The sequence below is a fragment of the Sciurus carolinensis genome, chromosome 8 (assembly GCF_902686445.1).
Source record: "Sciurus carolinensis chromosome 8, mSciCar1.2, whole genome shotgun sequence".
Classification (NCBI taxonomy): domain Eukaryota; kingdom Metazoa; phylum Chordata; class Mammalia; order Rodentia; family Sciuridae; genus Sciurus; species Sciurus carolinensis.
The window spans coordinates 135,590,116-135,662,030 of record NC_062220.1 but is presented as its reverse complement, the minus strand read 5'-3'; the positions used below and the strand labels follow the sequence as shown (position 1 = coordinate 135,662,030).

Genomic DNA, 71,915 nt, shown 5'->3' with positions numbered 1-71,915 from the left:
GCTGTAATGTTAATTTAATGGGAAAAAAGCTAATACAATTCCCCCGGAATTTTTCAATTAAATTAATGCGATGGGCTTTAATGGATAGCTTAAGTAGAGAGCGCAAATAGGAGAAATATTGCATAAATTATACATACATTTATATATGTACAGCCCGTATATATAATCTCCCTGCTAAGGTTTTGACATATGGGAGGGCCTGTGCTTAAATCTGGCAGCCAGTTATAACTCTATTTCAATTAAAGTGACCCTTTTATCATTCGACACAGAGGGAATCGTCCCGTGGGGTTTCCGCACACCCCTTCCCTTCAGCAACACGTCCGCCAATTTCGGGTCTTAAAGGAACAGAAGGCTGGGGGGACGATAAGCCACCATGGCGCACATGTGGCCCGGAAAAGTCAATGAGGTCAGGATCTGGCGATGCCGTTCTGTCCCTCCATGCCTGCTGCCCAGAGACAGCCGGAGGAGCCGCGAACGCAGAGGGCTGAGCTTCCAGGGCCGCGTTACCTTCCAGAGGATGCATTAGTTCCCATGCGCGGTGCTGCAAGCAGGTATCCAACACCCGCGCAGCGCCGGGGCCTGGGTCTAGGTGCGCCTTGGCTCTGGACGTGCGCAATCAGACTCTCAGGCCCCGCCTACACCCCACTCCCGCTCTGGCTCAGATCAAATCCTACAGGAATCCTACAGGAAGCCTGGCTGATGGGGTCTCGCCAAAAGTCCCGGAGACATTCAAGTCACCTCTTTGTGCCTCCGTGTCATTCCTTGTAAAATAAAGATGACAGTTGGGGTAGCCGTCAAGCGGGAACCAACGTGGCCCCCGTCATCTTATTCGCTGGTATTCACACCTCCCCACACCAAATAGGGTACCCCGGGACAGGACAGAAATGGAGTGCGACTTCTAAGCCAGGTCATAGCAAACACTGCAGTTGAGGGAAGCGGGTCACCTTGGTGTGAGAAGGAAGGCCTGGTACTCTGCAGGGAGGCCTGGAGGTTCTGTCAGCCAGCCCCCTCTAAGTCAGGGCCATGTGAGTAAGACATCGTGGAGCCGGTCCCCAGGCATCAGGGACCGGCCACCCGGGACTGCATCCTCCCGAGCCATCTGGACTCAGAACCACCCAGCTAAGCCATTCCTTGATTTCCCGCCCGCCTAGATACAGGAGCTAATAAATGTTTAGTGTTGCTTGAAGCCACTAAGGATCAAAGCAATTTGCAATACGCTGATAAAGAACAGACAGGGCGTTCTCTCTTTCAAGATGGCCCTAGTCGAGATTATGATGGAGGCCAAGTAGGTCCTCTCTTCAAGGTCCCCTCCGGCTGCTTCCTGCCTACCACTGTGGCTCCAAGTGCAAGCCACTCTCGGAGGTACTCTAATTTTAATTAAGGCCTCTTGAAAATCAGACAGGATTTCAGATCCAAAAGAATGAAAGTCTCTCTAGGTACAATCTTGAGAAACCAGGGAGCTGTTAGGTGACAGGAGTTCCCAGGGATCCTTGAATCACACCCCTGGGGTCTCAGCTCTCACTCACCCCCAGCATCCTGACAGCCAAGACAGAAAGGACACACAGGTGCCGACACGCACTGGCTTCCGGTGTTACTTCCTTGGCGTCGATCTTCATTTCCATGGATTAACCCACCCCCCTTAGGTTATGATGGTTCATGAACGGCTGGTAGGGAAAATAAAAAGCTAAGTGAGGGTTCCATTGATTAGGCTCTGGTGTGACCCCACGGTAAGCATCACGAAGTCCTAGGCGCCCCGGTCCGTGGAGGCAGCTCTGGACAGGCAGGGAGCCTGGGCAGGGTCTCTGCCACTTACTGGCTGCCTGAGGATGGGCGAGTCCAGCAACCTCACCAAGGTTCTTCTCTTCTGTAAAGTGGGGCTATTAATAGCAGCCTCCCGCCTGGCACGTGGGAGGAGCTGGACGCAGCCTTGCTTCTGCTCTTCTGTGGCGCCCCACGAGAGCGTGGCAGAAGCAGCAGGTGATCGTGTTTCTGCTCAGCATCCGGCAAACTAGTGAATTTAACCTCACAAGAGCTGGCACCTCAGGCAGAGGGCGGGTCTGCAGCGCGGGGTGGTAATCGCTTCCTGTCCAGCCAGCGGGACCCTGGATGGCTCCCCAGCACCCATCAGCCTGCTGCCCACCCATGCAGGTGGCTCCCTCCGCGCTCATTTCCCTGGAGGTGTCCCTCTGAGGCTGACTGCTGTGTTGGGGCGTCAGCAGGAAGGGCAGGGGAAGCCAGGGTTCCTTAGGGAAGCAGCTTGATGCTCTCCCTGGTGAGAGCGACTCAGATCTGAAGGGGAGGCAGGCTGGGAGCGTCTCCAAGGGCAGCACACTCAGGAAGTCACTGCGGGGCTGCCTCCTGAACAGCACACGCAGGCCTCGGTTTCCTCTCCGGGTTTGAACAAGACAGAATAAGAGATCTGCCTTTCCCCGCAGAACTGGAAGGATGTGACCTTAGGGTTAGCTTGACCATCTCCACCACCAGGTAGGAAAAGTCTGTCTACAGGAAGAGAGAGGGGCCTTTTCCTTCTCTTACTGAGCAGAACTTTGGTCTCTTGTCTTCTGTAGCATGGTTCACCCCCATCCTCAGTGAGAAACAGCAGAAGTAGAATAGAAATTCACTAGGCAAATGAGCACGAACTCCCTGTATTGTAAAAGAAAATGAGTAGAGAATTCAGGTTGTCAGACAACCAGAGCAATGGTGAGCATGCTTGTGCTTGGTAGGAGCTACTCTTTGCATATGAAGTTGTGACTGAGCAATGATCAAGATGGCATCCATCAACTCACCCTTCCATTCACCCATCCAACCATCCATCCACCCATCCGCCCATCCATCCTACCATCCACCCATTCATTCATCCTTTCATCCATTCACCACCCATCCATCCATCAACCACACAACCATCTCTCCACCCACCCACCCATCCATCTATTCATCTATCCATCCATCCATCCATCCATCCATCCGTCCACCCACACATCCCACCCATTCATCCATCCACCCATCTACTCATCTATCCACTCATCCATCCATCCATTTACTGATCTATCCAACCATCCATCCATCCATCCATTCATCCATCCACCATCATCCATCCATCACCCATCCAACCATCTATCCACCAACTCACCACCCATTCATCTATCTACCCATCCATCTATTCATCATCCACCCACCATTCACCCATCCATCCATCCATCCATCCACCATCCATTCATCCACCCACCATCCATCCATCCATTTATCCATCCACCCACCCATTCATCCATCCATCCACCATCCATCCATCCATCCATTGAATCCATTTGTCCACCTTTCCACCCATCCAACTGTTCACTCATCCACTCAGCAAACTGTGATGGACTATATTCCATATCTTTTGGCCCCATGAGAGGCTCCCAATTCAATGAACATGTAGGAGCCTACTCTGGAAGCTCAGCTAGGTGCAAAGACATAAAGGGGAATTAGCCAGGAAGTCTACAGTCTGGTCGAGGGTTGGGGTAGAAGGGTCGACACCCACGAGGGGTGGGAGGGGGAGGGAGCAGGGAAGTTCTAGGGACTGATATTGGTCTAATAATCTTTGTGCACGTACCACTAGGTAGCAACAAGCCCCGTCATTATGCACAACTATAATGCACCAATAACAAAAGTGCAAAGTGAAAAAAGGGAAGAACGGGGGAAGCACTGGAGGAACCCGGAGGAGGCTGAACTGACCCGGTTCCCGTGCCCTCTCGGGGAGACTGGGGCTGCCCGGAGCCTCTTGGTCCGTGCCCAGTGTCGGTTGTGTGTATCCAGTGAGGCGTCAGGGAAGTGCGAACAGAGCCGAGTCACCACCCTGGACAGTAGGTTCCCTCAGGCAGGCACTGGGGGGATCCACTGCTTTGCCCCCCAAGTCTCAGTTGCTACGGCTGAGGCGGCGCTGACCTGGCAGACCAGTAATTACACGTGGCCACAGGGATGGGCTCCGGGCTGTGGTCGTGGAAGCCCCCCCAGGGCCTTGGCTGGAGCCGGGGGAGGGCAGACTCCCACTCACTGCTGGTGAGTCTGGGGCTGCGGGGACCAGGGCTCCCCACCAAGAGGAGAGGGGTGCCTGAGAGCGGCACAGGGAGGCTCTGCCCGGAGCGGGAGAGACGGATGATGGCGCTCCTGGATCCAGCTGTGCCTGAAGCCACGGTAGTGTCCTGCAGTGGCTTCAGCCTAGAGGTCTCAGGAACCTGTGCGCATAGCAGTAGGAGTGGCTCTGCCGAGTAACTCTGCTTGCACGTCAGGAGATGTGGAAGTGGAGGGGCGGGTGGGCGGGTAGCGAGCTGGGTGGATGGGGAGCTGGGTGGATGTGCGAGTGGGTGGACGGGTGAATAGGGTGGATGAGTTGATGGATGCCATCTTTTTTTTTTAATTTTAACTTTTTTTGTCGTTGTGGATAGACAGCATGCCTTTGTTTTATTTGCTTATTTTTGAATGCAATGTTAGGGATGGAACCCAGTGCCTCACACGTGCTAGGCAAGCGCTCTGCCCTGGAGCCCCAGCCCCAGCCCAACGGATGCCACTCAATCACCGGGTCCATTGCAGCTTCATATATAAAGAGCTGCTCGTAGCAAAGGTGAATCGGGCTTCCTGTTCCTGTCGTCCTGGAGAGCACTGACCTGGATCTTAATTTCAGTCTTGCTTCTAACCTACTGTGTGACCTTCCGCTAGACACTATCCCTCTCTGGGCCACAGGCACATCAGTTGTGAAGTGAAGGACTTATGTCAAATCCCATTTCTGGAAGCATGATCAGTGGAACAGTAGTCTTTCAGCATCCTGGGGGGGTGAGGGGAAAGCCCCATTTACACGTGCGTGTACGTGTGCATGTGCTTAGGACTTGTGGGTCGAATTCTGTCCTGCAAAAAAGGTTATGTCCTCACTCCCACTACCAAACATGGCCTTTTATGGAAATAGGTCATTGGAATCAGTTACGGTCACCCTGAAGTAGAGTGGGCCCCAGTCCAATGTGTCCCTTACATGTCCACTGAGGATGGAGATAAACAGAGCGACCGCCAGCAAAGAGCCAGGGCGATTCCCACACAGGCTTCAGCGGGGGCGCAGCCCTGGCCATGCTGGGACTTCAGATTTCAAGCCTCCAGGACAGCGGGACAATGCAGTTCTGTGGTCTGTAGCTGCCCAGGGCCAGCACTGGAGAGTCCGCGAGCTTCCTGCAAGCCCCCCTCCAGGACCCACCCGGGAAGTCCTGCCTGAGGCTCTGGCAGAGCCCCGTCTGCATTCCCCTGGCTTCTCCGATGCCTGTTAACCATCTGGCGGCCTCCAGGGTCTTTCCAACGGTGACTTTGGGGGACGCTCTTAACCTAATCATCTGAAGGGGACTAGGAAGGGGGCAGACTTGAGTGTGGACAGGTCTGGCCAAACCTTTGTCCTTTTCACAAAGAACACAATACAGGCCAGGCGCGGTGGCGCACACCTGTAATCCCAGTGGCTGGGGAGGCTGAGGCAGGAGGATCTCGAGTTCCAAGCCAGCCTCAGCAACGGAGGGAGGCCCTGAGTCATTTAGTGAGACGCTGTCTCTAAATAAAATATATAAAAGGGCCGGGGATGTGGCTCAGTGGTTAAGCACCCCTGGGTTCAATCCTCAGTACCTAAATAAGCAGCAATTCATATACATGGTTTACAGATATTAAAAAAACTGTGTAGAGAAAATAATTCCACACATACATAAGCACACATCTGGTGTGTTCCTTGCTTTGCACAAACAACAGTTGATTATACTTATCATTTTCCATTGGTGCATTTTAAAAAATTTGATATTTTGGTATCAGAGGTACTGGTTAGGGTTCCTCAACCTGGACACTAGTGACTTTTAGGTCTGGATACATCTTGGTGGCGGGGCTATCCTGTGCTCTCCAGGATCCTCAGCAGCATCCGGGTCTCTGCCCACTAGGTGACATTAGCACCCACGCACATACACAACCAGCTGTGACAACTAAAAATGCCACTCTATTGCCAAGTGTGCCCTGGGCCGTAGAGTCCCTCCTTGCACCCAACCCCAGTGGGAACCACTGAGAGGGACGTAACGTTCTTTTTATTTTAAAAAATTTTTTTAGGTGTCGATAGACCTTTATTTTACTCATTTATTATTTATATGCGGTGCTGAGACTTGAACCCAGTGCCTCACACGTGCTAGGCAAGTGCTCTACCACTGAGCCACAATCCAGCCCTCTTTAACATTCTTCTTAAGGGTTGACTGGTCCTCCTTTGCAGGGGGACACTGTGGTTGATAATGTGCTTCACCGATCCCCTGTAGGTGAATGTTTAAGTTGCTTCCAGACTTTGGTGAGTAAAGATATCGATCATGGATATTATGGACAAGGTCTTTAGCACCTGCGTGAGTTTGTCCAGAGGATTAATGGTGGTCCTCCTTGCTCAGGAAATGTTGGTTAAATGAACATATAAATGGAAGGAGAAGAATGTGGCAGGCTTCCAGTTCTGGTCTTTTCTACCAAGGGGAGAAACACTCTCTGTGGTTGGAGGAACTGAGACCTAGGCAACAGAGAGAATCGGAACTGGGAGATGCAGTTCTCACTTGAGCCCCTTGGTCCAAATGTGCCTGCAGCCGCTCTGTTCCCTGATTTACCCATTCTGTAAACCAATGCTGAGTGGGGGTTTTGGTAAGCTGCTTAAAGTATCCTGGGTATCAACGGAAGCATCACCCCTCCAAGAAGCCAATGCTGACTCAGTCCTCCTTTCTGGGCCCCCACAGGTTGTCTGTCTGTGCCCAGCTACCTACGTCCTCTCTGGGGGCCCCTGGCCCCTGGTGAGTCTCCCTGTCCCTGTGTTCCCAGCCTCTGTGTGCTCAAAAGGCTGTTAGTGAATGGGCGTGGGTCACTTATAACTCACAGCCTCCAGGCCTCTGCTGAGAGGGCTTGATAGTCTCACCCACGGAGCGCCTGGCAGCCTGGAGAATTCTCAGCTTGACTCAGGAAGCTCTGCCAACGGAGCAAAACAATACGGGCTCCGGGGCTCAGGGCTGCAGAAGAGGGAGGAGCTGGGGGGGGCGGCACCTTCCAGGAACCTCTCTGGACGTCACTGATGGCCTCTGAGGTCTCTGCCTGTGCTCTTTCCATTCGCTTCCAGAACAGGTTTGGCTTCGCCGGGAACTATCTTGCTCTAGTGAGTCGCGCCCCACCTGCCTCATACGAAGCAGGCTATTTACGTGGTTAATGTTTGTGACGTGTTCCGAGGGCCTGGGACGGGAACCTCGGCACAAGTACAACCCTTTGTAGGCCAGCAGAAGGGACAAGACCTCCCGGAATAGGTTCCATGTGTAAAGTGGTCCAAATCCAACCCGGGTAACGTGAGGGCACCCCCGAAGGCGGAGGAGCAAGGAAAGCAACAAACAGGCACGTCTAAGTGCCAGGCCTGGCTGCTAAATGACCACCTACTATGTGCCAGGCACTGTTCTAGGCCCTGGGTGTTTAATGGTGTGGGGTAGAGTTTTCATTCTAGCAGGGGAGGCTGGTAAAGAAACGATAAAGGAAAGAGAAGGAGCCAGGTGAGCGAGGGGGACTCAGCAGGGGCTGCTCTGTGGGGGGAGGCAGCTCTGTTCCCCCTCCAGCCTCAGGACCCTGACCTCGCTGTTCCTATTTCCTGGAAGGAGATGGCCCCAGCACCATGCGGCAACCTGCCTCCGCGGTGGACGGTTTAGAGGGCGCCTGGGGTGTATGTTCATCAGCTTGGCACCCAAACTCAGAAATGACCGTCGCAAAGGGAGTTTGTTATGTCCTCAGATCCCCGCGAGTAAGACGCATTGTCCTCCAACAGGGACACAGACGGAAGACCAGAGGGGTCAGCCAACCAGCGTGGCCAGGAGTCCCGATCCTGGTTTCCACAGGATGGAATGGTTGGAGCGGGCAGGTTTAGGATGGGCGAGTCTGGGTCATTTCCATGGGCTCTGAGGTTGTCCGTACCCAGCCCTGGGTGACCAAGGCAGGTGGACAGTGGCCTAGAATGCAAGGACAGAGGACGAAGGTGTTCGTGGTGTGGTCCCTGGTCTGCTCCTGCTGTGCCTTTTATTATTTCCAGGAACCGGGGCCTGGGACGGGCCGCCTCTCCAGATCCTCCAGGCCCCAGAACTCTGGGCTTGGGGCTTTAGACACAGTCTGGGGCCCACGCTGCCTCGTTGGACCGAGGACCGAGATTCTGGAAGAGCCCACCAGGGCCCTCCACCTGTGGAAGAGCAACAGGTTGGCGTCAGCCAGAGACGGAAGGAGAACGGGTCTGTCCTGTGCCTCAGGACGCCTGGTGGCCCCAGCTCACCAATCCCCGCCAGCCTCTGGTCGGGGGCGAGGCGAGGCGCAGGGAGCAGGTACCATGTAGCTGGAGGCGGAGGAATCGCCCTGGTGCAGGACACCTGAGCAGGTTCACCTTCCTATAAACTGTCCCCCTTTCGATTCAGTTTGCTGCTGAGGGAGGGCGTCTGGCTTAGAACAACAGGAATACTGTTGGACATACGTGGCCGGCCGGGGCCCATGTGGTTTTAATTTGCTGTGACCAGATTGTCCAGCCCTCGTGGATTCGATCCCAGACAGGCTAGCCCGACTTGCTCAGAGCCACAGACTGTACCCTTCGCACTGGCCAAATATGTCGCCATCCTTGCTGAAGGTCCCAACTGTGGTCTTCCAGGAATTCAAGCTCACGGCCGGATCCTGTTTCTAGACGCTCCTCGCCTGCTGTCCCTGTGCCGGGGGCGCCGCCCGGAATGGAGACCGCAGAGCAGGTCTAGGCTGAACCTCATGGTGAAACGAGATGAGGTACCAGTGCCTGGTGAGTCCTCCACACGTGTGCGCTACGTGAGGAGGGCGGAAGGAGGGAGGGAAGGAGGAGGGGAGGGAGGGGGGGAAGGAGGGAAGGAAGGAGAGGGGGAGGGAAGGAGGGGGGGAGGGAGGGAGAGAGGGAGGGATGGAAGGAGGGAGGGATAGAGGGAGGGAGGGAAGGAGGGGTGGAAGGAGGGATGGAAGGAGGGAGGGATGGAGGGATGGAAGGAGGGATGGAACGAGGGAGGGAGGGAAGGAGGGAGGGAGAGAGGGAGAGAGGGATGGAGGGAGGGATGGAAGGAGGGATGGAAGGGAAGGAGGGAGGGATGGAAGGAGGGGTGGAAGGAGGGATGGAAGAAGGGAGGGAGGGAAGGAGGGAGGGATGGAGGGAGGGATGTAAGGAGGGATGGAAGGAGGGAGGGAGGGAAGGAGGGAGGGAGGGAAGGAGGGAGAGATGATTTTACTGATGATAAGATTTTGCATTTCAGGATAAGCTTCAAAACCAAGGGACTGCATAGCACAGGGTGACTACTCTGGAGTCACACAGATCTGAGTCCCTAAATTAAAGTCACACTTAGTTTACAGTTTTTAGGGGGAAGACCATACACCAAGCATAGTACCTTGTCCAGAAGAGATGTTGGTGACGACCGCCCCAGACTCCACAAAATAAGCCTTCTCTCCCCAACATCGGCAGTCCGACCCATTTCCCTGCCCAACTGACCCAGGTACCAAAGTTTCTATGATCAGAAATTCAGACCTCCGAGAGTCACGAAGAAAGGCGGATCGTCCTACGGGAAAAGGCTGAAACTCATTAGTGATCAAAGAAACACACGTTTAAACGAACAGATAGCAAATTGGCAATTTTTTTTTTTTTAAATTAAAAAAGTTAGGTTGGCAAGTGTTCAGAAAGGGACATCCCCCAGGAGTGCTTAGGGAGTGTTAATTGGCACACCCTCTAGGTAGCAACTTGGCAATTGGTACCAAGAGTCTCAAGCAAGCTATACCCTCTCACTCACTCATTCTTCTTCTAGGAAATTTCCCCGAAGAAATAATCAAGGATGAAATCAAATGCTTAGGCATGTGGAAAAATATTTTGGTGCTATTCATATTAGCATAAAAAAAGGAAATGACCCCTCTGTGTTTGACTCCGATCAATAGAACATCCATCAACTCAACCATCCATCCATCCATCTACCCGTCCACCCATCCAGCCAGCCAGCAATTCAACCATTCACTCGGCAAATAGTTATTGAGTCCCTACCATATGCTCAATCCTAGGAGTGAATCCCAATTCAGTGATTGGATAATTAGTGATATACATATATAATAAATTATTATCCAGCCAATAAAAGTGAATTTTTCACAAAATAATAAATGACTTAGAAAAATGCTCAAAACATAATGGTAAGAAATGCGATATCAAATCACATACAAAATATGACCCTAATGTTAAAAATGTATACATGTGCCAGTCGTGATGACTCATGCCTCTAATCCCAACGGCTCCGGAGGCCGAGACAGGAGGATCTGGAGTTCAAAGCCAGCCTCAGCAAAAAGTGAGGCCCTAAGCAACTCAGTGAGACCCTGTCTCTAAATAAAATACAAAATAGGGCTGGGGAGGTGACTCAGTGGTCGAGTGCCCCTGAGTTCAATCCCCGGTACCCCCACAAAAATGTATACATGCGCTCTCTCCTCTCTCTCTCTCTCTCTCTCTCTCTCTCTCGGAAATACACTGAAATGTTAGCCATGGTGATGAGAATTTCTGTGATTTTTGTTTTCATCTTTTATTATTTTTTTATGAAAAAAAAATTTTAACACTGAGCCTGTCAAAAAACAAAGCTATCAGAGTATTTTTTCTGAATTAAAAAAATTTTTTTTCCAGCAAACAGATAATATCAGAAAAGAACAAAGTTATCTTCATTAAGAAAAAAAAAAAAAGAAGAAACCCATTCAGCCTTTGGGTTGTTCATTCATTCTTAAATTCAGCCAACATTCACTAAGAACGTCCCAGGCCTTGTGCTAGAGATGGCGAAGATGGCGGCTCTGATTTCCAGGCACCAGGCTCATGGGTGACGGGAGGTGGCACCTTAAGTTCCATAAGACGAGTGCATAGGAAGGAGTGTGGCCTGGGTTTCGGGGGGGGACACAGGGATGGGTCCCTGAGTCAGTAGCAGTGGAGGCAGCCTTGAAGGGAGCAGAAGGACGGAGGCACTAGCTAAGGCAAGGTCTTGAGTCATCGCGGAACAGGGAGGGTGTGAACAGGGGACAGTCCCCGGGGTTTCCCGAACTTAGAATCCTGTGGACTTTGGAGTCACCGAGGCCTGGGAACCAGATGGAGCCCCCAGACCTGATTTGTTTGATCTTCATTTTCCGTGAAACTCCAGATTCCTGGCTTCTTAAAACTCTAGCGTTGCTGACCCAGCACCTCCTGGGCCATGCAAAGCCAGGATTAAGAGGCCGCTGCCCCCTCGGCCAGCCTCCCTGGTCACCCCCTGGCCTTGCAGCTGACCCCTGTAGGCATTTGAGATGGCCCTTCCTCATCCGCCCAACCCACCACCCTGTACAGATGAGGAAACTGAGACCCAGGGAGATTATGGCTCCTCAGTGTCGCTCAGCTGCCTAGTGACCTAGCCAGGGCCCAGAGTCCACACTCCGACCAGGAGCTGGACTCCTTACGGGGTCCCAGCTCAGCTTCTGACCCTGGTTCCCTGTGTGAGGAGAAAATGTAACTCCAAGCATCCTCAGGACGCAGCGTTTAACCATTCCCAGAAATGCATCCTCAGGTGGATGACGGTCTCGGTGGGTCCTCACAAGCCTCCATGACATCTGTCAATCACTCGACTTGCCCTCTGGACACCATCGAGAGGCTGGGTGGACGAGGTGGAGGAGGCCGAGGCTGGGGTAACAGCACACTATTTTACAGTACACTTTTTGTTGGGGAGAGTCGAAGGCGCACGCTCTGAACCAATGACAGAAAGCCCCGTGGTAGATACTATGGTTCCCGGGCCGGGGACGTAGACATGCATCACCCCCAGCGAGGATCAGCTTCTGTACGAAACTACGTGGGCCACGCTTCCACATGGCAGGCAGGGCAGTGGGCTCCTTCACCCAGTGTCTTCACCCAGAGGTAAAGAAAGCATTTCGCTCTGACGTCACCAGGGCTAAGATGCCACTTGGCAATAGGCGTCTTTCAGCACCGGGTCCTACACACAGCTCACTGTGGATGTAAAGATCACGTGACCCAATCAGACGTACAAAACCATCATCATGAGCCCATCAGATCTCTCCTGGAGAGTCTTAATGCTCCACATCATGGTTTGCCCACCATGGGACACCCGGCTCCCAGGGGGACCTGAGTGGAGAGGGAATGTGAACGTGCTTGTAGGGCTGGTGCCCCGAGTCCCAGCGCAGTGACCCTGAGCCGAGCCTCACGACCTGGTGCTCCTTCTCCCACTCACCAGAGGAGGACACTGACGTCCAAGATGTGGAAGGCTCCTTCCTGCAGCTCACGAACGGTGCTTCCGCGACCCCCTGCCCCGTCCGCCACGTCTGGCTGCTGGGAGGCTGAGATGGACTCATCCGGGCAGGGGGAGGCTGGCCGGCCTCTCTACCCAAATGGCCAGCGCTGCTGGGTTTGGTCCAAGTTCTGCTGGGCTGGCGAAAGGCTTTCTCTCCCGTCGATGCCCGCGTGGCCTTCTTTTCAGAGGCTGCCTCGATCTCTCTCCTCTGATTGCGTTCACTTATTTTATTGCTTCGGAACCAGGCAGCCAGCAGAGAAGGGACAGAGAGATCAGGAAGGCGACCTCTCCTTTAAAAATGACCGTGAGCTTGCCCCTCCTCCCAGCCCAGCGGAAACGGCTGCTGTCTGTCACAGGATCCTGCTTACGGGCACAAAAGCCGGGAAATTTCAGAGCCAATCTCGGCCCCCCCGGGGAGGCCCGAGCCCGTGGGCTGGGTTTCAAATGCTTCTCCCAGTCCTTGGGAGGAAGGTGGCCTGCCCACCAGTGGACCTGCCCCACGGCCAGCGGGAAGTCCCAGAATTTATAGATGACCTTGTCACCAGGCAAATGTTTTGGAACAAATTGTTCTTCTTTTTAAATCCTTGTTTTCCACTGGTTTTTCTTGTCCCCTCCGGTCCACCTTCCTGCTGTCCTTGTTAAATCAGGGCCATGGCGCCACCTACTGCCCGTCGTGGGCAGCGGGACTCGACTGGGATGGGAACCCTGGGTCTGTGGCCCACCTCTCCCGTCTCCGCAGGGGTGAGAGTTGGCGCCTGAGGTCACCGAGACTCTGCTTCCTTGGGACCCAGGGTGTCCTCTCGCAGGTGGCGTGAATGACACCGGGCCTGGCTGGATCTGGACACTCGATCCACACACGTACCCTTCCTCTCCCACCTGAAGGGTGGCTCACCGGGCGGAACAGCTCAGGCTCGGAAAGAGTGGCACATTTATCTCCTTCATAAGAATGCAAGCCCAAGGGGGCAGAACTCTCCAGAAACAATAACCAGCTTTGCGAAGCAGGCCAGGAGCTCAGGCTGGGCCAGCCTGGGGAAGTTGCTTCTCCCCTCTGAGGGTCTCAATGTCCTCACCTGTCTGTGGGGACAGTAATAGTGACGGGACCTCAGAGTGTTCCGGCGGGCACTGACGTGGGCACGCAGAAGCCAGCAGAGAGGAGGCGTCCAACGGCAGAGGCGATCCAGGTGTTCATGGTCGTTGTGAGACATGATGCCTGATGCAGAGGAAGCACTTCGTAAATGTCTGAGGAATCACAGACCCAGGGTCAGAAGACTGGTCGGTTACAGCCGGGGACTGTGCGAGGCCCGGGACGTCACTGTGCCTGCTCCGCCCCCTCCAGAGACCTTGCTTTATTGACTAAAGGATCCTCAGTTTTCCCACCTGTCAGAAGGGCATGACGTCTGTCTTATCTGGCGCTCAGAGATACAGAGGGGCTCTGGCCAGCAGTGTGTTTGAAACTGCTTTGGAAAGTTTAAAGAGGGAAGGAAGGGGAGGAGGGAGATCTTGCTTTTCCGTTAGGGTAGTTCCACGTGCCTGGTGGCTTTGCCGTCATCCTCCAAGGGGTCCTGGGGCTCATGGACGAACGGTGACCCTCCTGACACAAAGTGGGAGTCATATCCAGTGCCCCGACCCACTGACAGCAGCATCGGGCCAATTAACTCCCTTTCTGCTGACATAAATTGAGCACACTCCTGAGAGTGGGTTCCCCCTCTAACCTAGTGGACATTGCACCATGCCAGCTGATCTGAGGTTGTGGGGGAACCTTGCAGCAGAAGGGAAGTGGGTCAGGCCATGTCAGGAAGCAAGACGGAGGCCAACTCCAACTTAGTCCCTGGGGCCCTAGGGAGCCACAGACAATTCATGAGCAAGGGAAGGGCAGGACCAGGAAGAGAATTTGGGCAGCAGCAGGAGGGATCAGTTACAGAAAGGACTACACAGCTCCTCCCACACCACCCTGTGGCCTAGACTTAGGGAGGCCAGCTGTCCTGGCTTGCCTGGGACACAGCAGTTTCCTGAGACATGTGATCCTGAGTTTTTAAGTCGAAGTCCCAGTGTGAATAATACCCCCTAGGTGCTTTTTTAAAATTTTTCCTGCGGTGCTGGGGATCGAACTCAGGGCCTTATGCTTCCAAGGCAAGCACTCTACCAGCTGAGCCATCTCCCCAGCCCCAATAATACCCCCTAGGATTCAGCAGTGCTGTGATTCTGGCTAGAGCCCACTAATCCACACCTCCTCATCTGCTCTCAAAAATAACCCATCTTGGGCTGGGGAGATAGCTCAGTCGGTAGAGTGCTTACCTTGCAAGCACAAGGTCCTGGGTTCGATCCCCAGCACCACACACACACACACACACAAAAAAAAAAAAAAAAAAAAATCTTAGTGGGGCGGGCGTGGTGGCACACGCCTGTCATCCCAGCGGCTCGGGAGGCTGAGGCAGGAGGATCTCGAGTTCAAAACCAGCCTCAGTATAAGCGAGGCACTGAGCGACTCCGTGAGACCCTGTCTTCTAAATAAAATACAAAATAGGGCTGGGGAGGCGGCTCAGTGGTCAGTGCCCCTGAGTTCAATCCCTGGTACCAAAAATAAATAAATAAATAAAAAATAAAAAAAATAAAACAAAAAAAAACAAAAACCCACCACCCGATCTTTTGTCTCATCTCTTCCCAGTTCTGTTTTACTGACTAGCAACTAGGTGAGCAGAGTAAAGCATCGGATGGATTACTGCTGACTCCTTCAAGGTAAGAGTCGCGCATTTAAGCTCCATCATCTTCCGGAGATGACGCTTTCATCCAACAGAGTAACAGCACTAAAAATGTCAGCCCACGAGAGGGGGGTAGCTGGGAGGGCAGCACGTCACTCACGTCTCATCCCGTCAGCAGCCGCCCATTTTTATCATGCTTGGAGCCTCCCGGCTCCCAGCTCACCAGCCCACCCTGCCAAGCAATCCTGCAGGAGCCTGGGCTGCTTAAATATTCTGTAAATAATGCTGACTCCAGAACTTTAAAGATCGGCTCACGGAATCACAGCACTAGAATCACAGAATGTCAGAGGAGAAACAGATGCTAGACATCACACAGTCCGGGGTCAGAAAATACACCACACTCAGGCTGCCGCTTCCCCCTGCCGTGCCCATGGCAGACATCACTAATCAATCATGACACTCTCTAGCTGAGCTTGTTTGCAGCCTTAGAATCCTTTGGGCCAGTCTAAGACGCACCTACCAATGATCTTTAGATCAGTAAATCATAGCTAAGGTTTATTGAACACACTTACTGTATTCCTTCCACATTCCACTTTAATCACCAACTGTTTGCTGGGGACTTTATATCAGGGGTCCTCAGCCTCAGCACCATAGATATGTGGGCTGGATGATCCTTGGAGGTGGGAGACCGTCTTTGCATTGTTATCAGAGGAACGCACACTGGTTCTCTACACACTGGGTCCTAGTAGCACCCCCTCCCCTTAAATGGTGACAACCTAAAATCTGTGACATCGCAAATGTCCCCTGGATAGAAGAGAGGACGGGATCAAATTCGCTCCTGTTGAGATCTTCTGGTGTATCTATTCTCTCTCACCTTCACAGCAGATTTGCTGGATTTTCACTTTACAGATGAAGAAACTGAGACCGAGAAGGAGCTCTAGGATGAGTTAGTGACAAAGCAGAGGCAGGACCCCAATCCCCTCCTACAACCGGGAAACTCCACTGGTTCATTGTCTTTGGCTGCAAATTCCCGGGGCGGGGTGGTGTGCAACTCGAGAGGCTGAGGAAAACCAGATGCCTAATCGATGCAGGGGACACAGGCTCTGGAGTGGCCGGCCGGTGCGTGTGGCCAGGGCACCTTGCTTTCCTCCCCGTCTGAACGGGGTTCAGGATGTGGAGACGGCCCAGGAAGCGGCTGTGTGGGACCAGATGGCGCTTGCCAGTGGCAGGGGTGGCAATGTGAGGCATAATACCTCCCTTCGCTCCAACACTGACAAGAGTCTCCCCGCTTCCCCGGGCAGCGCATGAAATCTGGCCTCGCCTCCAGAGATTTGGGGTTGAAAAACCTGACAGTTTAGACATACAGCCCGTGGGCAATGTTTCCCTTCTCTGGGGCTGGTGTCTGTGCCAGGAATTCCTAACAAAGGGGGAAAAAGATTAATTAATTTTAAAAACCCATAAAAAATGCTCATGAAACTGACTCATAAGAAACTGTCCGTTTTTTTTTTCCTCCTTGGTAGCGATCAAAACGTCGCGAGTTCCTACACACATATTTTACAGAGGCTCCATAAATCTTCCCGCGGTGATTCTTCCTATAAGTAAGGTCCCTTGGGAAGTCATTGAGGCCTCCTCACTACATGTATTCAAGGAAAATTGGATGGAACACTTAGAGAAGGCAGCGGAGGGGCGGAGGAGGCTGGGGAGGAGGCGGAGACGGTAGACCAAGTTCATTGCCAAGGACAGAGGCTCGGAAGACCCCTTTTCTTGGAAATTCCTAAAATTTCCAAACTGTCTTTCACTTCCAGGGCACAAATAATCTCTTTGTGCTATCTTTTTATCCCCTTATCTATTTCTAGTTGCAAAGAGGAGACTTTTTTTTTTTTTTGGCTTTTGGCACCAAATCTTTCCCAGTCGAGGGAAGAAGAAAGAAAATCAACAAGCAAACAACATCAACCATCAACAATCAGCAAGCCAAGCAAACAAACAATCAGAAAAAAAAAAAAAAAAGAAAAACAAACAAAAATCACCCCAAATCCCAAGAATTTGTTTTGTTTTGTTTTAAGATTTTCCTGGGGAGTTTGACAATGCCATCTCATCAAGTGGGGGTGGGGGGTCCAACTTTAGTGTCCTTGCCAATCCCCAGGGAGCTTGTTAAAAATCGCAGCTTCCTCATCCTGCACCCCTGAGAGTGAGGACGTGGGCGGGGGGCTCGAATCTGCGTTTTTAATAAGCCCTTGGGTGACGCGGCTCAAGCCAGTCACAGGACCACACTTTGAGAAATAATGAGTTTCAGATTTTTCAGCCCTCAGCAAATCAGAGATGTGAAAAAAAATCCAGATTTAAAACCAAAAATCAGGGAGGGTAACGATGTTTCTGGAAGGGCTCAGCTTAAATAGGCATTTCTCTTAGCGCCTTCACATATGATTCCGTTCACACTCGGGAAGGCGGCGACACAGCCAGGACCTCATCCGAACACTCTGGGCCAACACGGCAGACCGCCACCTTTTCACGGAGCAGCGTTGACACCCATCTGCTCAAATAAATTAACGTTTCCATCTCAAATAACTCATTTGGCTTCACCGGGAAGGTTACAGGCCAACTGGAGGAGGGAGGGGGAGGCGGGAGGGGCTCTTTGGAAGTCGCAGGGCGCGCTGGTGCATTTGGGGGCACCCCTTACCTGTCCTCCTGGCTCCCACTGACGCCCTGGGGTGGTCACAGCTGGAGGTGGGTGAGCCCCCGTGTGCGCACGCACGTGTGTGTGTGTGCGCGCGCACGTGTGTGTGTTGGGGAGGAGGGTTGGGGATGGTGGTGGGGGTGGAAGACTTTTCTGGACCATAAAAGAACAGACTGGCCCGAGGCTCAGCACAGCATAAAATGGAGACAACAGGTATCTTTTCTTTTCTTTTTTATGGGTTCTTTTCAGTTATACATGGCAACAGAATTTATTTACCTTTTCTTTTGTAAAAATAGACTCTCTGGGGAGAGGGCAGGAGGGGGTGGAGGGCAGAGTGGACCCCACCACAGCATATGTGTACTCATGGGAAGGTCACGGGCAACCGTTGATTCGGCCCACGAATGTGCACTCCTCCTGAAAAGAATTAAAGTTGCAAAAATGGAAGACTTCCTTTCTTAGAGCGGTTTCTGTTTTTAGGGTTTCACAGCAAAATAAAGCGGAGGGTGCAGGGATCTCCCCTCTCCCCTGTGTCCCCACAAGGGCCCAGCCTCCCCATTAGCTGTGTCCTCTGCCAGAGTGGCACCTGTTACCAGGGGTGAACCTACACAGACCCACATTATCACCCAAAGTCCAAAGAAACTTGTTATTTTGGAATAATTTGAGTTACGATAAGGTGTCCATATAGGAGAGGGGCCCGGTTCACCGCCTCCAGCTCTCTTCAATATGGTGTAGCTGTGGCCCAAGACGCTTGGACAGGATGAAACCAGAGCTTTACACTCGTTCATCGCTGGTCGCTCAACGACAGGTCCTATTTTAGTTTCACCCATTTTCCATTAAAGTCTTTTTTTCTGGACAGGAACTTTCCTTGGGTATGAATCCCAGCTTGTCTCTCTAAAACTGTCCAAGTCACCTCATTCCTCCGAGGCCTGGTTTCTCCTCTGTAAAATGGGAAACAGCGGGATACCTGCCCGAAAGGGTCTTCACGATGCTTAGAGGCAGAAATGTGTGCCCAGGGCCTGGCAGGCGGACAGGCACCGTGGGTAGCTTGACTTCCCTACCCTCTTTCCATCTTGAAGGACAAATGGGCATTTGTGCAAATTCCTGTTTGACCAGTTTGACTTCAGCTCAGTTGGTAGATCAAGTTTCTATATTTTGGAAGAAAGAAAGAAAGGGAAGAAGGAAAAGAGAGGGGGAGGGAAGGAGGGAGGGGAAGAAAGGAAAAGTAAGAAAAGACAGGTGGCGAAGAGATCAATTAGGAAGGTATTGCTACCGTCCGTGTAAGCTAAGCCTATAAGTCTCATGGCAGTAAGGAGAAGACAGGCTTAATGACAACTTCTAATGCAGAATAAAGAAGAGCTGGTGACTGATCAGAAAGGTAGGGCATAAGAAGGAAGAGTCACCAGTTAGGAGACTGGTAACCCCTTTAACCAAGGGATCAAGAGAAACCAGCTCGAGGGCAGCAATGAGGTGAGAACCTACGCAGCACTCGCTGGGTCCCCGTTGGTGGACCCTGAGCTTCACGTCCCCAGAGCAAGACTGCAGTGAATTCTTCTGACCACCCAGGAAAACTCAGACAGAGAAAATAAATCACTTGCCCAAGGAGTTTTTTTTTGGAAGTACCGCTATCCGAGGTACCTGCGGGCGGGACGGACTCCTATCCCAGGACTTGCTGGGATAGGAGAATGCGGGGTCCTGTTGGACATGCTTGAAGGACTTCCAGGGAGCTGGCCGTGACCCCAGGCGTATAGCCCCTGCTGCAAAGTATCCCGATAAATACAGGCGTGAAGAAGACCACAGAGCTGCGCCAAGGGAGGGCTTTGGGGTCAGCCTGCCCTAAGTGAGCTAGCAGGTGGGGTGGACGCGGGGTACAGTGAGAGCCAGCCCGAGGGAAAAAGCCACCGGGAGGAGGGAGGGGCCGTGAAGCCAAACGCAGCCGTGCATCCTGGGACCTCGGCTCCGTCGATGATGGACACATGTCGAGGTGATCCAGTGAGATTTTAACAAAGGGAGCTGGAAATCTCCCACTGCCTGGTGACACTGCAGCCGTCATAATGACCTAGTGCAACGTGAGCCCCGTATAAACCTACCGCACTGCCAGTTGTACAAAATACAATTACGTACAGGGCACAAAACTTGACAACCGTCGTAAGGGACTCCATCACCGGCTTCTGTATTTACTAAACTGTAATCACTATTTCAGAGCATCTCCTACTTGTTAAAAACGAAAAGTTCAGACTGGATGCAGAGGCTCCAGGCTGTAACTCCAGCGACTGGGGAGGCTGAGGCGGAGGATCAAAAGTTCGAGGCCAGCCTCAGCAACTTAGCGAGATCATGTCTCAAAATACAACATAGAAAGGGCCGGGGAGGTGGCTCAGTGGTAGAGCGCCCCGACTTTAGTCCCCAGTACCAAAAGGAAAAAAAAAAGAAGTTGTGGTCGACCTTGGTGGCATCAAGGTAGGCCTGGTGGTTGACTTCACATCCTGGTCTGTGCGAACGCACTTGATGACAGAGTCCCCTCGGGATGCATTCCTCAGAACATGCCCCTGTCCCTGTCAATCTGTGACTTCAGAGCTAACCGGGAGCACACAGTTCGAGGTACCTTATAAAGTGTCCCTTTGCAGATTGGGATGCTTCCGAGGGGTCTTGGGGGTGGAGGAAGCAGACTGTGACACCCAGGGGACTTCAGAGATGCAATGGCAGCAGAGGCACCTCAGCATCCTTCATGCAAGAGGGCCTTCCGTGGCCAGGATCGGGGCAAGTTTACGTCACCATGAAAGGGAGTTTTTAAAATGTCACTCCACTTAAAGGCTGCTTCCCCCACAGGCCTGGGCTTCTGAGGACCTCCTGCCTGGGTCCTCCCAGAGCCTCACCAATGGTTGGCAGACTCACCCTGAAATCGTGGCCAGGGACTGGGGCTGGAAGCACCCATGGGGATTCTTGAGCAAAAAGCACTAGAATCTCTTTCTGGACCCACAAACATGGCCAAGGTTGCAGAAGCTGGGGTCCAGGAATAGCCTGGTCCTTTGTTTGGACAATCTCAACCAGGAGGTTCAAGTCATCGTGGGCTATTTATGAATATTGTCTGGGCCACTGGTCTCATTCTGAATAAAGATAATAAAAGAGGAAAAGGTAGCTCACAACCTATGTGGCTCACAGCTCTCCCAGACTATTGGCCTTCACCCAAAGTATGTAGGGCCTCCTGACAGTGAACACCTAGAATTTTCATGACTGATTCATGCCTGAGTCTAATCATCTGTGTTTTCAGGAATTTTTATATTTTTAGAGTCATGGAAAAGCTCCATACCATAGTGAAAGTTTAATCCTCAATAAAATTTTTATTTAAAATAATTATGGTTCACAAAGAAAAACACAGCTGCACAGAAGTACAAACGATTTGCAGATTTAGTCTGCATAGCTATGCTAAGCTGCAGTAACAAGTAAGCCTTGAAATCTTGGTTGCTTGTAACAGGATCATTTCTCACTTATTCGAAGTCTGATGTGGGAGAACAGGGATCCCCTTCCCCATCGTGGCACATGGTTTCCAGAGTCCCAGCAACAATAGAAGAGAGAGAGAGAGAGGAGAGAGAGAGAGAGAGAGAGAGAGAGAGAGAGAGAGAGAGAGAGGTGGGAGTTTCCCACCCACTTTCAGGCCAGAAAGGACGTGGAGATACGCCTACTGTCAATGGCCAGACCTGGTCACGAAGCTCCAATTCAACTCCGTGGAGATGAGGGAAAGGATGAGCACAAGGGATCTTTAGTGGCCACAACTATCTCTGCCATCTTTCTGTTGTCCCCATGCCCATCCTGCTCCGCAGAGGCAACTAACTCCTGTCAGTGGTTGGGTCAGTGTCCTTATAGAACTTTCTCTATCACATGCTTCTTTGTGCTCATTACTTCTGACTGGACTCTACGTTCATATGCAATGGACAATATTTCTTTTACAAAAATGGGGCCCCGCTCTGCATCCACTCTTGTCCTGGGCTTTTATCTTCATGGGACAATCTGTCTTGGGTGGCCGTCATAGCGATAGGTGATTCAGTAAGAAAACAGATGAAGCTGTATTCTCCATGCCATCGCTCAGGCCTGGGGCTCAGGTCCTCACCTGGGGTCATTCCCGGGGACCTGCCTGTTCACAGCTGGTGCTGTGGAGCTTCCCCACTTCCAACACCCCCATGGAGACGCACCTTCCAGGTGTTCAGAGGACCCACCTGGAGCTCCCAGAGGGGAAGAAGCACACTGCCCAAGGCTGGTGGGCTGGTCAGCGGCAGGAGGCGACCCATCGGTCTGGGTTTCCTCCTCTCTCCCTCCTACCATGCACTTTGGCAGACTCCGTGTCTAGTCCCAGCTGGGTACATCAGTGGCGCTGTGTCGGTCCTCGCAGGACAGACAGCTACGAGGGACCCACCTCTCCCCAGAGGCCTTCTCTGAGCTGCCTGGAAGAGCACAACTCTGTCTTTCCTGTCCGGGGGGTCTCAGCTTTTCACAAGTGACTTTCGGGGCAGGACTCAGGGCCAGCTGGCTCTCAACGGTACATTCAGATACCAAGAGGAAAACGTGGTGACCACTTTGCTTTTTGGAGTGATTCACAGATCCACTCGCTCATTTCAAACATTCTTCGAATGCTCATTGGGGCCACCCCTACTCCCAGCTACCCGGGGGACTGAGGCAGGATGATCACAAGTTCAAGGGCAGCCTGGGCTACTTAGGGAGACCCTGTCTCAAAATAAAAGTTTTGAAAAAAGGGCTGGAGATGTAGCTCGGTGGTAGACATTTGCCTTGAATGCACAAGTATTCTATCACCAGCAAAACACACACACACACACACACACACACACACACACACACACACACCATATTGGGCCCTTGCCACATTCCTTGGGTTATACTATCTAGTGGTTCAGAGTAGCAGTCCTGGAAAGAGAAGTCTCACTTAAATACCAGCTTTGTCATTGATTTGTTGTGTGACCTTGGGGAAGTTACCTAACTTCTCTGATTCCAAGTCCACTCATATAAAACAGAGTTAAAAACACCTACCCATGAGGTAGTGAGGATCAAATGAGATCGTGTGTGTACGTGCCTAGGAGAGGAACTTCAAATGGGAGGTATATATTGGTTTCATCATCATAATAATTATTATTCTACTTTCAAAAATTGGGCTATGGGTCTAGAGTCCTGGGACACAGAGCTCAGAGGGACAGGGATGGAGGGTAAAGCTGTAGCTAGCAGAGCGGCCCCTCTGTTCTCCTAGGGAATCCTGAAAGTTGGAGCAGGAGGGAGAAGCAGCTGCCACTTGGTTTGGCTGTCTCACTTCACAAGGAGGAGATGTGAATGTATTGGATTTGAGGTGAAGAGACTTGTTCGAGGTCACGGGCAGCCCTGGAGCTCCCCGAGGCCCCAAGGCTGCCTTTCCGTGGCTTCCTCTCTCGCGGAGGGCTGGACCGGGTGGCGCCTCCTCCCTCAGTGTAAACCACAGACAGAAGCCCCCAAGGCCTGGCCAGTGGAAAATCCAAGTCCATGTACTTTTAAGGATGTTTGTTTCCATAGAGATTCGCAAATAATTGGACACAATCATCCCTTATCTGGACAGAAATGAGCCATTCACTGGAGGCGGACGAGAGGAGGGTGACGTTCCTGCTGACCTGGACTGGTGGACAGAGAGGCAGGGCTGGGAGCTAGGAGCCCCGGGTCCACATGCCAACATTCCAGGAGAAGGCCTGCCGTCTCTTGATAGTTATGAACACTGATAACGTCCAGTTTGCGGTACGGGGCCCCTGTGCCTGCCAAACCTTGGGCAAGGCACACACACACAACGGCAGGCCTGTCCTTTTTATTTTGAGATCAGGTCCTGCTGAGTTTCTGAGGCTGGACTCCAACTTGTGATCCTCCTGCCTCGGCCTCCCTGGTCGCCAGGATTACAGGCATGCACGGCTATGACAGCCTGTGCCTGATTCATAAATTAACCTTTGTTCTAGGTACGCGAGCCTAGGGGAAAAAAATCAGAGTCTACGAAGGACTCGGGACCACCTGCGTTTTCAGGGTCTGTGGGAAGTCTCTGAGGATAAGTGGGGACCAGAGTAGAGGACCTCTCTGAGCTCCAGAGTCCTCTTCAGTAAGGCAGCGGTCATAAGCACAGCTAAAAGGAGCAGGTCAAGTCTGTGTGAAGGCTGAGCTGGGGCCCAGCACAGCCTAACAACACAGGGAAGTTGCAAATTCCACCGTAAGAACAGTGATCGTGACCACACCAACGGTCACCTGACTGTCACCGACAATCTCCTTGCTGGCTTAGCTGAGGGACACAGGAGGAAACGTGACCCTAAAAGGCTTTTGGGAAGAGGTGAGCCCTGAGCCCCTCGGGCAGCTGTGCTGGACTCTGAGGAGAGATGAGGAGAGAAGCCGCCTGGTCAGAGGAGCCAGCCCAGGGGACCGCGCAGGCATCACGGTGAAGGTGCAGCGCGTGGGGACGAGCGGGCGTGGGTGACCCAGGGCTGGAGCGCTGGGGCTCTGGGCTCAGGCAGTCTTGGGTTCAAGTCCTGCGGCTCCACTCGGTAGCTGTGCAACCCGGGGCACCTGGTTTGTCTCTGTTCCTTCCTTGCACAAGATGCGCGGGAAGAGCGGCCCCCTCCTCCGCGGCTGGTGGCCATCCCAGGGCGGTGCGGTGCCGGGGTGGCTCCGGGGTGCCTGACTAGGGCTGCAGACCCGGCCCCGGAGCCTGGACCCCAGGCGTCGGTTTCTTCTCTCATCTGCCTTCTTCGGCACTTTCCCTCCCTTGTCCTCAGACACTAGGAAGTCTAGACGCTGACCTTCCTAGCCTCCCGTCCCTGTCGCTGCCCCTGAACTTCAAGACAAGGGGTTTTCATAGGTGGGAAAGGTGTGAGGAGGTGAAGATGTGGGTGACGGGGGCATCGCACTCCTGTGGTCGCTGAGGGCGCCAGGGTCAGAGGGCCTGAGCCCCAATTCTGGTTCAGCCGCTTCCTGGCTCTGTGACACGGACAAGCGCTGGCCCTCTCTGCCGAGCATTCCTCGTCTGTCAGGTGAGGTTGGTAGTCACGCCACGAGGGCCGCCAGGGTTCTAAGAGAACACCCGGGTGCACTCACTGACTAGGACGAGGCCCTGTCCATTTACACCTAAGGAAAATCCAGCTCAGAGAGGGAGAGTGCCTTGCCCAAGGTCACACAGTCAGTGGCTGGCCATCTGTCACACGGGCAGCATCTGTAGGATCAGGGGTCAGGTGAATTCCTGGCTGGGGTTCCGGGGGCCGGACCCCGAGGTGGCACCAAGCGCGTCCCCTTTGTAGGTTGTCTCCCTGTGTGAAGGGCAAGGTGGCGTCCACCACCTGCAGCCTGTCCATCCGCCCGGTGGCCCTGGCGTCCAGGTTTGTGGGGCTCTGCCTGCTGAGGAATCAGCTGCACCAGCACCCGGCTCCCCAGGCCGCCACTTATTTTGGACAGGACACAAGATGGGGTACGGGAGGAGCCGCGGCTCAGGAGCCAGAACTCCGCCGGCTCTTCCGGGCCCCGAGCGGCCCCCACGCCCGCCGCCGGCGCCTCAGAACTCTTCCCTCCGCCTTGGTCCGTGGACAAGCCCCCCGAAGACGCAGGCAGACTGCTTCCTGGCTGCCCAGCCTTTGCCTCGAATCAAACGGCACGTCAGTCGGACACACATTTCCTAAAACCCCAGAGCATGTGGAGACTTAGGGGGTCAAGACTGGGGCACTTCAGGTGAGGCCCACCAGGTGAAGGGCCGGGACCCTGATCCCCACCCAGCCGGGAGCTGAAGAATGTGCTGGAACACGCCTCTTCGGGGGCTTTATTTTTCTGCTGAATAATGAAGCTCTTCGGTCCCCTCTGGAGCCAACGCTGATTTGCCTCGGGCGTCACCTAAACACCCCTAAGGCCCAGAGATGTCAACCGACCTTCAGGCAACAGGGGGTCTTGCAATTCAGAGGTGGTCCTCAGAACCACGTAGGCTGCTGGGGAGGGTGGCCCTTGGGGCCCCCACTGCCAGTGTTAGCAGGGTCCCTTCCTGGGTCACGGATGGGTTGACTCTGGCTGCTTCTTTTTTTCCCTTGGCAAGTGGACACAGTGAAAAGAACAGGAGTCCCTCAGATCCCAGCCGACACCTCCGTTTCCCTCTCTGTACAACGGGCAGCTTCCGAAGCTTGCCCTCCAAGAGCCCCGAGAGGAACCCAAGCCAGCTGTGGTTCTGACGTCCATACTGGGCAGAGGCCTGGCGCCCTCTGGTCCTGAGAGGCATATCCGTCCCCGGGACCCAAAAACCCATCGCTGAGAGCCAGAGGACCAGAGAAGCGGCTCAGGCGAGTCCCAGAGGTGATCCCTGGCGTCGTAGTTAGGGGACCCAGTGGCCTTGTTCTCCAGTTTCTCGTAGGGAAATCAGAAGTGTATCCAGGGACCACCCGCAAGGATTGCTGGGACGAAGAGCCAGACCAGGGCCTCCCCTCGGCCTGTCTGGGGCCCCACGTGCTTCTCCAGTGCTGACCCGTTCATCTGCACGGCCACCCTGGAGAGTTCCACGGGGCACAGATCTGTCGTCTTTTTACCACTACAAAATATGGAGCACCGATCCCCCGATGGAGACAAGAGAAAGTCCAGCCAAGACGGAAAAGAATGGGGTGAAAACACTCGGGTGCTGGACAGTGTGCACAACCCCAGAGGCACCCCAGCGCCCAGACCTCTGAGTGGAGGGGACAGCGGCCGTTGTAGGGTCCCCGGAGTCAGAGTCTCCTGAAATAATATTATTTCTTATTCTTATTCTTGCCCTGCTGATGACGGACAGGTGCCTCTCGGGGATTGTGGGACCTCGGCACTTTCCTCATTCATGAACGGGTTGGATTAGGGTCGCTTCCTCTTGGAGGTGACTGAGCTACGACTGTGGCAGAGCAGAAAAGCCCTTTAATCCTGGGGTGGCCTGCCTTTTAGGGGGGGTGTTGGAGATTGAACTCAGGGGTACTTTACCTTTACCACTGAGCCACATTCTCAGCCCTTTTGATTTTTCACTTCATATGTATTCATTTATCTTTGTTGGTTTCAGATCTACATGACAGTCGGTGTGTTTTGACATATTACACGCTACACTTTTGATCCCATTCCCGTAGATGAGCGTGATGTGGAGTTAGGCGGGTGGTGTATTCACACGTGAGTGGAGGAAAGTGAGGTCCGGTTCACACTGCTGTCTTTCCCACTCCCCTCCCCCCTCCCTTTTATTTTTTATTTTGAGTCAGGGTCTCGCCAAGTTGCCTGCAGTGAGCTAGATAGTTAAACGCCTCATGTGGATGATTACTGTCCCGGTCAGCAATCACTATCTGGCCATCACCTTAGTAAACTAGTGCCTGGACTTGCGGGGGGGACCCAGGGTTATGCAGGACTCGGGTAAATGCCTGACTCTCTCAGTCAGAAATATCTGAGTTCAAATCCCACCATCGCTGCTTCCCAGCTGGGTGACCTCGGATGAGTCGCTTGACTTCTCTGAGCCTCCGCTTCCTTCTCTATGGACTGCGAAATCCTGTGTCTGCCTTTTAGAGTTGGTATAAAGATGAAACGAAACTTCTGGTACTTAGTAGGTGCTTGATCAAGAGCAATAAGAGTGAGGGTCTGCTATTTTCCATCAGGTTCTACAAATTTAGTACTTTGTCCCCCAAACATGCAGTCCTTATGGGAAACAAGATTGTAGGTCGCATGTGAAAGTCTTAGATATGTGGAATTAGAGACCCAAGAAGGCACCCGTCATACTTGTCATTTTTAACCCTGTTCCTAATGAGAGTGAAGCTCTGTTCGGGATGCAAGTCAATTATAAAAATTATAGAAAATAAGTAATCGTATAGTTGTGCACAGGTAGGGTACATTTTTTAAGGTTTTACCTGACCTACTTAAAATCACAGAAGGTCAACAGCAGAAGGGAAAGACACCAGACAGGTGGCAAGTTCTGACCCCAGGTCTACACACACCCAGACTCCCAAGTACCCCTGAGCCTCAGTTTCCTCCTGTGTCAGGTGGGATCATGAAACCCAGGAGGGAGTAAGTGAGATCATAAAAATGAAAAGCCCCGGAAGATTGCAAAAGCTTCCTCTGACAGAGGAGGTTCATGTGCTATTTCTAACGCTCGGCCTGATGGAGAGACAATCTACGGAGCCACCAGCTGATGGGAACACAGTAGGGGTGAAGTCTAACCTCAGGACGGTTGCAAGTCTGACTCTGTCATTATGGTCTTGCAGCCTCAAGCACGCCATTTAAGTTCCCTGAGCCTCCGTTTCCTCATCTGCAAAAAGGGGTTGGTAATCATCATGCCATTTGCAATTCAACTCGAAGGGCTGATTTTGCTCTAAGGAATGTCACATCAATGAAAAGCCCAACAACTCAAAGAAAACCAAGCCAAGGACATGAAAAGACGGCACACCAAACACCCAATCTAAAGCCCACAGCCTCGCGCGCAAACACAGCCTCCATCTCACGCACGAGGAAAGTGCTGGTAAAACCTTAAGGACAACAATATTGCATCAGCAAATTTGCAAAGATCGGCGTCACAGGGCCCATCAGCAGGCTCTAGGAAGGGCTGTGCATTCCTATTGACGGTGAACACATCAGCTGCTAGGGAGGCCAATTCACCATTTTCAAACGTATAGAACTATACACCCTTCAAAGTACCAAACTATAGGGGCTGGGGCTGGGGATCACCGGGACAGTGCTGGCCTAGCCTGCTTGAAGTCCCGGGTTCCATCCTCAGCTCCACAAAAACAAACGAACAACCCGGGTGTGATCGCCTGTCATCCCAGCAGCTCGGGAGGCTGAGACAGGAGGATGGCGAGTTTAAAGCCAGCCTCAGCGAGAGCAAGGTGCTCAGCGACTCAGTGGGACCCTGTCTCTAAATAAAACACAAAATAGGGCTGGGGATGTGGCTCAGTGGTCAAGTGCCCCTGGGTTCAAACCCGGTATCCTCCCCAAACAAACAACAAGAAGTATGGAACAATCTTCCGAGTAGGCCGCATCTGGTGCCATATCCTAAAGCCTAGGATGAATGACGAATGGAACCTACCTGACGTGACAGGAGGGACTCTGCAGATGTGGTGGACGGTAGGAATCCCCACAGGGAGACAGGACCTGATGTCATCACGGGGGTCCTTTAGGAGGGAGGCAGGAGGTCAGGAGGAGAAGGGATGTAACATCAGAAGCAGAGTTTAGAGCTGTGTCCCAGAAGGAGAAGAAGGGGGTCACAGGCCAAGGATAGAAGTGGCCACTAGGAGCGGGGAAAGGCCAGGAAATAGATTCTTCCCTGGAGCTGACGGAAAGATCCCGACTACCAGAACTGCTTTCAGACTTCTGACCTCCAGAACAGTGAGGAGTAAATCTGAGGCATCTTCTGCCACTAGGGAGGTGAATACGCCTTTTCCCTCAGCAATTGGACTCCTAGGACTCTGTCCTGTGGACACGGTGGGGCAGGGACCACAGGACTGTGCATGAGCTAATTCGCAGAAGCATGCATCGAGTCGTGCGAGACCGGAAGCAAGCTAACTGTCCATCAAGTGGGGATGCTAAGCAAACCCGGGTGTCTCCATACATACTGGAAGGGAGGGAGGGAGGGAGGGAGTAAAGGAAATGAATGGAAGCCAAGGGGCAAGCGAGAGAAGGGGGAGAAGAACAGGTTCTCCAGATCCCAGCCCCGCCGAGCTGGCTCACAGGTAGTGGATCCCTGGCTGCAGGTCCCCCGAGGGTGGGATGAGGGATGATGAGAGAAGACGATTCCTCTGAAGTTAGGTCCTGGCTGGCCTCAGCTTGGCGTCCTTTCATTCTGGACGTGGTCCACGTAGGTGTGGCTCTCCTGGCCACATAGAGTGGACATCTGCAGGTTAGGGGTCCTGTCGATGAACAGGGGCGGGTGGGGGCCCACGTCATCTAACCGGCTCAAATCAGGCCAAGACACCACCTCATGTCTGCTCCCCCAAACTAGCAAGGCGGCCCACCTCTAAGCACCTTCTGCAGCATTTAAGCCCCATTAGGGTCTCTATCCTGAACACCGAGTGCAGCCGACACCCCAGGGGAAGCTCTGAGGAGATCCCCCATTGCCCCAGATGCCCATGGGGGCGTCCCAAGGGGCTCTTCTCCGTCAGCCCTGGCCACACTCGGTTCTTTGTCTTCTGTGCAAAGCAAGTTTTTTTTCCTGCCGTGAGAGAAATACTCGTGCATGATGCATTAAAATCCCTCCAAGGGGGAGAGAGAGGAAGGCAGAATAAATGTATTTCCATGACTTCAAGTACAAATCCCCGTGCGAGGCCTCCCAAGATCCTCCGAGCCAGGCCGGAGCTATTTTAAAACTAATGTTGTCCGTGAGGCCAACACAGCCGATTGAAAAATCTTCTGTTACAGGACAGAGATGGGTAAGAAATCAGGGCTGGGGCTCGCGGAGGGCTCGACTGTGGTTATAAACATCACCAGCTGCATCAGCAGAGCCACTGAGGGTCCACCGTAAACCTTTCGAGGAGGGGCTGGCTTGGGAGGCGGGGCCCCCAAGGCAAGTTCAAAACCCCCTTTCACTGGGAGACTTCCCAGGCTGCTAAAAATACCCAGCGATCAGCTTGAAGCAGGGCAAGCAAGGGAAGCCTTTCTTCCCTCTGTCTCCTGTCACTTGCAAGAGACAACCAGCTCGGGGGCTGTGGGTATGGGGGAGGGGTGAACCCAGTCCGTGCCAGAAGCGGCGTCTCTTGGCAGACACATCGGTGGGTGTCCGGGGCACACAGGCATCTTCCTGGGGCTGACCGAGTAGAGACGGAAGGGAGAACACAGCCGAAACTTTGGAGACCCAGGTTCCAATTCCAGCTCTGCCTTTGTATGACTGTATACCCAAAGCAGGTGACTTTATAAGCCTTAGTTTTCCGGTCTGCAAAATGGATCACCCAAGTGTGGATTGGAAGCTTTAAAGATAATAGACAGCAGGTGCCTGTCACTGCAGGGACCCTTTAGCAAGGGCAGCAATTATTATTGCTACGCAGTCGGGTAGGAAGAGAGAAACACACACATGCAAAGAAGAATCAAGCACGGGGGACAATCATACACCATCCCAGGTTGTCTCGTTTGGACAGGGTCCAAAAAAGGCTCAGAAAGGAAAGGTTCCTGCCAAGTCCTCACCCCAATTCCAGCCCACGGAATCTCCCCCATGCTTCTGAAGTCAGGTAAATGCCAGAGAAAGCCTGCCCAGCTCTCCAGCAGTGTGTCCTTGCTTTGCCGCACAGAGCAATGGACACCTGGCCAGCTGGTAGAACTGAACAGCCCAACTCCCTCTGTCACCCAGGCAACTCGAAAGGCAAGTGTGGGATAAACGACCAGGGAGTGCAGAATGCACCGGGTAGGGGAGGTGGAGGCACGGATGGCTGCGTCCTGTCCACGAGGCCGGACCTCTCCACGTGGCCAGGCGTGGACCCTTGCACACAGGTGACCGTGTTACGGAGGTCAGACCTGGTGCAGTGTGGGACCTGGGTAGCGTCTGGCCAAAGCCACCGACTCTGCTTCCAAGGCTGACCTCCAAGTGTGCAGGGCAGACGTCTGGAAAGAGAAGAGGGCGGTTTCTCTGACCCCCACCGGCTGGCGCACTGCAATTTGAATCTGGCCACTAACGGCTGGAAGTGAGCTTCGGACTCCTCACGTTAAGGGCGAGGTTCCCGACAAGACTGACCCCACTTCAGACGCCAGGCCAGAGCGCAGGCCTCAGGCCCTTTGCACGTCTCACCACCTGGGCACAAACCCCCAGGTGGGGGGTTTCCACTGCCCCCTGTGCGTTTTGTAATGCGCCAGAGCAAGTCAACGAACTCGGGAAAGCACTGTGCTTAAGGTCGCATTTTATCACAAAGGATGTGGGCCAGGGCCAGATGCGTGGAGAGACTCACAGATGAGGTCCACCAGGGTCCCCCAGTCTAGGGTTCCTGTGGCAATCGGAGCAGGTCACCCTCTGGAAACATCAGTGTGTTCACCAGCCAGGAAGCTGCCCTGAGCTTTGGTGCAGTTTTTATTGGGTCCACCGACACCCGCAGGCTTGCTTGAATTACTGGTCACGGGACTGAACTTGGTCTGCAGCCCTGGGCCCTCCCAGAGGCCAGGGTGGCTCAGGGTTCCAACCCCCTGGCCTCGGGTTAGTCCTTCTGGTGACCAGCCCTGTTCTGAGTCTTCCATCTCTTAGCATAAACCTTGGTGCATGCAGGAGGGAGGTCCGTGAATACCAAGGAAGCTCCTGTTACCTGAGAAATTCCAAAGTCTCCCCCCAGGAACCAGAGGGAAAGGCCAGTGAAATTCTTCATGACACAATCTGCGTGAAGTGAGGGACAGGCAGCAAGAACACTCTGGAACACGGGGGCTGACCGAAACCGGTGGCCGTTAGTTAGAGACTGAGTGTTTGTGTCCCCCGCCCCCCAAATTCAGACAAGTTGAGCATTTCTAATCTAAAATGCTCCAAAATCACAAACTTTGGTAGCACCACGAACACGAAGCCAAGAGGAAAATTTCACACCATAAAACTTTGTTTTATGCATAAAATTATTAAAATTATATAAGGTTCTCTTCATGTGTATAAAGTGCATCGAAAACATAAACGAATATTGTGTTCAGACGTGGGTTCCCATCCCAAAATTAAAATTAAAAAAAAAAATCCCAAATCAGAAACCCTTCTGGATAAAGGATATTCACAACCTCTAGGTTTGAACCCTAAACTCCAGTGGGAAGGTACCCAGAGATGAGTCCTCAGGGAGGGGATCAGGTTTTAGGGGTGAAGTCCTCACGATGGGATCAGGGACTTATTTTTCAAAGAGCTTTTTTCCTCTTTCTCTCTGATCTCCACCCCGTGCGGACTCAGCAAGAGGGCAGCCACCTGCAAAGCTGGGAGGGGCCCCTCACCAGAGCCCGACCAGGCCGGCACCCTGAGCTCAGCCTCCAGAACTGTGAGAAGTGAGTTCCCGTTGCTTCAGCCGCCTCGTCTGTGGGCATCGGTGACGTCAGCCCAAGCTGAGGCGCCCTTCCTCTTGCCTCTGGTCACGAGGGGTGTGGGTGTCCGCAGGAGTTCCAGGGCTCAGCCAGGGAGCTGAACAAACACACCTTTTCAAGATTCCATCTTGTCGCATCTTGTTGCTGGGTGAAGTGTCTTTAGTTTTTAGATATTTAGGTAGAAAATAGGGCGGGAAGACCTCTAGCCTAGAAGCCGGACCTCAGCAGTCTTCTGTCTCCTCCAAAGTCCTCAACTGGGGATACCTCCTAGGAAGGGAGGGAGGAAGGAAGGACTAAAATAGAGTGGGGTGCTAATAAATAAGTGAGAAGTATCATACAAGTTCAGTATCCGCAGAAGCAGGACACTCTCCAGTGGGTCCCTCAGAGCCCGGGTTCGATTATTCGGTTGGGTTGAAGGGGCCTGGAGCTGCTGTATACAGTGGGCACGTGTCCTCACGTGGGTATTTTACCAACTCTCTCCACACTGGCAAATATTCATGCATCGACATTTCGTGAGAGTTTCAGCCGTGGGTCTTTCGCTGTGTGCTGCACCACAGACCTGAAGGAGGGCCCCCGGGGGAGGAAGTTCTAGCTTAGCAATCCAAACTCCACATCGGGGCTGGGCGGCTGGACCAGTCCAGACCTCAGGCGAGGGGAGCCCCCGTGCGCCCTGCGCGTTTGGCTAATAACTCTCTTAGCTCCCGTGCACTTTCCGAGCTGGATTCCCGACAGGCCCAAATGCATCTTTCATGACCCACAGCAGGAACTATCGAGACATCACGGGAGCATGTTGGGAAGAGCAAAATCTCCACGTCTGAGTGCCCGCCACGTTGCTGGGACGATCACAAGGGGAACAGGGTGAGGACCGTGGTTATATTCACCCCCCAGTCCATTCAAGAGGGAGGGAAGGAAGGAAGGAAGGAAGGAAATACCACACTGACCAAGAGACAGGCAAGTTCTGCGCTTTCAAGATGAATAAAGTGGTTACAATAAACACAGCGGCATCCACAAGAGCTGAGAGTCCATGAGTCCCTCTTTGTGTTTATACCCACTGATGTTTATATCCTCTTTGTATTTTTCTGCATTTTTTTGTTTGTATTCTTTATTGGGAACCATGCTGCAGTCAGAAAAAATTATAATCAGCCTGTCCATTAGGAGCATGAGGAAGGGATTCGGTGCCTGTTGTGAGCATTCTCCAGTACGGCAGTCTCGCCCTTTGGTGGCATCTTTTTTTTTTTTTTTTTTTTTTTTTTTTTTTGGGTGCTGGGGATCGAACCCAGGGCCTTGTGCTTGCAAGGCAAGCACTCTACCAACTGAGCTATCTCCCCAGCCCTGGTGGCATCTTAAGATCCAAAGCAACGGCCAGGCCCAGTGGCTCCTGTCTGTGATCCCAGCAGCTTGGGAGGCTGAGGCAGGAGGATCGCGAGTTCAAAGCAGCCTCCACAACTTAGCGAGGCCCTAAGCAACCCAGTGAGAGCCTGTCTCTAAATAAAATATAAAATAGGACTGGGGAGGTGATTTGGTGGTAAAGAGCCTCTGGGTTCAACCCCTGGTACCAAAAATAAAAATTAAAAAAAAAAAAAAGATTCAAAGAAACAGAGTGAGGGAGGAGGGTATTCAACTGCAAGGTTTAAATCAGAGAATATCGCCAGAGAGCATCGAGGGGAAACGGAGGCCGGAGACAGGAAGGCAGCCTGGGAAGGAATCGAGCCAGAGGACTTGGGACTCTGGAAGTGGGGCCTAAGCTGTCCCATCTCTAGCACCCACAGTTCCATGTCCAGCAACTCCTGGGTCCCAGGCAGAGCGGGATGTCGGTCACCCCAGCAGGGAGTGGAGGGACCAGAGTCAGCAAAGAGACAGTGAACCGGAGGGGCGGTCACTGCCCTGTGACTTCCCCCTGTCCCCTGCACGAGCATCCGTGGCCGGGTCCAAGGGACCTGCTCTTTCTCCCGCTCCCGGGAGGCCCCACTCATTTCCTGAGAGAAGACTTTAACGTCCATTTGTTTTCACAGTGGTCTCTTTAAAGTCTCAGCTGTTCCAGGGAGAGTAAATAGGTTTTAAAATTAATTATCAATTAAAGGGAGGTTAATTGGCACCAGGCTAGTCATCTATTCTGTCTGTAACTGAGGCGGCTCCCCCGCCCCCTCCCCAGAATCCCAAGATCTACGCCAGGGCCGATAAACCCCAGCAGCAGAAAGCTGTTCATGTGTGACCTGTCGACTAATGGAAATAATTCTCGGTATTTACGCAGTCCTTTTCCCCCGTCGGAAGGTGAATTCTGTGGTCATTTTGATTTTCCAGCTCATCAGTAGGTAAGCCGGCCTTCTTGGGGGGGCAACCAATTAAAACAATGAAAAAATGTGCTTTGCAAATATTTTTTTATTGGCATAAAGATTTTTCACCCGTCTCCACTGTACTTAGGGAAGTCACCGTGATGGAGTGAATCTGGGCAGCGAGGTTCCTAAGGACTAGCCCATTGGTCACCGGGTTTGGGTCCTCCCTGTTCATGAACAGCCTGTGCCTCTTCTCGTGGCCTGATTTCACTTAAGCTCCGTCTGATTTCTCCCGAGCTCTTCAAGTGTGATTCTTCGCTGCCCTTGGCCGTGCTCTCATCCCCCCAGGTGGGGAGGAGGCTGGGGTGTGGGTTAATAATGGTCCTTAGCTGAAGTCGGCCGCTTCCTCTGACCTCACCCTTGACGAGTATTTACGGAGAGCCCGCCACCCGGCGGTCGCAGACTGAGCTCAGACCTGACAGGTGAGGGGCCAAGACAATGACGTAATCTGGCGCTGGGACGCGCATGCGCGTTGAAACACACCCAATTATGAACAGGCCAGATGGGGACAGGCCCAGGGCTTCTCCGCATTCCATCACTGACCCAGACGCTGCTGAAGGCCTAACTTGGGACTTGGAATAGCCACACGTCATTTGGGTGTTCTGGGAATGTCAATTGAGGGTGTGAGGCGGGACTCCCCCTGCTCTCCCACCTCTGGGGTCTGGTGGGGGGACCGCCTACGCCTGGGAGCTGAGGGTTCTGCCTTTGGCAAGCCCGGGGACTCAGAGCACTTGCTCTGTGCCAGGCCCGGGGGGCTGGAGTCAGCCCCTCTGCACCGAGGACCAAACGGACAGGACTGAGCCATTTCAAAAGGGCAGAGGCGGGAGGGAAAGCTGAGCTCATTTCCCGAGCCCCGCTCGAGTCCCCTTCCTCTCCTTCCTAGTCCTTCCCCCTTGCACCGCGGGGACTGCTGACCCCGGGGCCAGGTCCTTCTCCGAGGGGTGGGGGCGCTGGGCCGCACTCTGCAGGGTGATCAGCAGCACCCTGGTCTCCACCTGCCCGTGCTAGGAGAGCCTCCTGCCCAAGGTGTGAGGCTGGACATGTCGGCACACGCTGCCACACGTCCCCTGGGAGGCAAATTCCCCTCCCCCACTAAGAACCCTTCCTTGGACGGCTCACTCACCGGAAAGTCCACAGACAGGGCAACCTAGACCCTCTCATCCAGCCCGGGATCCTCCCGAGAGGGCAAAGCAGTACCGTTAATATTTACACTGGGACAACAGGTGTGACCCGAGACCAGCTGGCAAACAGGGACATCCGGCCACCGTAACACAAGCCTCTCCTCAGAAGGGAAGGATGCGACGTCTGTGTGTCTAAGGTCTAACGAAGGGACTTCCCCATGCCACTGGCAAGCCCAGGGCTTTGCACACCTGCACTGTGGTCACCAGATTCTTCTGAAAAATAACTTATCCATCCAGGGCAAGGACATGGAGGAGGACTTGGATGTCCATATAGGAACTGGAGTGCACTCAGTTTGTTGCTGCATTATTTGCAACTGCAAAAAAAGGGGAGGAGTTACCAAGTATCCACTGATGGGTAAATGGATAAGTGAGATGGGGTCTCTGCACACAATGGAATATTATTCAGCTGTGAAAAGGAAGGACATCCTGACACCTGCTACTACATGGATGAAGTTTGAAACAGTGTAACAAGAACCAGTCACAGGAGGACAAATACTGCAAGATTCCACTCATAAGTGTTGAGTCCCCCTGTGAACTTAATTCATGGAGACAGTACCATGGAGGAGCAGGGGCTGAAGGGAGCAGGGAATGGGACTTAGTGTTTCATGGGGGCGGGGTTTCAGTTTTGCAAGATGAAGAGTTCCACGGCTCGATGGTGGTGATGGCTGCCCAACCACGTGCAGGTCCTTAATGGCACACATAAAAAGAGTCAGGAGCAGCGGCACACAACTATAATCCCAGCAGCTCCGGAGGCTGAGGCAGGAGGATCACAAGTTCAAGGTCGACCTCACTCAGCAACTTAGGGAGACCCTAGGCAACTTAGTGAGACCCTGTCTCAAAAAAAAAAAAAAAAAAAAAAAAATTTAAAAGGCTGGGATGTGGCTCAGTGGTTAAGCACCCCTGGGTTCAATCCCTGGTCCAAAACGAAACAAAACAAAATGCGAAGGTAGATTTTATGTATGTATATTTTACCACCATAAAAAATAAGAAATTGTTCAAAAGAAAGGGAGGACGGGAGCTACATTCAATGGGAAAGGCTGTCACAAGCTGTCTGGATCCCTGTCCTGTTGCTTGTTCCTGCCCAGCACAGGAGTGTCTGTGGGTCTGTTGCCCTTGTCCTGAGAGGGACGGTCCACGGTGCTGGGCTTGGGGAACACTGGTCACCAGCAAGCACCTTGGAAGACAAACCCTGCTGCTGTCCCCGCCCCCATTTTTAAAACCACTGACTGAACTCACCCCAGCAGCTCACAGAAATAGCTGCATCCTTTTTGCCTGGGTCACACAGGGTCCCTGTGGTCTCTGGAGTGCAACGATTTTCTCGAGACACTATTTTTAAATCCCCTATTAGCCAAAAAGGGAGGCTGCGTCCTCCACCACCGGCAGCCTCCCTCCGCCACCCACCCGACCCCCTGACTCCTCCAAGTATGAAAAACCAAGAACGATTTGTTCTGACCTGCCACTGTGAGTTATTAGAGGGAGGCTCAGCTGTCGCCTCCTTAATGGGCTTTATGCAAAGCACTCCCTCGGAGGCCGTGCGGTTCAGTGGCGGGGCCCAGCCTCACCAAGGCTCCGGGTGGAATCGCCGTAAATGGAGTCCATCTACAGGAGGCGGGGGAGGCGTGCCAAAGGACTCGTGATAGCCAGGGGACTGCAGGATGGGACAACCTTCCGCCTCAGCATGCGTGAAGCCAGGTGGGCCTTTGTCAATGGTGAGGAGATGTGCTAAAGCCACCTCGAGGGTCATGAAGTGGGTATGTGATGACGGGGTCAGTTAATGAGAAAGGCGTCCAGCTTTCCAGATCGCTTTACTTACCCTGCAGAAGGAGGGATGCGTGACGGTGCAGCTGAAGGTTCTGAATGGGAGAACCATGTGTGTGTGTGTGTGCATGTGTGTATGCACGTACATATGTGTGTGTGCATGTGTGTGTTCATGTGCATGTGTGTGCATGTGTGTGCATGCATGTGTACATATGTGTGTGCATGTGTGCATGCATGTGCATCTGTGTGCGTGTGCATCTGTGTGTGTGCATGTGTGCATGCATGTGGGTGCACATGTGTATGCATGTATGTGTGTGCATGTGTGTGCATGTGTTCATGTGCATGTGTGTGCATGTGTACATGTGTGTGTGCATGTGCATGTGTGTGTGCATGTGGGTGCATGTGCATGTATGTGTGCGTGTGTGCATGTGTGCATGAATGTGCATGCATGTGCATCTGTGTGCATGTGCGTGTGCATGTGTGCATGCATGTGGGTGCACATGTGTATGCATGTATGTGTGTGCATATGTGTGTGTGCATGTATGTGTGCGCACACGTGCATGTGTTCAACTTGAGATTTCAGGCACAAGTGAGACGTCCTGCTGAGCCATGGAAGTATGTCTCCAACAGCTGAAGGTCAGGGCTGGTGAATCTGGTAACAAATATTGGCCAAATATTGGCCCAGCTTTATTCTAAGCAAAGTCAGACTACTTCATCTTCGACCATGTATGTTCCCCGGGAAAAACACATTCCAGGAGTTAGACTATTTCCGGACTCAAAACAAAACCTGTTCATCTGGTCCGGAGTTAAATGCGGAGAGTACTGGAGTTTAGCATGTTTCTGTAAATATTCATTAATTCAACAAAATGGCCTAACCATGGGCAAGGCTTGGTGTCAGCTCGCTCTGCAGACACGGAGATAACGTTGGAAAGGGATGCGCGTCCGGGTGAAATGCCAGCGTATCTTGCCCAGCTTGGGAACAGGTAGTAGCTCAGGCCGAGGGCCGGAGCCAGGAGTGTAACTTTCCCTGGATGACAGGAATAATCTTTTTGTTTGATGTTACCTCTGCTAACGTCTCTCAGAGCAAAGGTAAACACGAAGGGCCTAGGGAGTTCCGCAAATATTTGTTCTCTGGTTAATATTAATGTATGTTCCTGTTGACTTGCAATTTCAAGTCAACTCTGTGGTGGGACTGACCGGCCATCCACTAAGTCACCGCAAACCCGGCGAGGGGCGGGGAAGAGGACGTCTAGCTTCTGGGTTCCTAGTCTCAGAGCCCTTCGGGGGTGTCCCTGAGGAGGCGTACTTCTGGATTTTCTCCTGATTGCTTAAATTAAGTAAGGCCCAATTAGAAGGCGGAAGAGAAGTCGCGGTCACCAAGCACTCTTACCGAAGGTCTTGAAAGTCACTGTCCCGTTTCATGACCTTGTGGATCCTCACTCGGCTCCCAGAGTGTCACCGCTCCTCCCATCTTACCGACGAGGAAACAGGAGCAGAAACGAAGGGGCCTCCCAGGTCAAGAGGGTCGAGCTGGCATAATTACTGAAATAAACGCAAAGCTGGCCATCCCTAGAAAATAAGAGAGGCCAGAGTTAGTTTCCTGGTGCGTTAGGTTATTTATTTTTTTCCTGGATCATTCAGAAGAGAGAAGGAATGGGGAAACCGAGAACACAGGGCCCAAATCCACTCTCAGTTGAAGACGATGTTCTCTGAAATCCTAACACTGACCAGCGGAGAAATCCAACTCAGTTCAAAATGTTCCCTCCACACTCGACGGACAATCAGTGACTCGCTTATGACACAAGTTAAAGAATGTCACCAAAAAAGGCAGAGAGCCAGGTGGTGTGTAGGAAGCAGGAGGGGCTCTGAAGTCAGGCATCCTGGCTCCGGACGCCCTCTGGCATTTACGAGCTGTGTGGCCACGGGCAAACTTGATCTCTCTGATTTTCTGCCTTCCTTTATGAACTGAAGGTAATTACACTTACGGGTCAAGTGATTCTCAAGGTTTAAATAGGATAATGTACCCAAAGTACCCATGTCCTTGGAGATCACCAAGAACTATTTATTCATTTCTCTTCTCCAACTGGAAATCAAATTGTTCCAACGTGGCTTCCAAGACCTCGACTTGAGAATATTAATCATCTATATATGGGAAACATCGAAGATACAAAAATGGTCTGTCTGTTCTTATATGTGTGTCTGTGACCCAAATATGTACTTGTGTCCCCAATGTGGAGATGTGTCTCTTTGTTGACAGGTGTCACAAACACACTAGCTGGCATGTGCCTATTTTCTCAAGCCAAAGAATTAATTCGACACAAATCCTTCCCGAAGTGTGCTCCTTACGACTCTGATCTCCTATATTTCCTTAATGGGAAACTGGGCAGCCGAGGTCTGGGTAAACTTGGAAATCACAGCAGACTCATCTCCCCGGGGCAGATGAATAACAAGCCGTAATGGCTAACCTGTTTGACCACAGAATCTCTTCCACCTGTCACTCATCTTCGGACACTGGTGTCCCAGGGAAACACACTTGGAAATACTGCTTGGGGACCAGTCGAAACCGACTTGCATTTTGACAGCATCAAAAGCAAGAAATCTCTGGCTACTTCTTACCCGACCTTGGCCACGGGAAGACCCTCCTGTTGGCTTTCTCTTCCACAGTCCCTTTAACTCTCACGTATGTTCACACTTTAGTTTCTTCTACTTAACATAACAAGGGACAATTTATTCCCGCTTCAGAATGTGAGAGCTGGACTAGTTGACAGGAGTCGGAAACGGCGCGGCTGAGAACAAAGCGTTTCTGGAAGCCAGGGTCCACCATGAGGCGCAAGACCGTGCTTGGCTCCGAGTGGGCAGATACTAATTTTCTCTGCTTAAAATTCCTTAAAAGCTCAAGTGTCCCGACTTGCAACATCAAAGAGAATTTTCTTGGGCACATCAGAGGGATAGTCTATTCAAAGGAGCCACAGAATCATGAGAGGAAAAAAGTGTGCCATTTATCACTGTGTTGAGGTTCAACAAGGTCCTGATCAACACGCGAAGAGCCCCTGAAGTCAGCAGGAATCATCAATTCAGCAATCAACAGCAAGAGGCAGGTGGATGACACTAATGGATGTGCAGGACACTGTCATGCTTTAAACAGTTGCTACCCAATATCAGCCTTAAGACTGAGAGTCCTTGCACAGTCCTACATTGAGACATTTCAAGGGGCTGGGGATGTGGCTCAGGGGTAGAGTGTTTGCCTAGCATGCATGAGGCCCTGGGTTTGATCCCCAGCACCACTAAAAGAAGAAACAAACATGATCATTAATTTTAAAAATGTCTGACCAGGAACAGTGGCATATGCCAGTAATCCCAGCAGCTCAGGAGGCTGAGGCAGGAGGATCACAAGTTCAAGACCAGCCTTAGCAACTTAGCAAGGCCCTAAATAACTCAGTGAGACTCTTGTCTCAAAATTAAAAAAAAAAAAGACTGGAATGTAGTTCAGTGGGAAAGCATCTCTGGGTTAAAAATCTCTAGTACTAAATAAAAATTTTTTGAAGTCATGGCTAGCAAAGACCTATTTTACTGTTTATGTCAAAAGCCTCACCAGAAACAAAGTTCTCAGCTGGCCAGTGGGACTCCCAGACCCTGCTTATATACACCTTTTCCCGTTACTTAGACACGAACCTAGGTATTTCTGTGGTGGGATTCTGCAGATGTTACTAAGTTCTCAGGTCAGTTGGCTGGAAATTACAGAGCTTCTCTGCACAGGACTGACCTAGTCACAAGAGTACTTAAAACTCCTAAGAAAAGTCGGCTTCAAAGCTTAAGAAGGGTTCCACATGTCAATGCCAACTGGAGGGGACCATGAGGCAAAGAATATGGGTGACTTTTGGAGTCGAGCAGCCCCAACCAACTGCTGGCAAAGAAGCAGTGTATCCGTTCTGCGGATTTCCCCAGCGCCTCCAGAGAACTCCGCCTGGATGCCCCCTCGGTTCCAATCTGGTGCCAGATACTAGGAGCCCAACTGGACCTCGGACCTACAGCACCGTGACCTAATAGAGGTTTGCAGCCACAGAAGCTGTGGTCATTCGTCAGACAGGAGGAGAACGTGAGTACAGGTTGAGCCTTCCTCTATGAAATGCGTGGACCAGAGGGCTTTGGATTCGGGGATATTTACATATACATAATGAGACAGACTGAGGATAAATCTGAACATAAACTCTATTTATGTTTCATACGTACCTTATATACCTAACCCAGAGGTTCACAGTATCTTTGTCACACCTGTGTTTTAACTGCAACCTGTCCTTTGAGGTCAGGTGTACATTTTCCACTTACGACATCGTGATAGTCAGGGTTCTTAGAGGACCAGAGTCAACAGGAGGGATGATTATAAAAGGGGATTTACTAGATGGCTCACACGAGCAGAAGCTGGAGAGTCCATGATAGCCGTCTGCAGCTGGAGAGCTGGAGGAACCAGCAGCTGCGCAGTCCAAGAGGCGGAAGCCCCAGAACAAGAAAGATCAGCAGTGCTGCCCTAGTCCAAGACCAAGGCTTCTGGAAACTCCCTGGAGAATCACTGGCTGCGTCAGCTTTGGAAGAGTGAAGAAGTGAGAGTCCAATGTCCTTAGACCATCAAAGCAGCGATCAAGAACCCCTTCAAGAAGAGCCAAGCTTGCATCTGCATCTGCATGTGCATCTGCTTCCTTGTTCCTCCAGTCCATTCCTATTGGGCAGTGCTGCCCACACTTAGGGAGGGTCTCCTCTTCAGTTGGCTCTCCCATGTGCCAATCATTCCTAGACACGCCCTCATGGACACACCCAGAGGCCTCTTAATCATCTCCATCTCTTAATTCAATCAAGTCGACAGTTCAAATTAACCATTACAGGCATCATGTAATGATGAAAAACCCAAAATGTTTCAGGTTTTGGAGCATTTCAGATTTTCCGATTAGGGAAACACTAACTCGGGCATAGTATGGAGCATGCTGGATGGAGCTTAAGAATCAACAGAATTGGGGTTGGAGCTGTAGCTCATGGCGGACCATTTAATTGCCTAGCACATGAGGCTGTGGTTCCACCCCAGCACAAGGGCAGGCAGGGTTGGGGTGGGGGAGGGGGGAGAAAGAAAGAATCAATGGCAGGAGACGCAAGCGGAAGTGCCCTTAAGGTCCCCTGTTGTGTTTGTGAGTTCGGTATCCCCTAAATAGATAGGGGATAGCTTCCCCTAAATCCACCAGAATTAAAAAAACTGAAATGAGGGAGAAGTCAAGCTGTAACTTCACACCCACTCAATGGCTATTTTTTTTTTTTTTAAGGTAAAAGGACAGTAACTGTTGGTGAGGATGTGGGAAAATCAGAGCCATCGACTCTTGCTGGTGGGTGTGTCGCATGGAGCTGTCTGTTGGGAAAACACTCTGGCAGGACCCTCGAAGTTCAAGGACAGAGTTCCTCAATGACCCAGCAGTTCGCTCCAAGGTCTAGACCCCCAAACAACTGGAAACACATCCACAAAAACACCAAGATTCACAGCAGCGTTATTGACCTTAGCTGAAATAGAGAAGCAACCCACACGGCTGCCAATGAATGAGTTTAAAAAAAAAATGTGGCATATTAACGATTATTCAGGCATGAGCAGGAATGAAGCTCTGACACAGGTTCCAGCGTGGAAGAAACTTGAAAACACGCTGCAAAAGATTCTAGTCACAGAGTCCCATGCCATGTGAACACATTGCTATGAAATGTCCAGAGCAGGCAAGTTCACGGCAGAGAGTAGATTGGAGGTGGCTGGGAAGGATAACCCAAGACAAATTGCAGAGCAGGATAGGGTTCCTTTGGGGGTGATGGGAATGTTCCAGAATTAGGTGTCAGTTGCACAACTAAGTGAGCACTGACGCGTATATCTTAAACGGGTGAATTTAATGTCATGCAAATTGTATTTCAGTAAAAATTTTAAAAATGAAACCAGAAGTGGCAGAGAGCCCATGGATGAAGGGGTTTTTATTAGTTAAACTTACTTTTGCTTTTTAAATATGTCTGTTCTCTGTATTTTAGTCCACTCCCTTGCCCCCAGCTTTTTATTGTAAAACGTTTCAAAGGTGTAGCAAAGTTGACAGAATGAATCCCTGGGCGCCCTCAGCCCACAATCACCAATTGCTACATTTTTACTGTGTTTGCTGAATGTCACATTTTTTGTCCACACATGTGCATGGGCGCACACACATACACACAACTCACAAGCACAAGTTGTTGCTTTCCTTCACCTGACCATGAGTACTTATCTGACCCACACCATGTTTTTGGAGGGTAATAACTTCTTTTGCAGTCCCCAAATCATCTATCCCAGCGACTCGGGAGGCTGAGGCAGGAAGATTGAAAGTTCAAAGCCAGCAAGAGCGAGGTGCTAAGCAACTCAGTGAGACCCTGTCTCTAAATAAAATACAAAATAGGGCTGGGCATGTGGCTCAGTGGTCGAGTGCCCCTGAGTTCAATCCCCAGTACCCCCCAAAACAAACAAACAAACAAACAAAAAACAAAAATAAAAACAACAACCAAAAAAAATAGCAGTAAACTCTGGTGAACCAAGGTCATGCAATGCCTCCCTCATCTACAGAAATAAGACTGGCTAGAGCAGCAGTCTCCAAACACTTTGTAAGCGGAACCCTTCCCTTGATTGGCATCTTATTCAAATGAGCTCCGATTACCTAGAAAACTAACATTTGTGAGAATTGGATGCAGAGAGCTTGGCGCACAGCAAGCCATCAGTAGCTGGTATTGTTGTGTTGCAAATACACCAGGCAGTTACGGAAATAGTAAAGGAGCAGCTTCAACTTGGGTACAAACAGCAGGTGATGAAGCCTTTGGAATTAAGTCAGTTAATTAATGCAGTGAAATTTATGTTCCAGGCTTATCAGCGAGTGCAGAGGTGATGGATAGAATTCATTGACTGGTAGTGACTGCCTGGAGTGCCAGGTCACTATAATTGATTAGTGATGTCTGCCGGGTTGCTGGACGTGCTCTGTTCTGAGTGGGTGCGTTTTCTGCATCTGATCTAGATTTATAAATGTAGCATGTATGCAGAGTAGAGGCTTGTCCAGGGAAAATCAATTTTGATAAAGACGTCTAGGTTGCTCCTAAGTGTCCTTCCACGGTGCCTGCCTTTCTCTTCCTGAGTCATTTTTCTGCTTAGCTATGCGGCCTCCCAGGTCCTCTGTTCTTCCACCATCCTCTCTCCAGTCCCAAGATGATAGACATGGCAGAAAGTTAACAGACCCAAACAGCACCTGGCACGACTGCTATCAAACGAACATGCTGCTTACGAAGGGATAGGATGGGGAGGAGGCAGCGTCAAGAATAGAACTTGCCTTCCTTCTCCCTTCCATCTTGAAATAATGCAGCATTTCTCTCGATCTTTCTGTGGGAAGTGGCTTTCAGGTGTAATTCCTCAAACAGGGAGTGTTTTTAAATGGATTTACATCAGAACTTCGCTATCTTAAGTGAAGCCCCCGCACTCTAAGCCACTGATGATTTCTAGAAATATTTTGGCATCTCATTCATGATGCTCAGCCACGTCATCTCTTTTCTCTAAGACTTTCTGATGAACCCACTCTAGATAAAAATAACCCCCTGCCTCTATATAACACAGAATATTTTCCAAGGAATTGTCATAAAAATTGTTTAATTTCATCCCATTGAGGTCAGGAAGGGTACGATTCTCATTTTACAGACGGAAATACTGAAGGGTCGGAAAAACTAAGTGAATTCCTTAAAGTCACATAGGATGGTGTAGTGTGGCCAGTGTCTCTCCCTGGAATATCCCTCAGGGGAAATGGAGAGAGTCTGAGCTACTTAGCAGCTTCATGAGCTATGCAGGTTAGTTAGGAAGTATCTGTGGCTCTCAATTTCCTCATCTGTGAAATAGCAAAGCTAATAGCTACCTCTTAGGCTTAATAGGAAAAGTAAAGATATATAAAGTACCTGCTCCCTTGGAGTAGGCTGAAAAATAGCCTTCAAAGATATATCTGTTTCCTAAATCCAGGATCCTGGGAGTATTACCTTCAATGGCAAGAGAAATGATTAATCTGAGTATCTTGAGATGGGAGGCTCATCCTGGATTAACCCCAGGCACAGCCTAAGTGCAACTTGTACCTTTATAAGAGAGAATCAGAGGGAGATTCCATGCACACACAGGTGGGAGAAGTGCATGTGAAGACAGAGGCAGAGAAGGAGGTTCCTTGTCCACAAGACAAGGAGCACCAGCTGTTCCCAGAAGCCAGGAGCAAATGTGAACTGGCTCACTCGTCTCCAGAAACACAAGGAACAGATTCCCCAGGACCTCTGGAGGGAGAGAGGTCCCACAGGCTCCTTGCTTTGGGGCCAGCAAAACTGACCTTGGACTTCTAGCTTCCAGAACTATGAAGGAGCAAGTTTTTGTTTTTCAACCAACCAGGTTTGTGGTGATTTCTTCCAGCATCCACAGGAAATGGATGCACCCATTGACTAAGTACCTAATAAATGGTATCCTGATTATTGTTACTGTTATTGTCTACATCATCAAACAGGCCAGCAGGGTGGCAAACTACCCTGCAGGGCAAATCCAGCTCACCACCTGTTTTGTCAATAAAGTTTTATTGGAATACAGCCATGTCCATTCACTTACATATTGTCTGTGGTTGTTTTCACACTATGGTAGCTGAGTTCCGTAGTCAGCATAGACTATGTAGACCACAAATCTACATTTAGTGTCTTACTCTCTGCACAAGAAGTTTGCTGTCTCTTGCAATTAGATGCATCTGACGGAGAATGTAATTGTTTTTGCTTCTTTGTGTACAAACTTTGCATAGTGGTAGCCAGTCTCCAAAGATGGCCCCAGGGAGCCACACCTCCTGGTGGGTGCCCACCCTCTGGTGTGCACTGATTGTCTGAGGATTTGGACTGGGCCAGTGTAACCCATAGGATTTGGCAGCTGTGATACTGCCTGACTTCTAAGCTAGTTCCCGAGAAGCCTGGCTCTCTATCACCATGTGAGAATCCAACTTCCCTGAGACGGCCATGCTGTGAGGGAGTCCACAACAGCCAAGAGAGGAGGCCTCATGGAGGGAGATGCCAGCCACCTCCAGCTGTGACAGCCATCTGAACCCAGGCAGCAGACAGGTGAGGGGAGGAGCCTCAGGAGCCATCAGGAGACTCCAGCCCCGCTGCCACCTGGCTGCAATGCCAGAGGTTCCAAGAGATGCCTCCTCGCTTCCAGTGCACCCCACAGAACTGCCAGAAATTCTGTAATAGGAGGTTGATTTCTGCTGCTAATTTGGGGGACGGTTTATTACCCAGCAATAGATAACGATTATGGAAAAAATCACCTGTGCTTTTCCACGTACCTGTCCTACACCATGCACAAACAGCAGGTCCTTCACAAAGGACACCAGCATCTTTTGTCTTTCCTGAGGAAATGAAAATAAATTTCATTTATTGTTGTCCTAAAGAAAGAGAAAAAGAGATGAAAAGGAACTACCCCTGGGTGCCATGCGCCTTAGTTAGATTCTTCAGCTAAGGCTGAATCTGAAGCAAGGGCGAGGAATCTACACCCGACTCCCCCACCAGGTCAGCCGGGGAGAGGATGCGCCCCGCTCTCCGGCCGCTTTCAGCAGGGACTCCGCAAACAGCCAGCTGCTCGGGATGCTGCTCTAACAGGCGACGCGCCTTTCAGCTTCGGAAGAGAGATTCTGCGGAGACCCGTGTTGGTGCCAGAGCCAGGCAGAGGGGTCAGCACCCAGGCAGAGACAAATGCTTCAAGGCAATAACAGAGGGAGGTGCCGGGAGAACAGAGAAGGTGCCAGTTGGTTATGGAGGGGGGCACCAGATAGGGGGCAGGGTTGTGAGAAAATGCAGAGTGTGTTTGGGGAACCCTGGTCACCCTGGTCTCTGGCTGAGGTAGGGCAGGGTCCTCTCTCCTCCATCACCTCCCCCTCTGGCCCAGGGGCACAGGCACGTCTGTGCACATACCACATGCACCCTGCACGCACGCCCCTATGTACACTTGGAACACAAACACGCAAGTGTACACACACTACACATTCGTTTACCGACAACCTGACGCACCCCACCAAATGGGAGGTACTCCAGAAGAGAGCAGGCTACCCTCAGGAGCTCCCTGGAAAGCCATCCCTGCCCTCTCCCCGGTAAGTCCAGGAGCACCCCGACCCCTGGTTGTAACAACCTAAAGAGTAGAGTCTCCAGACATTGCCGAGTGTCCCCTGGAGGTCAAAATTGCCTCTGGTTAAGAGAGACTGCTCTAAACCTTAGTCTTTGGTCTACAAAATAAGGACCACGCTGGTGACCTCTTTCTCAGGTTCGCTGGGAATGCTAAATGAGACGGGATCCGCGCAGCATCTGGAGCAGTTTCCAGCACGTTCTGACCATTGGTGATCGTGAGCTGTTACTACACATGGACAGGCCACCGTCTCCAAGGAAGACTAGGACTTTGCGTCAAAATCTCCACCGGTTTCCTTGGCCTGCTGTGCGGAGTGACCGACCAGAAAGGGGCCTTTGATGAACAATTGTTCTCCCTCACGGTGCTGGAGGTCAGAAGTGCAGTGTCCCTCTGGAAGCTCTGTGGGCGAAAATCTGTCTCCTCTCCTCCTCCAGCACCCAGAGGCCGGCCCTATCCCCGGGGGGTGGTCCTGCACGCTCTGAATTCAGCTTCTGTCACCACATCTTCCTCTCTGACCCTCCCGCCTCCCTCCTCGGAGGATCAGCTCCTCATCTCAAGACCTTTAGCTTAGTCACACCTGCAAAGTCCCTTCTGCCACGCAGGGCAGTGGGTTTGCAGGTCCCGGGGGTTAGGACGTGGACATCTCTGCCAGGTCATCATTCTGCTACCAGAGGCCCTTAATGCTCTGCCTCATCCACCAGAGGAAGGAACGTCCTCTAAATGGGCCGCTTGATGGATTTATTTTTAATTAAACAAACAAACAAAAAAAATGGACGCCTGCATTAAAATAGGATATTGATACCCAGTAGATACTTTGAGCGTTTTAGAGACTGTTAAATGAGGACCTTTGGCATCCAGCAGGACAATGACTTCCCTCATACATGCAATGGGGCAGGTGAGGGGTCTCCTGCGTGGCTCTTCACGTTCTCGCAGACGTCAGGGGGACTCTGAGACAGATCGGCCACTCCACGGCTGCGGCTGCTTGTCAACAGCTCATACAATCAATGCAACACTCAGTCCAATAATGTCCCTGACTCCATCCAGCTTTCCTGACGTCCTTGTTTCTGTTGATAGAAATGGACCCTGAAAACTTGCCCGGGGAGCCCCTTTCTCTCCTGGTTTTTTCTCTCTGCTTCTTCTCTCTTTTCTTCTAAAGCCTATCTTTGCCTGGTGGTCACAGTTCCGTATAGGTACCTGCCTCTCCTCCGCCCCACGTGGGTCTCACTCTCCTCTCTCTCACCCCTTTGCTAAAACCAGGCGTGTCCCTCGGAAACCCGTGGAGGAGTCCAAGCCCCCGGCGAGGTATTAAGAGGGTGGAAACTTAATTCGACGTGATCGGGACTGGATAGACCCATCAGGGATCGCTGGTGGCTTTAGGAGAAGAGGGAGAGAGACCAGAAGATCACGCAGGACCGCCCACCCGCACACACACAGCCCTGCCCTGTGCCCAGTGATGCCCTGCGCTAGAAGGTCGTGGCCAGATGCAGCCGCACAGTCTGACCAGAAGCACGAGCCAAGATAAACCTCTTTTCATTATAACTTACCCAGTCTGTGGTATTGCTATTCACAACCGAAAACAGACTAATACACTCTCAAACTCGGCCTGGAAAAATCCCCTCGTCGACACAGCTGTTCGAAGCTGACATCCAAGGCGGGTGGGGAGGGAGGAGCATCTAACGCTCAGCGTATTCAAGATTCAGTCTGAGAAAGCGGAGCCTGGATGCCCAGGCCGGGGGTGGGGTGAGGGATGGGAAAGGGAAGTGTCTGCTAACAGATGTGGGAATCCTTGGGTCATAGTGGCACAACTTCATGAATATCCCGAAAACCACTGAACTGGGCACTTTAAATGGCTAAATTATGTGCCATGTAAATTATATCTCAATAAAACTATTTTTTTAAAAAAAGGTTCCATGTAATTAATAGGTTCAAGAAACAAGAATGGGCCTGGTTTCCTTAGGAAATATACCTGCTTTCAGGCATTTCCTATTCTTGGTAACCCAAAAGGCCATACAGTTATTTAACATAAATAACGTCTAATAATTGAATAAGCAATGCAAATCATAATTGTATTGAATTCCACGCCTCCAAGGAATTTAATCCAGCCTCTTTGCTCACCAGGGTCCTTTTTATCAGGAGTGAGCTGTTTTGTGTTCCAGGCCCTCGGTTGGGTCTCCCTCTCAGGGGCTCTGCGTCCACTAGAGGAGAGAGGTGGACTAACAGACGGTGACATAGTGATGTGTCAGAGCAAAAACGGAGACAGGCAGAAAGAACTTTGGAAATACAGTGGGAGCCAGAAGACCTGGAAAATGTCACCCCACCCACCCACTGAAGCCAAAAGCCACCCCAAGGAAAACCTGTCCCTCAACGCCAAGCCACCTTGCCTCACCCACCATGCTCCCCGCATGGTCATGAGTGCCGGGCCCCTGGGCCCTCCCTCGCCTCTTGTTCTACCTGTGCCGACCTTGCTGTTCTCCCTAAGCCATCCTGGAAATGGGTTGAAAAGAGGCACTAGGGAAGGGTCCCTGGCAAAGCAGACACTTCATCCCCATCTTCGAGGACAAGTAAGAGGTAGCCAGGTGCTATGGTTGACTCTGTCCCCCAAAGTTCATGTGCTGGAAACTTCATCCCTAAATTTATGTTACTGGTATTTGGAGGTGGGGCTTTTGGGTGGTAATTAAGACTAAGTGAGGTCATGAGAATGGGGTCCCCATGATAGGATTAGAGTCTTAACTAGAAAAAGAAGAGACCTGAGCTGACACAAGCCCCCCTGCCCTTGAAATGGGATGACCAGCAACAAGGCCATTATCAGACCTGGGCCCCTTGGTATTGGACTTCCTGGCCTCCAGAACTGTGGGAAATAGATCTCTTTTCTTTAGAACTGCTTGGTACATGGTATTCTGTTACAGTAGCAGAAAGTAGACTGTGACATCCGGTGAAGAAGGGACAAAGAAAGCCTTCCAAGCCAGGACTCACCTGCGCAAAGAACAACCTGAAGGACATTTAGTTGAATTCCAGGAACTATGGGTTGTTGTGAGTGGCGAGGCCATAAGGAGGCATACGAATCAGGTGACAGGGGAACAGAGAGGCCTCACAATGAGCAACATGCTAAGGAGTTAGGATATTATGCTGAGGGCAATGGACTTCAAGAGCTTTTGAGAAGCCAGGTATAGTGATGCCTGACAGTGATCGTAGCTACTCACTCAGGAGGCTGAGGCAGGAGGATTGCATGTTCAAGGCCAGCCTGGGTAATTTAGGAGACCCTGTCTCAAAAAATAGAAAAGGCTCAGGGCATAGCTCAGTGGTAAAGCACCCCTGAGTTTAATCTCTACTGCCAAAAAAAAAAAGTTTATGAAAGACATATGTTCATAGTAGCAATATTCTCAATAACCAAAAGACACAAACAACCCAAATATCCACTAATGGATGAATCAATAAGCAAAACGTAGTCTGTCCATACACTGGAATATTATTCTGCCATGAAAAGGATGAAGTGCTAAGACAGGACTTAACACGGATGAACCTGGAAGAGACTGCGCTAAATGAAAGAAGCCAGTCACCAAAACCCCGTTATAGGAAATGTTCACAGGTAGGAAATGTCCAGAATGGTAAGTATACAGAGACAGAGCACAGGGGGAGGCGGCCAGGGATTCACAGAGTGGGAAACAGACTGATACTTATGAGTATGGGGGTCCCCTTTTGGGGTATAAAAATGTTTTGGAACTGACTGTACCACATTGGGAGTATATAAAATGCCACTGAATCCTATCCTTTAAAATGGCTCCTTCTATGTTAGGTGGATTTGATCTCAAAATTCTAAAAAGCACAAGAGGAACAGCATCCTGGTTCAGTAAATATCTGCCCCACAATTTGGGGGGTTTATAGCACGGAGCAGACCCGAAACCCCAAGGTAGGTTTCTACTCAGACCCAAGTCTCCCAACCCCTCAGGAACCCTGGCCAGCCATCAGAGGGGAGCTTCCCCGTACGGCTACAAACTGAACCGCTACGGCTTTCAAACTGAAACCAAAGAGTTGTGAGATGTAGGCACAGCCAAGCCCACGGCAGGCCTGGGCTCTGCCTCCCGCTGTGCGGGTCACAGAACAGAAATGACACTGATCTGTCTGTGAATGACAGCCCCTTCCCCTCTGACCAGGCCCAACTCTGCAGAAATCACATCTTCTAAACAGCTCTGGTGACTGCCCGAGTCCCTGCACACCTGCCCTTCTGTATCGTGGGTCTGAGCTTTCCTCCAGAGGATGTTCAGCCCTGGTTTTCAGATCTTCCTTCCAAAACCACAATCCTACTCCTTCTTCAGTACAAAAAATTGGGGAGGAACTCAGCAAGCGTTTTGGCAACTTCTGGGACGTCGAGGGTCAAGTTCATGTGGCTGTGCATGTCAGAGCGCTGATTTCGTTCCTCAAATGTGCAAGTCTTTATAATAAATGGGGACATTAATTTTTTTCCCTCTTCGTCAGCGAGGTCACCTGCAGGTCTCAGGTGCACAGAGAGGAGCAGAGAAAAGCCAAGTCATGCAATCTGCTCACAGTGCTGATGGGCTCAGTGCAGAGCAGCCTTACAAGACATGGGAAGAATTTAAAAGAAAGTAAAATAAAGAGAAATTTAGGTGAACTTTACAACTTTTAGATTTCCAACCCATTTATGATATTTTACAGTCATTCTCAACTGGGGGTGACTTTACGTCTTTGGGGGCAATGTCTAGAAACATTTTGGGTTGTCACAATGGGAGACGTGGGTGCTATAGGCATCCATTAGGTAGAGGTTGGTATGCTCCTTGACACCCTGATATGCACACATCAGACTCCCCAAAGAAGGCTAATCCAGCCTAGAGTATCAGTAGTGCCAAGGTTAGAAAACCCAGTCACCACAGTCCCCAGCAGCACCTCAAAGAAAGAAAAAGGGAACCGAGTTTTACTGCATTTACATGAAAACACTCTTCTTATTTTATGTTACATGTATTGCAGAACAACAAAAAAAGGGAATTCCACATAGGAAGGCATTTAAATATAACCCCAAGTGTTTATTCAAAGGAGTTCTTTTTTTTTCTTTATTTTTTTTATTATTGTACACAAATGGGATACATGTTGTTTCTCTATTTGTACATGGCGTAAAGGCATGCCATTTGTGTAATCATAAATTTACATAGGGTAATGTTTGATTCATTCTGTTATTTTTTTCCCTTCCCCCCACCCCTCCCACCCCTCTTTTCCCTCTATACAGTCCTTCCTTCCTCCATTCTTGCCCCCCTCCCTAAACCTAACTCTAACCCTAACACTAACTCTTCCCACCCCCCATTATGTGTCCTCATCCACTTATTAGCAATATCATTCTTCCTTTGGTTTTTTGAGATTGGCTTATCTCACTTAGCATATTCTCCAGTTTCATCCATTTGTCTGCAAATGCCATAATTTTATCATTCTTTATGGCAGAGTAATATTCCATTGTATATATATACCACAGTTTCTTTATCCATTCATCAATTGAAGGGCATCTAGGTTGGTTCCACAATCTGGCTATTGTGAACTGAGCAGCTATGAACATTGATGTGGCTGTACCTCTGTAATATGCTGATTTTAAATCCTTTGGGTATAGGCCAAGGAGTGGGATAGCTAGTCAAATGGTGGTTCCATTCCAAGTTTTCTAAGGAGTCTCCATACTGCTTTCCAGAGTGGCTGCACTAATTTGCAGCCCCACCAGCAATGTATGAGTGTACCTTTCTCCCCACATCCTCGCCAACACCTGTTGTTGCTTGTATTCTTGATAATCGCCATTCTAATTGGGGTGAGATGGAATCTTAGGGTGGTTTTGATTTGCATTTCTCTTATTACTAGAGATGTTGAACATTTTTCCATATGTTTGTTGATTGCTTGTAGATCTTCTTCTGTGAAGTGTCTATTCATTTCCTTAGCCCATTTGTTGATTGGATTATTTGCATTCTTGGTGTAGAGTTTTTTGAGTTCTTTATAGATTCTGGAGATTAGTGCTCTATCTGAAGTATGATTGGCAAAGATTTTCTCCCACTCTGTAGGCTCTTTCTTCGCATTGCTGATAGTTTCCTTTGCTGAGAGAAAGCTTTTTAGTTTGAATCTATCCCAGTTATTAATTCTTGCTTTTATTTCTTGTGCTATTGGAGTCCTGTTGAGGAAGCCGACATGTTGAAGCTCTGGACCTACTTTTTCTTCTATAAGATGCAAGGTTCAAAGGAGTTCTTAATGGCAAAATTCCTAAAGTGGAAAGCTAAGATGGAGATTCAAGATGGCGGACTTGAGGAAGGCCGCATCCCTTGTGGCTCCCGGAACCAGGATTTGAGCGGTAGGAAGACTGATTTTCTGTGGGGTGGGTGAAAGAGGGATGTCACTAAAACTCAATATGGGACAGACAGAGTGTCTTAGAGACTCAGAAATTTGGGGACATTAAATAAAGAAAAGAGACAACATTGGAGCCCCGCAGTGCTGGTTCAGCATAGAGGGAGGGAAGACGCAGAGAAACACAACGGACAGATTCAGTACGGAAAACCCTGAGATCAGAAGAGCAGCCTACCTTAGCTGCTCCGGAGGCTCACTGTGCAAAGGTGCATGAAAAGCACTCCGTGTTTCCCAACTGGCCAGAGAGAGCCGAGGGGCAGCCATCTTGGGGTGGCCTCCCTGGAGGCTCTGCTGCAGGAGCCTGGAGACCTGAGCAAACATGGCTACAGAGTCCTGGCAGGGGCCTGCTGCACGGGGAAGGGTGTCCCTAGCAGAACAAAATCACAACGGGCACAGAGAATACTTAACCCAGCAGGAGTCAAGTCAGAGAAGTGAAGGGGAGCCTGGCTCATTTCCTCCTTTGAGTCTGGCAGCTCATGTGACCAGCTGAAGCGGGCTGGGAATCTGAGCAGGTGGGTGTGAATACACTCAGGGACTAAGCCCAGGAAGCCTGGTGAGCAGCAGAGGGGTGAAGGATTGGCTCCCTCACCCCATGAGTAGAATCCCAGGAAGACTCCTGAGGTCCAGACTCTCAGCAGAGATTGGCAACTGCCAGCCCCTAGGGGTGATCTAATCTCCCCAGAGCAGTCGCCACCCAGCAAAGCCCCTGAGGCCTGATTAGACCCAGGCTCCCCCTGTGGGAAGTCCATCCTAGACCCCGCAGCAGCTGCACCCTGGGAGTGCACAGACAAAACTCCCTGTTCCATCCCACCTCTTGCTGGGGAGAAGGGAAACTGGGAAAGTTTAAACTCCAACTGGCAACTTGGTCAGCAATATAAAAAGAGCAAGGGTTTAACAACCCCCGGCCCTTGGCCTCAAGCTCAGTATATAGCTCAAAAAGAAACGGCAAGAAAGAGAGTCGGGCACAGACAGTGAACATATAGTGTCGTAGAGTATTTTGACCACCTCAGGGGAAATGGCTCCTTAATTTTTCATTAAAAATCTTTTTTTTCTTTTATTATTATTTATTTTTTTCTTCCTTTTTTCTTTTGTTTTCGGTTTTGCGTGTGTGCTAATTGGTTCATGGAACATCTCCATAGATATTTGTTCCTTTTTTTTCCTCATTTGTAGCATTTAAAAAAATGTTCCCTTGCCTCGCCTTCTGAGGATTAGGGTTTCTGATTAGTACACTTTGGTTTTGTTTTGTATTGTTTCTCTTTTTGTCTATTCCGCTAGCGTCCAAATTCTATTGTTCTCTCTCTCACTTTCCCTTTTTTCCCTATTTTTTCTCCTCCTTCCTTATAACCATCCCATCTTACATCTCTTTTGCATTCTCTATACACTTTTTGAAACGGTAAACTCTTTCCTACCTTCCTTTCACATTTTCTTTCCTCTTAATTAACTGTACTCTTACCATCTTTTAGCACTGATTGGTTTACGTAATGCCTGCACCCACCATTAATGCTGTTGCAATTATTACTGCAGTGGATGCCACAGTTGACACCTTTGTTTGACTTAATGCCAGACACAATACACAGTCCCTTTTGTTTGTGCTGATGGCCATTGCTGACCATACCATTGGTGAGGTTCTATGGTAATTAACAGTGTAGAAGGAATAGAGTATGTAGTTCAGGACTGTCTATTGCTAGCATTGATTGTTGCTATTATGTGTTTCCCCCTCATCTGTGAAGTACTGAAGATCTACAGGAACACTCTAAGTTCAGGGGATAGAAACTCTGCTGCTGAACTCAACCAAAAGATAGCACACCTTGCCCCCCTCACACACAAATGAATGCCATTAAATCCTCAGTTATACCTTAATACAAAGAATAGAAACCATAATCACCCCAACTAATGACCAGGCCTCAAGAAGTTACAGCTAGAGATGGGTCTTTAGGTCCCACCTGTGGACTACCATTTCTATAGCAGAAACAGAAAGAAATAATACAAAGGCTGTGGACACCACACCTACAAGGGGATCCCAAACAGTCTAGGACATTTTAGCAACTGAAGACTGTGTCCTAGAAAAGACGTAGAGGAATCCACTTCAACTGATGTGCAAAACCAAGACCTCTGCAAACATGAGTGAACAGATCTCCCCCCAGAAACACAATCCCCCAACAAAGTTACCCATTGATCGTGAGGGAGATAAAACCCCAGAGAAAGATTATAACAAACCGATTACCAAAATGTTCAATGAATGAAAAGAAGATCTAAGGAAAGAATTGAGGCAATTATAGGAGATGAAAGACCCCTTTAATAAAGAAATAGAAGTTGTGAAAAGAAATCAAGCAGAACTCCTAGAAAGGAAAGACAAGATCAATCCAATTACAAACTCACTTGAAGGCATCCATAACGGGCTAGATGATGTAGAGAATAAAACCCTAGCCTTGAAGACAGAACTTTAGGCACTGAAGACAGGTCATATGATCTGGAATTCACAGAAGGTAGTAAAGGGCAAAAATTATAAAACATGACCAGAATATACAAGCACTCTGAGACAACTTTAAAAGATCAAAATCATTGGGATAGAAGATACAAACTAAAGGCATAAAGAACATTTTCAATGAGATAGTTACAGAAAACTTCTCACATATCAGAAATGAGATAGACAGCCACACACAAGGGTCCTGCAGGACCCCCAAATAGACCCAGTCAAATGAGAAGCTCGCTGAGATATATCATAATCAAAATGCCTAATGTAGAAAATAAGGAAAGAATATTAAAAACTGCAAAAGACAAGCAATAAGTCACATGTAGAGGCAAACCAATGAGGTTCACTTCTGATTTCTCTGCTCAGATCCTAAAATCAAGGAGTATCTAGAATGAGATATTCCAAACCCTAAAAGAAAACAACTGTCAGCCAAGGTTACTATGGCCAGCCAAACTCAGCTTCGAATTCCAGGAGAAATAAAAACATTCCATGAGAAAAAGAAATTAAAAGAATTCATGAGCACCAAACCAGCACTACAATGAATACTCAAAGATAAACTTCACACAGAGGAATGAAAAAGAATTCCCAAAGCCCACAAACAGAGGAAGTTCAACAGAAGAATAATCCACTAAATGAGAGTCAAGACAGGATAAAAAATAGCAAAAAAGCAAAATGGTAGTAAACCACAAGCATATATCCATATTAATGCTGAATATTAGTGTCTAATAAAACAAGTTAAAAGACACAGATTAGCAGAATGGATTAAAAAACAAAATCCAACTCTACGCTGTTTACAAGAGACCCATCCTATAGGAAAAGACACCCACAGACTGAAAATAAAGGATAGTAAAAAATATTCCAGGCACATGGTCCAAGAAAACAAACAAGACTAGCTATTCTCATATCTGACAAAGTAGATTTCCAGCGAAAATTAATCAGAAGAGACAAAGAAAGATATTATGTCCCGGTTAAGGGAACAATCCAACAAGAAGATATAACCATAATAAATAGTTATGCCCCAAATGTCAACACACTCAATTATATGGAAAGAATACTCCATGATTTTAAATTCCACATAGACCCCCAACTAATAATACTGGAAGATTTCAATACACCCTTGCCACCAACAGACAGGTCATCAAAACAAAAATTCAACACAGATATCACCAACCTAAACAACACTATAAATCAAATGGACCTAATGCACATTCTATAGAAGATTCCACTCCAAAACAGTTGAATTTACCTTCTCAGCAATGCACAGAACTTTTTCCAAAATAGATTATATTCCATATACATATTTTTTTTGAAACTTTAACTGTGCTATCAACTTTGGAAAAAGTATCCCAAGTTGAGTTGGCATTGTACAGAAATTAATGGTTATACGGTCTAGAAACATTGAACTTGATTTTTTCCATTTGTACAGGGGTAATGCACTGTATTAAATATGTAAGGTCTTATCTACATGGGTTTGATTACAGAAACTAATGAAGTATGCTCTAAATTAAAAAAAAACAGATCATATTCTAGACCACAAAGCAAATTTTAGCAAGTATTTAAAAATTGATCTAATCCCATGTATCCTATCAGATCATAATGGAATGAAACTAGAAATCAACAGCAAGAAAAAGAATAGAAATCATATATAAACTCATGGAGATGGAACAATACCCTCTTAAATGAAGAGTGGTTCAAAGAGGAAATGAGAATAGAAATCAAGAAATTCTTAGAAATGAACGAGAATGAAGACACAACCTATCAACACCTCTGGAGCAGTGTGAAAGCAGTTCTGAGAAGCAAATTTATAGCACTGAGTGCCCACCTTAAAAAATTAGATCACAAACAAATAAGCTTCTGCTCAACCTCAAGGCTTTAGAGGAAGACAAACTAACCTCAAATCAGTAGAAGAAAGAAAATAAGATCAGAGCTGAAATCAATGAAACTGAGAATAAGAGAATAATACACAAAATCAATGTAATGAAGAGTTGGTTCTTTGAACAGATAAATAAAATTGACAAACTCTTAGCCAAACTAACCAAAAGAAAGAGTGAGAAGAAGCAAACCAATAAGATCAGAGATGAAAAGGGAGATATCACCACAGAACCCTCTGAAATCCAGAGGATTGTTAGATCCTATTTTGAAAATGTATACTCCAATACACTGGAAAATATTGAAAACATGAACAAATTTGAATACACATATGATCTACCCAAATTGAACCAGGAAGATAAAGAAATCCTAAACAAATCAATACCAAGTAATGAAATTGAAATAGTAATTAAAAGCCTGCCAAAAAAGAAAAGTCCTGAACCTGATAGATTCTTGACTCACTTCTACCAGACCTCTACAGAAGAACTAACACCCATCTTTCTCAAGTTATTCCAGGAAAGTGAAAGAAAGGGAACATTCCCAAATACTTTTTAAGGAAGCTAGTATAACCCTGATAGCAAAATCAGACAAAGACACATCAAGGAAAGAAAACTATAGACAAATATTCCTCATGAACATAGATGTAAAAATCCTAAGTATCAGCAAACAGCATTCAAAAACACATCCAGCAGACAATACACCATGATCAAGTGGGGTTCACTCCAGGGGTACAAGGTTGGTGCTATATATTCAGATCAATAAATGTGATTCATCACTTAAACAATAACAACAAAAATCACAGGATCATCTCAATAGATGCCGAAAAGGCCTTGGATAAAATCCATTATTCATTCATATTAAAAACACCGGAGGAGCTAGGGATCCAAGGAACTTATTGCAACATCATAAAGATCATTGATAACAAACCCAAAGCCAACATCATACAAATGGAGAAAAAAATAAAAGCATTTCAACTGAATTTAGGAAAAGACCAGGCTGTCCATTCTCACCACTCCTATTCAATCTAGTCCTCAAAACCCAGAGCAATCAGGTAAGCAAAGGAAATAAAAGAGATACAAATAGGAAAAGAAGTCAGATTATCTCTGTTTGCTGACTAGATGATCCTGTATCTAGAAGATCAAAAAAAAACAAAAACAAAAACTCCACCAGAAAGACTTCTAGAGTTTATAAACAAATTTAGCAAAGTAGCAGGATACAAGATCAACACCCATACATCAATAGTTTTTCTATACTCCAACAGTGATTCAGTCAAGGAAGAAATCAGGAAAACCATCCCATTCATAATCACCTCAAAAGAACAAAATAAAATATTTGGGAATTATTCTAATCAAGGAGACAAAAGAGTTCCACAATGAAAATTATATAACTCTGAAGAAAGAAATTAAAGAAGACCTTAGAAGATGGAAAGGCCTCCCTTATTCTTGGATGGCAGAATTGATATTGCTAAAATGGTCATACTAGCAAAAGCAATATAGAAATTCAAGGCAATCCCCCTCAAAATGCCAAATACATTCTTCACAAAACTAGAAAAAAATAATTCCTAAATTCATTTGGAAGAATAAGAGACCCAGAATAGCCAAAGCAATACTAAACAAGGAAAGTGAAGCAGTAGGTATCACAATACCTGATCTGAAATTATGCTACAGAGCTCTAGTAACAAAAATAGCATGATATCGGCACCAAAACAGACCAAAGGAGGTCATGAAGACCAAAGGAATAGAATAGAAGACACAGAGACAAACCCACAAACCTATAGTCATCTGATATTTGACAAAGTTGCTAAAAATGTATCCTGGAGAAAAGACAGCCTTTTCAACAAATGGTGCTGGGAAGACTGGATAGCTATATGTAGAAAAATGAAGTTAGACACCTCTCTTTCACCCAGCACAAAACTCAAATCAAAATGGATCAAAGACTTAGAAATTAGAACAGAAACTGTATAACTGCGAGAAGAAAACAGAGGGTCGACATTGCGTCATATAGGTGCTGACACCAAATTCTTAACAAGACCCCCAATGCGCAAGAAGTAAAATAAGTGGGATCCCATTAAGCTAAAAACTGTCTGCTCAGCTAAGGAATTTATTAAATGCATTAAGAGAGAGCCTACAGAATGGGAGAAAAATCTTAGCTAGTTACTCCACCAACAGGGGATTAATATTCAGAATATACAAAGAACTCAAAAACAGCACCAAAGAAACAACCCAATCAATAAGCAGGCAATAGAACTCAAGAGAAACTTCTCAAGAGAAGAAACACAAAAGACCAATAAATACATGAAAAATGTTCAATATTTCTAGCAATCAGGGAAATGCTGGACTACCCTACGATTCCCTCTTACTCCAGTCAGAGTGGCAAGGACCAAGAATACAAACAATAAATGCTGGTGAGGTTGTGGGGATAAAGGTACACTTGTATATTGTTGGTGGGACTGCAGACTAGTACAACCACTCTGGAAAGCAGTTTGGAGAGTCCTCAAAAAATTAGGGATGGAACCATCATATGACCAAGCTATTCCACACATGGGTATTTTCCCAAAAGATCCAAAACTGACATACTACAGTGATACAGCCACATTGATATTTATAACAGCATAATTCATAATAGTAAAATTATGGATGCCTATCAATAGATGAATGGATTAATAAATTATGCATATATATAAATTATGCATATATATAGAAATTATATATATATATATATATATATATATACACAAACACACACACACATAATGGAGTTCTACTGAGTCATCAAAAAGAATGAAATTGTAGCATTTGCCAGTAAATGGATGGAAATGGAGAAATCATGCTTAGTGAAATTATTCAACTTCAGAAACTCAAAAGTTGTATTTTTCTCTCATATGTGGAAGCTAGAGTAAAATAAAGGAAAGGAAGAGGGAAGGATAAGATTACATAAAGAACCAATCAAATACAAATTAATAGATGAGCAAAGGGAACTCTAGTAGAGTTGAGGAAGGAGTAGCGGAGGGGAAGGGCAGGATAGAAAAGGGGGAGGGAAAAGGGGGATCATAAACTAAAGTAAATTTCCATGCGTATATGAGTTTGTTGGGATGAATCCAACTACCATAAAGCTCTAATTAAAATAAATTAAATTAAAAGTAGGAAAAAAGAAAACTCAATAATATGGAATCCCCAAAGCTTCTTCATCTTTTTCATTTTTCAACAAAACAATAGACTAAAAATTGCTTTTGAATATGTGCCTGAAATGCCCACAGAGGGAATAGTAACTCTGCAGAGCAAGTCTGAGCTCTATTTCCAGAAGAATAAGGGGGCTTCCACCCTCAGGTTGCACAAAGTGCGATTGATTCTTTAATAAAAATGCAAAAATGCTATAATGACGAAGAGGAGACTCATTTCTCTTGGAGTGTTCAGAAAAAGTAATCAAGAAGGTGAAACTTTGAACTAGGTCCTCCAATAATTCTTTAAGAGAATAAAATGAGAAAAAACATTTGAGATGAAGAAAGAGTTAAGGCATTCTTGTGGGTTGAATTGTCTCCCCACCACCATGAAAGATGCTGAAGTCCTAGTTCCCTGTATCTGAGACTGTGATTTTATTTGGAAATAGGGTTGTACAGAGGCAATGAGCTAAAGTGAGCTCATCCTGGAGTTTGTGGACCCTTAATCCAATGTGACTGGTGTCTTTGCAAGAAAAGAAGCACAGACACACAGAGGGAGAACACCACAGGAAGATGAAGGCAAAAGTTGATATGTCAGAGAGTTCCAGGACCTGCTAGAAGCTGGGAGAAGACATCTAGTGTCAGAAGGAGCAAGCCTTCCAGGATCTTGATTTTAGACTTGTGGCCCCCAGAGCTGTAAAGAATAAATTTCTGTTTCAAGTCACTCAGCTTGTGGGACTGTGTTATAGCAGCCTAGGTGACTAATACAGATATAAAGCATTTAAATAATGTAATTTTTTTCATTTTGAACAATTTTATAATGGTAATCAATGTGGTGGTGAGCAAAGGGAGAGTTAGTGTTGAAAAGATATCAGAAAACCTGTCATATCTCTTCCTGCCTTCATGAAGGAGGTGATTCGGGAAGCAGTGAAAAAGGAGGAGAGTGATAGAAGGAGATAGTTTGATGATCTGAGAACTATGCCAAAAATAACTGTAAATTCTAAACTAAGAGGCAAATTGTAAGGTAATATCAATGCCAAACCTTGACTACACCAACAGCTGGGATGTATTCAAACCCTGGATATAAGTAGTGTCAAGCACAAGAACTATTTAATATCAGGCTGTGACAGGAAGAAAGAGATTACTGAGAAAGAAAAGGGAGAAAGACAGGGGGAGGGATCAACAAACAGCTGCAAGTGGAAATAAAATATACAATTCCACTTACAGTACCCCAAAACATCAAATAAATTTAACAAAACCTGTACTATGAAAACTTGAAATTGTACTGAAAGAAAGTTTTAAAGACTAAAATGAATGATATGATATACCATGTTCATGGATGGGAAGAATTAAATCGTTGTTATGGTTTGAATATGAGGTGTTCCCCCAAAGTTCTGTGTTAATGCTGGAGGTGAACGATCAGATTATGAGAGCTCTAACCTAATTCATGGGCTAATCCATTTGAATGGATTACTGGATGGTGACCGTAGGTAGGTGTGACGTGACTGGAGGAAGTGATTCACTGGAGACATGCCTTGGGAATTATATAATTTGTTCCTAGCTCCTTCCACTCTCTCAACTCTTTGCTTCCCAGCTACCCTGAGGTGAGCTGCTTTCCTTCACCACTCCCTTCTGCCATATGTTCTGCCTCACCATGCTCCCAGAGAAATGGAATTATCTGGACCCCTGAGCCAAAGTAAACTTTTCCTCTGCTAAGTTGTTCTGGCTGAGTATTTTGGTCACAGCAAAGGAAAACTAACACAATAGTTAAGATGTTGATTCTCCCCAAATAGATCAATAGAATATATTCAACATGACCCCAACCAAAATTCCAGCATGGTGTTTTATAGAAATTGGCAAGCTGATTCTAAAATTTATGTGAAAATGTAATACCCAGATTTGAGAAGAAAAATTTTTAAAAAGGACAAAGTTGGAGAACTTATCTGGCAGTGTAGTACTGTTTACAAAGATAGATTAAAAAAATTAAATAGACCCCCAAATTTGTTTGAAAGAAAGATCAATGGGACATGAAAAAGAGTTTAGAAATATATCTTCAGGAAAATGGCTGATTTATTTTTGACAAAGGGATCAGGTAATTCAATGAGGAAAGAAAGTTATTCTACAAAGGGTGGCAGAATAACTGAATATCTATATGAGAAAAAATGAACACCAAATCTTGCAATATACCATACACAAAAATTACCCAGAAGTGGATCATAGACTTACACATGAAAGTTAAAACTATTAAACTTCTAGAAGAAAATAGAAGAAAATCTGATATTGGGCAGGCAAGAATTTCTAGGATAAAACTTAAAAGTCAGAGACCATAAAATAAAAAGTTGATATGCGGGACTTTATCATAACGTAAAACTTGTTTTCATGAAGGACATTGTTTAAAAATGAAAAAAAACCATGACTCAGAAAAAAGATATGTGTCTAAGTGCTTATAGCCAGAATCTTAAATAACTTCTCTGCCTGAATCATGTGACAACCTAATTTTAATAATTAAAAAATATAAAAAGACATTCCCAAAAGAAAACATGAATGCTCAATAAGCACATGAAAACATGCCAAAAAAAAAAAAAAAATAGCCATTGTGTAAGTCAGTTTCCCATTACTGCAACAAAATAGTTGAGATAATCAACTTAAAAAGAGGAAAGGTTTATTCTGGCTCTCTGTTTTGCAAGTTCCAGTCCATGATCAGATGGCTCCATTGTTTCTGGGCCTGTGACAAGGCAGTACAATATAGTAGGAGCATATGGATGAGCAGGCTGCTCATCTCATAGTGGTCAGAAAGCAAAAAAATAGGAAGAGACCAGGGTCCCAAGATTCCATTTGAAGACACACCTACAATGACCTCCCATGACCTCTGACTAGGCCCCACCTTTTAAAGCACCAGGGGCTGGAAACCAAGCTGGCAACACCAGTTTGGATAAAACTTTTTTTGGATTTCCAAATCCAAACTATAATAGTTATCAAGGAAATGCAAGTGATAACCACACGAGCTACCGGCACACACAGTTTCAAATGGCTAAACTCAGAGAGACTCACCATCCCCTGTACCATCCTGGATGGGAGCAACTGGAACTCTTGTCTAGTCTCAGTGGAAATGTAAACATCATGCATCCACTTTGGAAAAATGTCTGACAGTTTCTTATAACACACACACACACACACACACACACACACATACACACATATATATACTCCTACCAGACAACCCAGCTACTCTTAGATCTTTGCCCAAGAGAAAGGAAAACACAAAGACTCATACACAAAGAAGCACAGCAGCTTGAGTCATAATATGCAAACCCTAGAAACAGCCCAAATGTCCACCCACAGGTTAATGGAAGAATAAATTCTGGACTGCACCTCAGCAGTAAAAGGGAATGAACTACTGATAACTAGAACAACGTGGGTGAATCTCAAAAAGCAGTAAAAGCAGTTAGACACAAAAATCGGTATCACCTATATGATTCCATGATATGAAAATTATAAAGATGCAAAGTGACAGTGACAGGTCACATGTGAAAGGGAGACTGGCTTCCAGGGCCTTGCAAAATCTCAGCAGGTGCTAGAAATATCCGTACCTCCATCAAGGTTATGACAGTTACCTGGATATGCACATTTGTCAAAGCATCAAATCGTGTATTTTTTTTTTTTTTTTTTTTGCAGTTTATTGCATGTAAATCACACCTCGAAATCATGCGAGCCTCAGCAAAGAGCTTGATATTTTTAGAGCCTGAGGAGGCTGGGCTGTGTTGTGGCTTGCTTCTCTCTGTTTCAGCAGTCCACAGCATTCGGGTGTTTTGTTGACATGCAGCTGGTGACCGGAATTCTGTTTTCCTCTGCTGAATTATGTGCAAGTCTCTCCAGCACTCAGTAAAGATGACGGTAAGAGGGTTTGAGATCAATTCTCATCTTGTGTGCTCTGTGGCAGGAAACTCTGATTGTAATTCCCAACCTTCTCTCTCTGTCGGCCTCTCTTTCAAGACACAGAGAGACTGAAAAATGTGTCATTTACCTGAAAGAGGGAGGCCAGCCTGAAACAGGAGTCGCTGAGCACAGCCTCTGATTGGGAAGCGCTGAGTGGCTGGACTCCGCTCTGCCCAGGTCCTCTGCAGGAGCCCTCGTGGGTACACCTGCTCCCAGCACGGCGAATTGGATCGACACGGTTCATCAGATTCCCACCCTCGGCAGAACTCGGATCACAGGCTTGTGGGGCCAGACAGAAGCTGGAGAAGCCCAAGAGGGCTCAACACCTCTGGACCCTCCTGGGCAGACGGTGGAGGTGGTGAATCCTTGGACAACTAACTGCTACCCTGACCGTGAGTGGCCAGGACATTCAAAAGGTAACAGGCAATCTGAGGCCCAAGGTGGACAATCGGAGGGCCAGAGTCAAAGTGCCTGTCTCTCTGGGGTGCAGCCAGTCCCTGGGGGCTCGGATGACTGGATGCCCCGGGACCAGGCAGTGGAGTAAGGAGCAGGTCTTTCCAGTGTGGACTTCCACCCTGGCCTCCCCTTTATCCCACCCCACTCAATCCCAACCCCAGAGGCAGATCATCTGGAAAATGCACTGCATCCTCTCTTCCAGACCCTTCCGTGCCTTCCCTTTGCATGTAGGATGAAGTCCAGAACCTAATGGGGACCAGGAAACCCCGTGCATGGAGTCATCCCTGGGGACATTGCTCACAAAGCAGACTCCAAGGTCCTGCTCAGAGCCCCTGATTCCACAGGTCTGCGCCAGACCCTCTGCACTGACAACCAGCCCCTGCGAAGAGCCGGAAGCAGGTGACCCAGACCCCACCGTGGAAATTCTGTCCTCCAGATTTAGCCTCGAACGCCTCTCCTGTCGCCTGGTGCCCCACCCTCCCCGATGGCAGGGGGCTCCTTTCTCCTCGATGTGCCAAGGGCTGTCCCACTGACCGGGTCCAGAAGGGGCCTGGCGTAGGCTTGAGCCACCGTCTAGATCTCCAGTTCCTCTCCCTCTCGTTCTGCCATGTAGACCATTCTCGTTCCCTCAACCTCGTAGAAAGTGCTATTTTCGACTGAGCTTCAAGACGAGCTATCAATACACGTCTTTTCTATAGGAGATTCTGGAACCAGGTTGTGGATGTAGCTGGAGGATGCTGTCCTTACTTAGCATGTGGGAGGTGCTAGCTTCAATTCCAGCACAGAGAGGGAGAGAGAGAAGGAGGAGAAGGAGAGAGAGAGAGAGAGAGAGAGAGAGAGAGAGAGAGAGAGAGAGAGAGGTTTCTAATCCTCTGGCAAAAACCTATATCCATTAAATAAGAACATTCTGGAACCACCGGCATCCTTTCCTGTTTCAAGACGTGACAGTGGCCTGTGTTTCTCTACCAAGAGTGTCGGTTTCTGCCCTCAGCCCATCCCACCCCTTCCGAGTGGCTGTGTGTTGAACTCCCTTCTCTATCTACACTGCAAGGGCCTTCGGGCTCTTTCCTGCTCTGCCGAGTCCTCAGAGCCGAGCGTGCTGCCAGGCATGACCCAGACTGGTTGAGTACTGGCCGCGGGCACTGGAGGCAGCAGGCAGTTCCTAGAGGTGCTGCTCTCAGGCACCACAGACCCACCCTGGAGGGCGAAGAATTGGCTTCCCCAGTTCTGGAGGCTGGGAAGTCCAAGGTGAGGGCTCTGAATCTGCTGGAGGACTTTGTGCCACATGCTCCCGTAGCAGAGGGACAAGATAAGGTGACAGCGGGCCAGCAAGGGGCGGAACAGGCAGCCCCAAGCCCTTTCACAACTGGCATTGACTGTTCACAGGTGGAGCCTGGTGACTTCCGCAGCCCGTTCAGCCCCGCCTCCCAACCCTGCTGCACAGGAGACGAAGTTTCCAATCTGCTTTGGGGGGACCTAAGACGCCCTCGTCACCCGCTGCCTCAGCTGCAGAATCCCAGACCCCTTCGCCACCTCTCTCCAAACTCCCTGGAGACCAGATTCAGCTCATCCGGAAGTCTACGTCTCCTCAATTGTCTTTTTTTTTTGGAATAATAAATACATCCTGAAAAAGATGTGCAATAAACCTATTTTCCTTAAGAGTAGTGGGGAGGTGTCTTGTCATTTGAAAACTCCTTCCTCTGTGTGAGTCAAGTGTTTTGTTCCCCGCTGGTCCCCCGGAGATATTCTGGGGCCCCTTGGACTCCCGCCAGGAGAGAGATGGTTTCAGTATGTGACAACTCCTTAGAGTTGTAAGCCATATTTTGTGTCCGCGCTCATGGTTTTTCATCCTACTTCAAAAGACAAAATTACTGGCGTCCAAGAAGCATCATCTCTAGGGCAGAAAACAAGCACCAACGTCCAAGACCCAGCCTGGCACCTTACAAAGGGAGAACTCCAGCCGGGCCGTCCGTGTCACGGGAAAGGGCTGCAGAAGTTTCTGGGCATGAAAGCCCTCTTAGGATTAATGCCAAGCTGAGCATTCCAGCGTGTTCTCTCCGGAGGACCTCGGTCAGGTGCTCCAGGCCACGACACCCGCCCTCCTTCTCCCCCTCCCCCACCTCTGCCCAAGATCTGCATAAGTGATTTCCATTCTACAGACATGGGGACATGCGGGCGAGGCAGGTCACTGAATGTCCCCACGGTCCCCAGGACCTGAAAGAGGCTGAATCTTAATAGAAGGAGAAAGGAGGAGGAGTGGGAGGGAGGAAAGGAAGAAGAAGAAGAAGAAAACGAAAGCCAGGCTTGTTCCCCTCCCGTCACTCAGACTCCCAGCACTGGGAGCCAGCGCTGGGTTCTGGAATGTTCTGCGAAGTAAAGATAGCTCTCCCACCCCGCCACCTCCTTCTCCAAGCCCCACCTGCTTGTTGCTGTCTCTGGGGCGACACCTCCCGCAAGGCTGGGCCAATCGGGGGGCTCCATCTGCCCCTGCACTTTCTGGAGATGTCTGAAGGTAACTTTGCGCGGCTTCCCTTGCCAGGAGACTGAAGCCTTCTGCAGCGCCACCCGGCTCCGTCCTCGCTGCAGAACCAGCTGGTACCAGAGCCAGCCCCTGGTGCCACTCAGCCAGATGGCAGGGGAAGCAAAATAAAAGTGACCTTGTTAGCAGAACGCGTCTTCCCCAGGAGGAGCTATTTTTGTTGTGGTTGTGAACTGAAGTCGTCTCGGCTGAGATCCCCCTTCCCCGCGAGGCTGCGGAATGTTAATTTGTTCCAAAAAGTTCAGTATTTTGATTAGAACCAGGAGTGCCAGATTTTGTGGGAAACATTTGGGGACGGGGTAGGCCCGTGTGTGTGCTGGCTCCCTCCCTCTCTCCTTCGCTCCCTTGGCCACCAGACAAAGTAAATGTTGTTACCACAGCTGCTCCAGGGGAACAGCCCCTGGCAGAGCAGAGCCCCGGGCAGAACTGGCTCCTCCCTGCAGCTATGACCTTATGGCCACAAAGGCACCCAGACAGTATACAGGGAGGACCCGCCCGGGGTCCATCCGGAAACGGCCAGGAACGGGGCCCTGAGTCTGGGACAGAGGGGTTCTCAGAAAGTACGTGTGCCCCGCCCCCAGACCCCAGGCGGGCGGCTCCTGCAACCCGGGGGCCCTGGTCAGAGGTCACTCAGTTCTGGATTCCACTTAGTTCTGGACTCTGGAAGCCTCCATCTCTGGCTGCCCTGGGTTCTCTTTCCCTGAACTCCTGCACTTTCTCTATTTCAAATGAGTTACGAACCCAAGTACTGCAGGGTTTTTTTTTTTGCAGGACAAAATAAATACAGATAAGTTGAAGGTGCCCACAGCCCCCACCCCCAGCCCGGCCCGGCGGGCTCCCCAGGTAATCAGGTACACACGCCTGGCAGGGACCTCGCCAGCACCCCGTAGCATCACACCCATGACTTCTTGTCAGTCCGAGGGTGAAAAATGGCTTTTGTTCTGTCTTGTAGTGCCATGGTTAGGAGTGTGGACTCTGAGTCTAAGTCAGTTGCTACTACTACTGCCTCAGGCTAGTAGTAGTAGCAGGGGTGTAGACAAGAGGGCAATTTCCAGAATGGGTGTTCTGTTCCTCCCCATTGGGACCACTGAGGCTCAGAGTGGGGAGGGACTCCCCTGGAGGCACTGAGGCCATAAAACCAGAACCAGGCCAATGTCCCATAAGCCTCTCCTCCTCTTCAGGGCCGACACTGGCTGACCAGAAGCAGTTTCCTGTCGACTGGGTTAAGAGGGACTCTGAGGTACAGCAGTCTTATTTGCAAGGTGCACCTGTGCATAGCCAGTCTCTGCACTGGGTCCTTAGGGAGAAGAGGGCATGTGTACCCAGTCACCTGGGGGCTTTCCCAACATTTCAATCATACTGAGGTTTAAACACCCGAGAAATCAATGGGTGCACTTATCAGATAATAGGATCAGCTTTACAGTTTTGAAATGTATAAAATGTTTCCGTGAAAGGAGCCCCTGCCTCCTCAGGAAAAATTTTGCTTCGTTGAACAATCCGTTTGTAGGCAGGAAGTCACCTGTAGGATCCTAGTAGCTCCCCTTCGTTTAAAGACGAGGACTTGCGGGGTTGACATGCTTCTCTCTGTACGTGTTGGGTTTGGGGTTCATTTCTTTTCATCCACACAGAGAAGGTCCCTTTGGCTCAGGGAGGACATCGGCCCTGCTCCCTGGTGTGTTCAGGGGACTGGGGGAACATATCGACCTGAGCTTCCGTGTCCTTTTAACACATCCGGATCTGTGCACGGCAGTGTTACCAGTGGACACTTATGGATCGACCTTGTATCCTAGAGATGGCCTAGCTCTACATCCAAGTGCACTGGTTAAGAGAATTCCTTTTTTAAAAAAATTTGTTCTAATTAGTTGTATATGACAGTAGAATGCACTTATACATTTTATTTCATTCTTCTTTAAAGCTGAGTAATATTCCACTATATGTATATATAAAACACACATATAAAACATAAATATATATATATTAAAAAACATAAATTATATATATGTGTATATATATATATATATATATATACATATATATATATATATAAAACATACACACACACATCACATTTTCTTTATCCATTCATCTGTTACATCTGTTAAAGGGCATCTAGGTTGATTCTATTGTGAATTGAATCACCCTAAACATTGATGTGGCCATATCACTGTAGTGTGCTGATTTTAAGTCCTTTGGGTATAAAGTGAAGAGTGGGATAACTGGGTCCAATGGTGGTTCCATTCCCAGTTTTCTGAGGAATCTCCATACTACTTTCCATATTTTTTAAAGCCTGAGGCATTGCGTTATTCTGTTTTATAAATAAGGACACAAAGTGTCTGTATTAAGCTCTCAAACCCTGGAAGACCATCTCAGAGAGAAACAAAAATTTCCATCCTCACATGAGTTAGGGAAATTTGGGGTTAAACAGAACTAACCTGAGCCAGGCACCTGTCATCCCAGCAGCTCGGGAGACTGAGACAGGAGGATCTCCGGTTCAAAGCCAGCTTCAGCAACGGGCAAGGCGCTAAGTAACTCAGGGAGACTCTGTCTCTAAATAAAATGGGCTGGGGAGGTGGCTCAGGGGTCGAGTGCCCCCAAGTTCACTTCCCATACCAAAAAAAAAAAAAAAAAAAAAAACCAAAGTTACTTTCTAAATATGGAAAGAATACAATACACTTCATTTAACAAACCCAGTTGGTCTTGGGACCCCTCCGGACCCCTCCTTTGGAGAGGACTTTGGGATAAATGTACACAAATGCTAAACAAGAATTCTGTGAGTGGAAGGGTCCATCCCGGCTGCGGAGCGAGAACTGGGGCAGCCAGCAGTGGCCAGAGGTCCACTCTTCCCCTCATGCCTTCCCCCTCCCTCACTCACACAGGCTGGTGAGCGACCTTGTAAGAGCCCGGCCTTGGGAAGGACCACGTCCATCGGAAGATGGGTAAGGAATGAGGCCACCTCGGCCTC

At 49.2% G+C, this 71,915-nt stretch overlaps 1 long non-coding RNA gene across 3 annotated transcripts; it reads right to left on the bottom strand.

The window, feature by feature from the left end:
• Nucleotides 1–35,042: 35,042 nt before the first annotated feature.
• Nucleotides 35,043–69,272, bottom strand: LOC124991920 (uncharacterized). Of its 3 annotated transcripts, none has more exons than XR_007109978.1 (4): nt 68,834–69,272; nt 47,310–47,372; nt 39,335–39,513; nt 35,043–36,500 (listed from the first exon to the last, which is right to left on the bottom strand). It is a non-coding gene; the product is annotated as an uncharacterized LOC124991920 (long non-coding RNA). The 3 variants fall into 3 exon arrangements; XR_007109977.1 differs by having other exon boundaries at nt 35,043–36,485; XR_007109979.1 differs by lacking the exon at nt 47,310–47,372 and having other exon boundaries at nt 35,043–36,485.
• Nucleotides 69,273–71,915: the final 2,643 nt, after the last annotated feature.